The sequence below is a fragment of the Myripristis murdjan genome, chromosome 4, assembly GCF_902150065.1.
Source record: "Myripristis murdjan chromosome 4, fMyrMur1.1, whole genome shotgun sequence".
NCBI classification, from domain to species: Eukaryota; Metazoa; Chordata; class Actinopteri; order Holocentriformes; family Holocentridae; genus Myripristis; species Myripristis murdjan.
In genome coordinates this window covers 21,270,742-21,342,830 of record NC_043983.1, presented here as the reverse complement: position 1 = coordinate 21,342,830, position 72,089 = coordinate 21,270,742, and the positions used below count along the sequence as shown (strand labels likewise).

The 72,089-nt window shown below is 41.2% G+C and overlaps 3 protein-coding genes across 3 annotated transcripts in view; 2 read left to right on the top strand and 1 right to left on the bottom strand.

Annotated features, from left to right (window-relative positions):
• The window catches only part of LOC115357978 (proproteinase E-like), a 3,442-nt gene extending 1,656 nt beyond the window's left edge, over positions 1 to 1,786 (top strand). The window contains 6 exon segments of the mRNA XM_030049740.1: positions 1 to 58; positions 159 to 284; positions 645 to 781; positions 1,124 to 1,266; positions 1,377 to 1,529; positions 1,769 to 1,786. The exon segment at positions 1 to 58 is cut by the window's left edge and continues 40 nt beyond it. Coding sequence (XP_029905600.1) covers positions 1 to 58; positions 159 to 284; positions 645 to 781; positions 1,124 to 1,266; positions 1,377 to 1,529; positions 1,769 to 1,786 — 635 coding nt within the window.
• Positions 1,787 to 35,805: 34,019 nt separating this feature from the next.
• Positions 35,806 to 55,283, top strand: adcyap1r1b (adenylate cyclase activating polypeptide 1b (pituitary) receptor type I). Its single transcript, XM_030049582.1, has 14 exons — positions 35,806 to 35,907; positions 42,814 to 42,966; positions 47,898 to 48,000; positions 50,700 to 50,813; positions 51,322 to 51,431; positions 51,537 to 51,634; positions 52,024 to 52,156; positions 52,815 to 52,968; positions 53,086 to 53,146; positions 53,248 to 53,317; positions 53,426 to 53,517; positions 54,081 to 54,210; positions 54,681 to 54,722; positions 54,995 to 55,283. Exons 2-14 carry the CDS (start codon positions 42,910 to 42,912, stop codon positions 55,181 to 55,183), a joined length of 1,353 nt encoding a protein of 450 aa, XP_029905442.1. The 5' UTR covers positions 35,806 to 35,907; positions 42,814 to 42,909; the 3' UTR covers positions 55,184 to 55,283.
• Positions 55,284 to 61,927: 6,644 nt separating this feature from the next.
• ghrhrb (growth hormone releasing hormone receptor b) overlaps positions 61,928 to 72,089 on the bottom strand; it is a 25,456-nt gene continuing 15,294 nt past the window's right edge. The window contains exons 4-14 of the mRNA XM_030049847.1: positions 69,533 to 69,633; positions 69,335 to 69,337; positions 68,187 to 68,281; positions 67,503 to 67,635; positions 65,269 to 65,422; positions 64,326 to 64,386; positions 63,560 to 63,629; positions 62,966 to 63,057; positions 62,703 to 62,832; positions 62,430 to 62,471; positions 61,928 to 62,134 (exon numbers count right to left, since the gene is read on the bottom strand). Coding sequence (XP_029905707.1) covers positions 61,928 to 62,134; positions 62,430 to 62,471; positions 62,703 to 62,832; positions 62,966 to 63,057; positions 63,560 to 63,629; positions 64,326 to 64,386; positions 65,269 to 65,422; positions 67,503 to 67,635; positions 68,187 to 68,281; positions 69,335 to 69,337; positions 69,533 to 69,633 — 1,088 coding nt within the window. The remainder of the gene's footprint in view (positions 62,135 to 62,429; positions 62,472 to 62,702; positions 62,833 to 62,965; positions 63,058 to 63,559; positions 63,630 to 64,325; positions 64,387 to 65,268; positions 65,423 to 67,502; positions 67,636 to 68,186; positions 68,282 to 69,334; positions 69,338 to 69,532; positions 69,634 to 72,089) is intronic.

Genomic DNA, 72,089 nt, shown 5'->3' with positions numbered 1-72,089 from the left:
CCTGTGGAGGCACACTAATTTCTCCCAGCTGGGTCATGACTGCTGGCCACTGCATCGGGTGAGTCACAGCTCATAATCTCCCTCTTAACCTTGTCTATCCTGGTGTGAATATAATGTTTAATCTTAACTGTGCATGTGTCTATGTGTGTGTGTCTCAGACCTCGTACCTACCGCGTGGTGCTTGGGGAGTATGACCTTACCACACAGGAGTACAATGAGCAGATCAGATCTGTGGGGAGCATTGTGGTGCATCCTGATTGGAACGACAGCTGCCTGTCTTGTGGGTAAAGATGTACTTGTACTTACACACAGGCATTGATGAGGTGCAAACCATGAAACACTTGGAATAAAAGGAAAGAGGAGGCCTCATCCGCTGACAGCTGATCCAAAAAAAAAAAAAAAAAAAAAAAAACATCAGTTCAAGGAGTCAAATTTTGAAACATGTTGCTTTCTTTAATCTAGAGCTAGAGCTTCCAGTTGAAGGACAGTCTGATCTCTCCTCACAGTGCCACCCTGCCACCTCCACACAGAACAGCACACATTTTCTCTTCGAACAATGCAGAAATACACACGTATGCATCATTCTTTCTCTCCCTATGTCATCTGATCACCTTTGACACTATTGTGTGTTTTTTCATGCTCAGTAATGACATTGCCCTGATCAAGCTGGACGCGCCTGTCACTCTGAACGACAAGGTCCAGCCCTCCTGTCTGCCAGAGAGCGGGGAGGTTGTGCCCCACAACGAGCCCTGCTACATCACTGGCTGGGGACGGCTCTACAGTAAGTGTGGTGTGTGTGTGTGTATGTGGTAAGGATGACTGTGAGTATCATTTTTTTTTAAAGTGTGTAGACATGCAAGTGGAAATGCATGCTCTCTCTCTGTCTTACACACGCACACTCACAAAACATGTTTCCTTTTTAGCAGGGAATTTCCCACTCCTGTTGTCACCAATAACATACACTGTCAAATTCAACAGTGTAAAAACAGATCTAGCTATACTACGATAGTCTATTTGGTATGGTCTGGTGCTGAGGCAGATTTATAGCATCACAGCAACCACATTACCATTTGAAACACCTGCTTGCCCATGGTTTTTCCTCTCTCCCATGTATCTCCTGTAGGTGGTGGTCCCATTGCCTCTAAGCTCCAGCAGGCTCTTCTTCCAGTGGTTGGCCACAGTGTCTGCAGCACCAGCAGCTGGTGGGGAAACTCAGTCAGGCCCACTATGGTTTGCGCAGGGGGAGACATCCGCTCTGGCTGCCATGTAGGCGTCCATCCCTTCCTCTCACAATCACAACACAATAATATCTGCTGATTCATGTTGCCGCTATCTTTATCCATCCGACTTGTGTGAGCTTCTGTGTGTCTTTGCAGGGGGATTCAGGTGGTCCGCTGAACTGTAAGGGTCGTGACGGCAGATGGTACGTGCATGGGGTGACCAGCTTCGTCTCCTCCCGTGGCTGTAACACCATCAGGAAGCCCACGGTGTTCACTCGTACTTCCTCCTTCATTAAGTGGATCAGTGATGTGAGTGTCTTCTTTTCTGTCCTCTCCACTGCTAACATACAAATGCTTTCATACTCCATATTTCACAAAAAAACTAAAACTAAACAAGGATGCCATGACAAGCTCACAGCTTGCATTCTTAGAAGTGTTGTAGTATGGTGAATGAATGCTCCTCACATGGGTGTCTATGTGGCAATTTGGAACAGAATGACCAAGTGGCACATTTTAAAATTCTTTATTGTGTCTCTTTTTTCTGTCAGACGATGCTGCATTACTGAGGACCTGGATCCCACGTACATACTGAATAAAATCAGTTAATCCTATTTGTCTTTCAGTTTCTTCCATACGCTATAAGCAGCAACAATACTGTCCATTTGTAATACAAGACCAGATACAGTGTAGAATTGAGGGTGTGCTACAGTAAATGTTTTATATCCTGCACTTGCAGTTGATAACCACAGTGTGACAGTAATGGCTTATGCAGTAGATGTGGCAGATGTCATTTATGGAGGCTGCTTGTTTTAGCTAGACAGTCTAATGAGATAATAGGAGGGGCCAGCATAGTCAGTGACACTTATGTACTGTACTGTCTGTCTTATACTTCCATGTGTTATTAGTCAAAAACGAGAGCTCTGACATGGCTACAAATCATGCCATGTATACCACCAAAGAAATGATTTCATCATGCGTAAAAAATATATTTTTGTGTGTGTGGAGGTGATAGAATACAATATCCACTAGAGAGGTAAAAAACATGACCTAGTTCACAGAATCAATTAAAATTGATCCGCCTGGAGTCTCTGCAGTCTTTCGCTTGAAGAGGATATGGAGGATATATGTCAGGGGTTAAAGGGTGTTAAACAATACATGAGAAGATGAATTCTCAACACACATGTGCACCTAGGTTCACATGTAATCAATACAGGGACAGATTGTAAATTAAAAAAGAGAGATCGCTGTTATCATTCATGGGAACTCTTTTGGCTTTTTGTGGCCTGGACTTTAGCCAAGTGAGTGAATGAGTGAGCTTCAGATCACAGGCCATTGGCTGGCTGCTCATTACTGAGCAAGACATTAGATCCTTAGCTGTAAATAATGTGATAACTGCTGTGCAAGGCTTGGTATTACCCACAGAAATTGGCGGCCATCTTTTTTTTGCTTCATTTCTCTCTTGTTCTCTCTTTGGCTCTCGCTCTCTTTGCCCCCCCACTCTCTCTCGCCTTCACAGTGAGTAGAGCTCAATTTTGCACATGGTATGTAATTATTCCACCCCAGTTGCTCCAGGGAGAGAGGGAGAGGGCTCATTCCTCAAAAGCAAGCACTCCCTCATTCTCCCACCCACCCCTATTTCCATCACCCCTCCTACTTTCCTGCACCCTCCACTATTCATTGCAGGATGTTGTGCTGCAGGAAGAGAAGCAGGGGATACCACAGCATATTTCCTAGGCTTCACAGAAATGCAGAATCAGCACCTTTACATGCAAGCAATCCAGTGGTGGATATAGACACCCGTACTATTCAGTTCTATTGCATTCACAGAGCCCACAGATACATGCGTAGGGACATCAAAGAGATGAACATACACTTGCACAATAACAGATGCATACACACCCACAAATACACACAAAATGTCACCATGTACATGTATAAATTGGAGGACATGCAAAAAGATGCAATCATTTCTTTTGCTTAGCCAATGCTAAAATGGCAGTTTTCCACTCTTTGTTCCATTACTACTCACAGACAAAAATGGCAAGGAAAGTCATCCTCTACCATTCCCATCCTCTGTCAGTGTTAGCCCAGGGACAAAACAAGCCTAAAGATGTGTGGCAGTGTGGTAAGGAGAAGACAATTTAAATCCCTACAATGTCACCTTTGGGATTTGACCTAAGGAAATGCTTGAGATATCTTAAACACAAGCTTTCGTACACACAGTGTTACGACCCTGGCTCATGGGCCGCAACATAAAGTGGAGACAGATGTCAGATTATACATAATTTTATTTCAATAAATAATATATGTTAAAATCTGGGGAGCAGTACAAATTACACAACAGTTTGTGGTTAGTGTGCCCCTCCCCCAGGAGGCAATTTCACTTCCTTTTATCCACTCCTCCTTCTCAGGTGTGGACAGTTAAGCCAATTTAGCCCAGACACCACCCAAGACTCTTGCACTGCACTGCAAAGCCAATGGTTGTTTCCTAATCAACAAGAAATAATTTTATTTTAAGAAACCAGGATCTATCGTATCAATCTTTGTCAAACAATATTTCCATGGAGCTTTCCATAGCGAGGTTGAATCGAGTGGGGCACAAAAGTCTTGAGGCCTGGAAGGAAGTATTAGTTCTAGTGAGAAATGAATCATAATAACTTTTTGTTTTGTTTTTTATTCCATGCAAAACAGTATCTAATTTTTTGGTCAATTATAGTCAATTGACAGCTAAGATCGTTGCGGATATCAGGGGTGGGAGGTATTGGGATGTAGGCATGTAGAGGTTGTGTGAGAGTGTATGTGTGGTTGAGCTGAGTGGACGGGTGTGTGTGTGAGTGTGTGGTTGGGTGTGTGTAGCTCTGCATCAATGATCTACAGTAAATTAACCACATGAGTCAAGACTCAATACTTGATTTATGTGATAGATGTATGTGAAAGTTTGTATGGGGGGTGGATGTGGTTATGCGTAAATACATGCTATTTCGAATAATGTATATTTTTATTTATACTCACAATGTTTTTGGTTGTTTGATTTTATGTTTTTTCTTCTTTCTTTTTTTGTGTTATTGTTTGTATATCTGTTTTTGTATTATGTCTAATGCTGCATCCCATGCACTGGGTGATATAAAAGCAAACCAAATAAAAAAAATTGATCACAAAAAAGAAACCAGGATCTAGAGGAGAAAGTATGGGTTAATAATGAATTAAGCCAATGCAACAAGTGAAGAAGATGACATGAGTAGAACAGATGCCACCTAGGGGAGATATGCAACCAAAGATGTGAGCCCAGGAGAGCAAACATACACGTGCAAATCAAGGCAAACCACAAAAATATTTCAGAAGTGATTAGTGCTTATACTTACAGCATACAGAGGAAGGGACTCACTAAGGGTAACTAAACCTCCCACCACAGTGGCACCCTGCGCCACCAGAGGACCCTTTCAGGACCGTGGATAAACACTAACAGCTCAAGGTAACACACTAAAATAGCAACAATAAAAAGAAAAAGGCAAATCAGCAGTGGCAAAAACCTGGAAGAGACAACAAATGACATTGCGAAAACTATCCCAAACAAACACTTCAGTGAGGGAGAGAATATCTCAGGTGCTTCAAAGCACCCTACTTACCAAGAGTTGATTCAGATATTAGCACCCAGAGTAGTACCTCAGCTGTGAGTGGTGCACTAGCCAGCACCCACTCAGCCTGCTACCTGGAATGAGCTCAAAACCAGGACAAGCTACCAGAGAGGAGAGAGAGAATAGGCCAGGGGGGGAAGTCTATTCAGAACTCACCAAGACTAAATGTATACCATTGCATTTCAGCATACCCCAAACTGGGAGGAAAACAGAAGAGCCACCAATGCAGGGTGCACATGGGCACAGAGAGTCAAGAGGTATATCTGCCATACTACCAAATGAGCTACCTTTGATATTAAAGGCAGCAGTGGGAAGATAGGTAGTCTGAGCCTTCCTGCAGGGACAGGTTAAAGGAGAAGTGTTCCCTGTTACACAAGAATTAATGGTTAATATGTGGAAGAATAAGCACCGCTTTAAACATAATCTTCATCTTATAATAGCTTACTATTTATACAATCGTTCACTAGCCTCCGTTATACAATCATTTGCTTCCATCAAGGTTTATAGGCTGATAAGCTAAAAGCTACTGGGAGACCTTAAGGTCAGAAAGGTGCCTCAAATTAATTATCTGCTTAGGACAAACTCTCTTGACTTTTATGGTCTATTTTTTGAGAGACAGACTGGACAATTACACTATGCACTGTGTTCCTCTTTTGTTATATAGCACATCACAATCAGAGCAAGCAGGTATGTAGGGCAATTTGGCCTCATAAAGGTAAAAGACATAAAGAGGTGCAACTGAAGCGTGGTCCTGCTCTGTTATAGCCCCCAAAATTTACCTGTCTGTTGATGTATGCTTTTTTTCAAACATCCTTTAGACAACAAATACATACTAGACTTCATCTACTCAATAGATTTGAAATCATGAATGTTTACTCTTGAATGTGATTGGAAGGACATGTTTTACCGGCTTTCACACAACAGAGCACAGACGTGTACATTTCAGTAAATATCCATTTTGTAGAGAAAAGTTATTTTCTCTACAAAAGTTAAACAAAAGTTAAAGTTATTTATTTTTAAAGTTTTTTTTTTTTTTGCCAGTTTATATTGTGTGGTATTATCATGGCGCATACACACACATAGACACAAGTCAATGACCAGTAGTTTTACTGTGGTGGGTGGGTGTGTTTTCCCTGAAGAAGACCTTGAATGTGGTTTGTATATATTATATCCGGAAATAACTTTATAGACTACCACTGAACGATAATAACCCTCCAAGGAGCATTGTTTAAAATTCTTAAAAAGGATGTATTTGTGCTATGGTTGCTATGCAACTGGACCACTGGTTTATTGCCACTTTTAATTTTTCTTTATGTACTTTCTCTGGTTTCTAAAATGCAATTACATAGTCATGTTAATCCAATCTCCACCACAGATTGTCTGTCTGTTTGACCGACTGCCTGTCTTCATGTTCTCATGTGCCTGTGGAACTGCAGACACAGTTGCGGGAGCAGTCATATACGACTGATCTGATGCACCATACATGGTGTCTGAACAGGAGGTGACATAAGAATACAAGATAAGATGTGACTATAGGGACTTAGAGTACACGACCAGTCTAAATGTGCTGTCAAGGAGAAAGTGCTTTCCTCCCCTGAGAATTTATGACAGCAGCTTGTTATGTTCACCATGGTGACCCAACAGAACATGTTTCACACTTTTGTTTTTTGCCATTTCTCTATCCCACCTCTCGTTTTCTCTCATTCCCTTTCTGTATCTCTCTTTCTCTGTCTCTCCCTCCCTCTTTCTGTGCTTTCCTATGCTCCCCATTTGAAGCAGGCTGACTCAACTCTCCCACATCCATTTCAGCTTATTTCACTTTCAGGAACTGGTGGGAAAAGAAGCCGTACCACGATTACCAAAAGGCTAATACAATAACCCCACAACCAATAAAATTCTACAAATAATTCTACAATAATTCTACAAAATACATCATCCACACAAGGGCCTCTGTTTCAATAATGGCCTGAAGATAAACAGTGTGGTGAAAGAGGATGAAAAGTAAACAATGCCTCAAGCCCCCTTTTTCCTTTTTCTCTGACACTGTGACTCGGTTGGTGCAAAGATCTCATTAGGAAGAGATGGTTGCTCTTGTGCTTCTTGCCAGGCTGTGTTACTATGCCTCTTCTAGAGAGGCTGTTGTTCTCTCTGTGTGGCATTCTGCACTGTAATCTACAATCTAAATCTATAATCAAAACAAACCTGCCTTGCTGTGAACTCATGGCAAGATGCTAGGCTGTTACAGGAAGAAAGCACCATGCATGGCTTGCTCAGGAAATACATAAACAATGGAGGAGTATTTTCCTTGTCTTGTAAGCTCAGTGTTTTCCTGGAACGCTTGGTGCAAAATCCAGCCGTTACAAATCTCTTTCTGATCTGACTGGCTGATTGCTGGTCCAAGTGGAGATGTTTACATGATTGGCTGAGTCAGGGTAAGGGCTGAAATGCCACAGGACTTGAGAATTGTTCTCTGTTAGAAGAATGCTCATGTCTAGTTAAGTGGTGTGCACAGCTCACCGCTTCTGAAAAGTGATGCTTGACACCAAGTGTTGCCATGGATACCTTCTCTGAAGGCTTTGCTCCATCTCTTCTCACTCCACAATGTTATTAAAAAAACAATTTAAAGGACAGTTAAGACACGCTTATTAAGTGTATTCCACGATGTATACTTATGTCATTGTTCAGTGCAGCATCAAAATGCAAAGAAAAAAAAGCCTTTGAAAATAGCAAAAGATGAAATGCACACACACACAAATACAAACACCTCCTTTTCCTTGTCCCCTGCTCCCTCTGCCCTAAATATCTTGGCTGTAGCTGCTGGATGTCAGTGGGTGGTGGAAGGTGTTGCTTGGGGGTTGAGAATGCCGGCTGGTTGGCAGCAGGGGGCTTGATGGGGCATTGGCAGGTACAGCTGCCCCCATGGGCTCCATGCAGATGAATGACAGTGAAAAAGGAGCACCTTGGAGACTAGGGTCAGGGGTCAGGTAGTTACCATGTTGTTCTAGAAGCCTGGGGGAATACATAATCTTATTACTGTCAGAGAAAGAGAGAAGAATACATTTGCAGATGGCTGCAGGGTCCTTGCATTGAAATACAGTCAGTGCCAGTGCTTGCTGTTTTATAGATGCTGTTGAGTCAGGTAAAGGTCATTTTGTAATGTTTCTTTGGATATGCTGCTCGGAAAAAAAACACAGCAAACAGGTTCTTAGTCTTAACTCAGCCCAAACCTCTGGTTATATTGTTATTATGTGTTGTATGGCATCCTTTGCTCCATCTCCAAGCTTATGTCCCACTCATACAGTCACTTTATGATTTTTTTCTTTAATTTTTCCCTTTGTTTTGCTTAGCCTTTCTTTCTTTCCCATCCTCGTTGGCCCTGTATGGTCTCTTTCCTCAGCTTAATGGTGTATCTTTCACATAATACCTCCCTGGGGATGTTTTAGCCTTCATATATTTCCACCTCATTTACTTTGCCACTCTGGGGACTACAGACTGGCTTTGACACCTCTGTGTGTGTGTGTGTGTGTGTGTGTGGGCATAGGGGTTTGGGGGGTGTTGTGATGTTCGAAGCACTCCCCCCTTTGGGTAAAGCAGAATGTTAGATGTCGCCTGCAACTGTGTTTTTGTGACAGTGTGATGCCAGGAGGCTGCATTACACACACACACACACACACACACACACACATCATGCACACCAACACACCAACACTTTTCCAGCCAAGGAGACACTTGGTACTCTGCAGCCCACAGTTATATATTGTCACACTTTGGGAAATACCAAGACACACTTTGAAAAGAATCTCAAACGGTACTTCAAGAGCCAGATGGTATCTTGAGTTTGGTACCTAGAGTTGTCAGTCTTTGTATTTGTGCTTCATTTGAGTGTACGATTGTTTACACTTTTATTTATTTATTTATTCATTTTATTTTATTGATGTTGATTTTTAAGTTGGTTGCTTTTGTCTATGTTAGCTATGACATCTGTGGGTTTGTGCTTGCTTTTTATGGTGCATTGTATCTATTTTAATTTCTTGTTTATTTTGTGGGTTTGGTTTTTGTTGTTTTTGTCCATGAGAGTGATAATGATATGACGTCAACTAATGGGGATCATTGAAATAAACAAATATTTCAGTAGCATAGCATATTACAGTGGCAATAGAGTCCCCCCCACCCCCAAACACACACACACACGCACACATACACACACACACATACAAATGCACATGCACACACCCCTGTTCATGTGATATTCACTGACACCCAGGGACAGCTTAATTTGGCCACTAGCCTGCAGTCACTGCTGATAATATTCTACCATGAAACAGGATCAAAGATGTGAAACAGGCAGACTTGTTGACATTCTTCCTCTGCAATTTTGGTAAAAAAAAAAAAAACAAACAAAACAAAACAAACAAAAAAGTACCTTAGTCTTACCTCAGCTTTTGGCAGGAAGCTCTGCATGGTTGGTGTATTACAGGTGCAGAGGCCTGCCCTTATTTAAAACCTGCTCCTTTGTGGCTTATTGTTTTATTGTCTTGAGCAGACTCACTGGTGAGCAGGGTATAATTTATTCATACATGCTATTAAAAGCAGGCTTAAAGGTCGCTTGCTTGGTCTTGTTAGTTTTTTTGTTGGTTGGCATTGATTACTTCTGTGAATAACCATATTAATGTGGCAGACATGGTAGGTTACTGCGGAATGGCACACCGATACTTCGATGTCTGAGTGGTTCAAAGATTCCAGTGCTGCATTCATGCCACAGTTAAATGCTAATATAGTCTTTTGATTTGCTTTCCTCTCAAGAGCTGAGTGCATGTGTGTGTGTGTGCGTGCATTTGTGTGTGTGTGTGTGTGTGTGTGTGTGTGTGTGTGTGTGTGTGTGTGCGCGCGCATGCATTGGAGAGCGAGGAAGAGAGAGTGCACCATGCTGGAACATTCTGTCTTGTTTTTAACTGGGGCGAGGCAGGTGAGAAGACTATGTGGATCTGGTCGAGGTTGCCATGGTGATTAGTGAACGGCTTGATTGAGGCGGTGCAAAGGTCGGTGTGTTCATGTGTCTGTATGTGTGCCTGTTCATGTGCAAGTGTGTGTGAGCGTGTGTGCGTGCTGACATGTGTGTAATTGAAATAGAGCACAATTGTTCCCTCTGGTCAGACCTCTTTGCTGAGCTGGGTTGAGCTGTGCTGTGTGCTTTGCATGGCCCATATGGAGGCTCTGCTGGAGCCCCCTGCTCCTGCTGGCTGCTCTTTCTCTCTGCCTGACCTGGCTTTACCTGACTCGCCGGGGGCTAAGAACCAGCACCATTACATTCATCAGTAAAGTTCAAAGTAGAGTTACGCTTTTAGGTGGGACTTCACATTGAGCTATGGTTACTGTCCATTGGTACTAGTCTTTTATCTTGGTGATTTAAGTCTGAGCCTGATGTAAAGTGGTGGTTGGACTATGAATCACTCTTTGGCCAGGTTATGGCTGGTTATATCATCTCTATGAAGTGCCTGTATGGACTAATAATATCAAAACCCTGCTCTTTGTAAACACCTTTTCTTTCTGTCTTTCTTTCTTTCCTTCTTTCTTTGTTACTCTCTTTCCTACCACTCATTGGTTTGCGCTCTAAAATCTCCAAGTCAACTAGGGTCAGCCCCAGTGAAACAGCAAGATGTAGTTACTGTTACAACTCAGGGAGAGCTCCAATTTTTTCCCTAAAAAAACAAACAAAAAAAAACCAAACACAATTAAGCTATCTACAAATATTCTCCCTCTCTGGCACTCGCTCTCGCTCTCTCTCCTTCTCTCTGTGAGTGTGCATGTTCCTTTTTCCTGAACTCATTGCCTCATTAATTTGAAACAATACTGGTGGTTCAGTCCCCCTTCTGTTTCTGTGCTTGTTGTTCTGTTAATAGCATCATCATCTTCATTCAAAGGCCCTGCCCCCCTTACATGGCCTGATGCACAGAACAAGTGTGGAGTCAAACATTGCATGACAGGAAACAAATGATCATGTGCAAACTTTGTTGTCCCTGTGGACAAAAGCGCTAAAAGTGTTTTGCCCCTTTTTCACATTTGCAGATCAATGGAGGGCATTCATTAAGGCTCAGTGTGAGATGCTGAAAAAAGAACAAGATTTTTTTAACCGCCCTGACCCAGAATGTACGAGCACAAACACCTGAACAAGAGCTGGGAGGAGCGGGTGAGGGGCAAGGGCAAAATGGTATGTACTGGCAGGAGCACAGTGGATACAACTGGCAGTATCTGATTCATGCCAGTTTGGTATCAGCCTTCTAACCCTCCCTTCCTCTTTCCTTTCATCCATCACAGTCCCTCCTACCCATTGTGCCTTGCCCCTTCTCCCAAGTTAATGCACTGTGTGAACGCTGTCTGGAGGGAGCACTTGATTAGAAATAATCAACGTCAAGCAGCTTTGTAGTTGTGTCTGGGTGCACAAAGTAGAAAGATGGAGAGAGGGATTTTTGAGTAGAGGAGGAGAGACAGAGAGACAGAAAAAAAAGGCAAATATATTAGCGTGCATAGAGTGTGAGCACAAGAACAGAGCTTTAATTGAATGAAGAAATAGAGCAGGGCAAATATAAATGGAGGACAAAGGATACAAAAGATGCATTTAATGGAAGATATGAATAGTGAAGAGGCAGATATAATATGTTTGGCTTGGCAGAAAAGTTGAACCTAGCGGGTTTGGTTTGTTAGAGAATATGGTGCTGATGCTTTGCTGTGCTATTTTGTTTATTTTAGGTGATGCCTAAACCTGTAGGTATGAATTACAGCATATATGTGTGAGTGTGAATGTTTGTGCATACATACCTGCATACACACGTGCACATCTCATGTCCATGAATTTGCACTATTCAGCTCATTTACCAAGCTGCTTTACTCAGTATGCAAACAACAAATGTGTGCACAGCACTTGAACAATCATGAGGCTGTTCTCTCTCATTCCTCTCAGCTGAGGGGAATGAAAGTGGGTGAAATTAACCTCTCTCTCTCTCTATATATATATATCTGTATGTGCCCCTCTTTGTCCTGCGCCCTGCTCGGACATTGTTTGTCCTTAAGCCAGCTGTTTCTCCCTGAGGAAATATTTGCACATTATCTAAACACCAAGCGGAAAAACCAAGATGACACGTTGATACTGTGGGAAAGCCAAAAATTCAAGTCAAGTTAAGTCCAGCTGGATGCTTGTTCATCATTTCAGTCCAAGTTTCTCAGCTGCATCATTTCACTCAAAGACTTTTGTTTTAACTGATGCTTTCTGCCAAGTATTTTCTTGTCCATGAGCACTGATAATAAATGCTTATGCCGTTTGTTATCATGCATAAAATCAGAATAATGCACTTTTCTATCATTTGTGTTGCTTGGGTGTGTGTGAGACATGCACATGCATGTATAAATCGCAGTGGTTAAGTCATGTCCTGACTCTCTCTTTTCTCTCTGTGTCCTCTGTATGCTGTCATGCATGCGCCCTATCTACTTCTGTCCCTTTCTAACGCTCTCCTTTGCTCTCATTCCCTCTCTATCTCTCATCCTTTCCCTCCCGAGTGAGCAGCATGGTTTGCAGGCATGTGTGTGATCTGAATTTCAACATCAGTGTCTGTCTACCACCCAGACTCCTGGGATGCTCCTGCCCAGAATTCTTGTTTTCCTCTCTCTGAATGCCTCTCTCTTGATTTTTTTTTTTTTTTTACATCATCTCTAAGCTGGCAGTGCAATCACAGAGCAGGCACTGATTATGTCAAAATGTAATTACATTCATTCATCTCAATCATTTGTAAAAACTGCCTGTCACATAAAGTAAAGATTTCACTCCTACACAAGGCCCAAACTTCAGGGAGGCACTAAATATTGCAATGTATATCCTCTGCAGACTCATTCTTAAAATAATCCCATATGCTGTGTGATGCATACAGTGCATGCTGGACTCATCAATGGAATTTCACCACTGACTGACTCCGGTTTCTTCCGCTGCTGTCATGGGAACCAAAAGCCCTGTTTGAATTTTCTGTGGGATCCTGGGCTTATGAAACGTTCAAGGCTAGGTGTTCAGTTTGCTCCGCTCTTAACTGGATTTAGTGATCACACTCCCTCTAAAATCTAAGAATAGCCTTTAAAAGGAATATGTGTGACTCACAGACACATCGCACATCTTGTTTTTATTGATACTGTACAAATTATATTTGTATGTTATTGCTGCTAAATGCAATCAGGATGCAGCTCAAAATATGAATAGATTGCTTTATCTGATTTCAACTCCAGTGGCAAAGATAACAAACACATTAATAACATTAATTTGGCGATGCCTTACTGGTATCAGTAGGTGCCATAAATGTGCAAAGGCAAATCTATAAGTATTCATGTTGTTTTAGAAGCATTCATGATGATCATTTTGCTTATTAATTTATGAAATGTCTCACACATTCAAGCAAGGCCCAGTTTTAGCCATTCGAATCCATCCATTTTTTTTTTTTTTATAGTCATCTAAATCTCTTAATGCTGAGAGCAATTTCAAAAGGCATTCAGTCTGTTTATTATGTTTAAATAGGACAAATCAGTCCAAATGGAAAATTCCCTTATTTCCATATTTCTCTGTTAATAGATCTGCTCTCATCATTGTGACTCACGTCCATATTTATGCAAAATGACATTCTTAGTATCCCACCTGTGTTTGATGTTGGTGTCTGATAATAATTATTACGGGTTTCAACTGCTCTTTAAGACAATGTGTTAAGTGGCACAGTGCAGTATCAAGGAAGAGCTGAGACAACCCGACACATAAAGAGTGGATAAGAACTGGCATGTTAAATGAACATTATTCATTCCACTGAACCGGTGTTTTAATTATAATTAATATGAGTCTTCTCGAATAGTGGAATTATACTTTGAGCTTGTCTGTTCACCAAAATTGTGGTCCAGGAGCACTGACTATAATTACAATAATTGGTGAGTAATTGGTGTGTGTGTGTGTGTGTGTGTGTGTGTGTGTGTGTGTGTGTGTGTGTGTCATGGTAGCCAGTGGCTGGAGGCATTTAAAAAGGCATGAGCACAGTTTTGTAAGATTTAAATTTGCATAGTAACTACCATGATGCATGCAGGTATTGCAGAACAATGCTTTTGAAACCTCTCTCTCTCTCTCTGTGTGTGTGTGTATGAGTGTGTGTCTGCCCGTGTGTGTTAGTGTGTGTCTGCCCGTGTGTGTATATTGTAATCTTCAAAATGTAAGGTTTTCATTAAGAAAAAAAGCGAAGTAATCACTGCAGGGCCACATGAGATAGAATATGTAAGCAGGGATTGGGAGGTGCACTTCGGCACTGGGATTTTCAGTGCTGTCGAAAAACCAAAATAAACAAGGCACTGTTCAGTTCACTTTTCAAGACTGACTTTTTTTCAGTTTTCAGCGTTAGGTTCACTCTAGGTTCACTGATTTTTGAAAAACATAAAAAGGGCTTGGAATTGAAGAGGCTCAGTAGAACTCTAATGTCTTCACAATGTCTTCACAAGCACATAACCACCATGTTATCTTTAAATTTAGGACGAAAAGAAATGGAAAAGACTGCCAAATAAAAAAGACTCCAGAGCTTAACTTAAAAATAGGGAGGTGATATGTTTGTATTCGCAGTGACAGAAGCAAGGACTCTGATAAGACCCGCGGGGGTGTACTGTGTTTTCACACCAATGACAACTGGTGCATGAACACTGCCATCACTGATAGACACTTCTTTCCTGACGTAGAGTTTTTGGCAGTTAAGTGTAGGTCTCTCTATCTGCCTTTGGAGTTCTCTGCTGTTGTGGTGATGCCGTATATATTCCACCAGATGCTAACAGTAGCACAGCACTCAGCCATATGCTAACTGCTATAAACAAAACACAACACATATCCAGACAGGGTTTTCACAGTGGTTTGTGACTTAAATCATGTTAATCTGAAAACTGTGCTAAGGTTTAAGCAACACGTCAAATGCTCAAACAGAGGGGAGAACACACTGGATTGTGTTTATACTAACATCCCTGAAACATACAGAGCCCTTCCCTTGCCGTATCTTGGGCAGTCTGGTCACCTGTTGCTGTTTATATCCCCAGCCCACCACCCCATTATTAAGAAACACCTGCCCACCATTAAAACAGTTAAAATATGGCCACAGGGCATCCCTACAGCTGCAGGACTGCTTCCAACGCAGAAAATGGAGTCTGTTTTCCACTCAGGACCTAGAGGAGTACACATCATCTGTACTCTTCTACATCAAGAGCTGTGTTGAGACTGCCCCCATCGACAAACACATCCATGTATTCCCAAACAGGAAGCCATGGATGAGGAAAGGAGGCCCAGCTTCTCCTGAGAGAGTGCGATGCAGCTTACAGATCTGGGAGCAGAGAGCAGTATAGTGTGGCCAGACAGGCAGTATACAAGGAGAGGATTGAGGGACACTTCAAGGGACCAGACCCCAGTGTGGAAGGGCATCCGGCACTAAACCAACTTCAGGAGCAGCAGAGACCCACTGACCTGCAACACTGCATCACTGGCTGAGGGACTGAACCACTTCTTTGCCCAATTCAAGAAAGCCACAAGAGGTCAAACAAGCCCTGAAGGCTGTGAATGTCAGGAAGGCAGCAGGCCCGGATGTGATCCCAGGCAGAGTTCTCAAGGACTGTGCTCACCAGTTCGCAGAATTTTAAATTCCTGGGAAACCACATCAGCGAGGACTTCAAGTGGACTGTAAACTCCACTACTGTGGTGATAAAGGCCCAACAGAGACTATACTTCCTCAGGACGATGAGGAGGACCGCGCTCTCTGCAAAATTACTTGAGTCTTTCTACCACTGCTTAGTGGAGAGCATTTTGACATGTTGCATCGTGGCCTGGTATGGGAACTGTTCTGCGGCAGACAAGGTGGCTCTCCAGAGGGTGGTCAAGAAAACGCAATAAAATTACTGGACTCCTCCTGCTCCCCCTGGAAGACATCGACAAGCCTCGCTGCCACAGCAGAGCCTGCAGGGTTGTTAAGAACAGTACTCACCCCTTTCACCATCTGTTCACACTGCTGCTCTTTGGAAGACGCCACAGGGCCCTGAAATGCCACAACTCCAGACTGAGCAACAGTTTTTGCCCAACAGCCATACACAGTCTGAACTCTCACCCCAAATGCCCCTCCCTCCCTCACCACCACCACAACAATCTTAAATACCATGGACTGATGAACAAGGCATCTTATATTGTCCTTTTTATAACACCTTATTTTATTTATCATATTTTAGCTATCTGAATTGGTTTTAATGTGTAGGTACGTGGGTGTGTGTGTGTGTGTGTGTGTGTGTGTGTGTGTGTGTGTGTGTGTGTTTTAGCAGAGTGAATAGAACAGTTTTTTTTTTCTTTTATGAGAGACAGCAAATTTTCTTGCATGTGAACAAGCAATGTCAATAAAGACATTGATTAATTCATTATGTTGATATTGTGATATGAAATGAGATAATGTGTGGGATTTGTTATTGATATTGTAATATCATATGGCATCATATCATGATATTATATTATCATATCCACCATGGCCTGCCTATCCACCATCATACCCACATTACATGAGTGGTCACATACAGTTGTTTCAAAAATGGTTTACATAAATACTTTAACTGAAAGGAAACTAGTTATTGTCACAGTTGTAGAAAAAAAAATGCATTTGAAAATGAATGTGTGCTAGAAAAAAAGGCAAGGAAGTCAACTCCATCACACTGGGGAGGGAATCTGTACTGTACAGAGGAGAAGCACTATACTGCATTGTAGCTTCTGGAGTGAGGATACAGTGAGAGGCAAAATGTGTTAAAATAAGCAAAACAATGTCTCCTGCAGCCTTCACTGTTCTCATTGAGCTGCATCTCAGTAGAGCTCCTGTGCCTGTTCCTGTTACAGTAGCCCCTGCAGCTTATACAAACCCCACAGAGACACATCGTAGCAGCGGCAGCACCAGCCGACTACGCTGCAGCCCCAGGCTGGAGAGACACATCACCGTCTGGAATGGGATCATGGAGAGTCAGCTATAAATCTTCACTTGGATGTGAAACAAAAGAATTATTATTTCACTCCCAATTCACAACACTTGTTAACACCGTTCCTTTATATTGAAGGGATATTTTCATGCACATGAGAGATGTGAGTGTGTCTGTGTGTTCAGGGTTTGCCTGATATGGATTTGTGATATTTAATTTCTGCACTGAAATTGCTAAGAGGCAATAGTTTGCACAAGTTTTAACAAACTGTTATAACATAGAAAAGAGCCTGTATCACAGTCAAAAACACTAACTGGGCAATATCCAATATTTGAAGTCCCTACATGCAAAATATTTACCTCAAGACATTCTCATTCTCAAATTAATCTTGGTAGCAAAGTATATAAGTTGTAGTACAACAAGACTGACATGGTATTATTTGGTACTGATTTGTACAGAAACAAATACACATATATGTGCATATGTAGTCCAGTGTCACAGTGCATACCTTGTGTGCAGCATCAACTGCTGCTCTGGTTGAAGTTACAGTCATGGAGTAATATGGATAACCACACCATTCACCAATGTATTGTTAAGCAGAAAAGATCCAGTCCAGTGTATAATTATGCTCTGGTACGTTACTCTCATGGTATATCATGGTAATCTGTTACAATATTTCATAATGTTTCTCATAGTAATTTAATATTTAAACTTGATAAACAAAAAAATGAATAATATATGTATGTCCAAACAAAAAGTATTTTTTTTGTCCAAAGACACACAAACACACTGTGGTACAAACACTAGACAAGCGAGTTTCCTCAATACAAAACACACATGCGCTATTTTGTCAGCATCAAAGAAATTACATAAATTCCACTCCTGACGAGTAAAACAACTGCTTTCATAGATGAGTTTCATTGTCTATAAAATCTTTGTTGTCAAGAATTACTTTCATCAGCACAGGTTAGCCACTGCAGTTACAAGCACACATTGTGATATGAACATTTAATTTTCAGTATGACAATTTCACGTCACCTCTGCTGAATAAATTGGCCTATTTGTTCTGTTTGTTCCATCTGCAGATGCAGGTGGGTGTCATTTTTGCGACAACCGACATAAAATACCGCTGCTAGGGGTTTGCCACAGTCATCAAACTCAAATTCTACTAAGGCTAATAACAACCGCATATGAATGAGTTTGGGTTGATGTCACTGTGTGCATATCTGTGTGTAAGATGTTTGGGAATGTAGTATCAATGTTTTTTTGTTTTTTTTTCATACTTTCTTTGCCCTGCTCCTAACTCTCCTCACCTTATCATAATATGCATTTCTCTGCAGAATTCCCTCTGTGTCCCTTATCTCTTCCTTATCTCTTGTCTGTTTTTCCTCAGCCATTGTAGTAGCAAATAGCAAAGAAGGAGTTTCCCAGGTAAAGATCCTGTACTCTCATAAAAAAAAAAAACCTGCATTTGTCTCAGCTAAGCACAAAACTGAATATCAATATGAGTACATTTGGTTATATAGGCATAAGTCTCCTCCTATCTTTCCAAGGACAACATCTTTCAGTCCACCAATGAGATTTTTTCCCTTCACTTTGACATCTCTTTGATTGGCTTTTTGCCATTTGGGCTTTTTTCCATATTCAGTGAGTGTATTTCTCCGGCTTCTTATATCAGTCATTTCAACAAATTCAACCTTATCCATCTACTGAATAAACAACAGGACACTAGATACTCTCATTGATCGCTTTTTACATGACATGACCAAGTCATGACAACTTTATGGTTTTGTGTGTCTCATGCTCTTCCTGTCTCATGTGGCTCAAGTGTCTCTTGGATAAGTTGAAAGGTTAAACAGTTGAAGAGCATTCATATTAAAGGTTAAATGTTTTCCTTGGTTTTAGAGAGAATTTGAAGAGAATTTGAGAGAGAGGATTTGAATATGCTTCATAGCACTACAGAAATATAACACACACTAGACACACTACATCTATATCTTTTACTCAGCTCGTCTCTCCCCTAATGTGTAATGTGCTAGACTGTGATCTGATTGTATTGTTTTAAACTGTCTTTCTCACTCTCTCTTTAGCAATTTGTCTTCCACAACACACTGCAACAAAATACTCACATTTTATTTTATTTAAATAAAGGTTTCAATCGATTTACCTTTGCTCCTGTTACTCTGCTATGCTAAAACAGGCTTGTTATTAATGCTAAGGCTTGGCAAGTCTAAAAGCAAGGTGTAACCTCGACTTCCCTGGCTGAGGACGTGTGGTCGACTCTCCACCAGGCCACTGTCTTTCCTTCACTTTACCAGCTCAGCCAAACTGGGTAAACCCTCCATACACCCCCAGTGCTGTTCCATTGATCTGGTCAGCCAATCCGTTCTTTGATGTAGACTTACAGTTTTCAAAAAGGTGTAGATGGTGACAATTCATTCAGGTGTGGCGGAACAGGCTCCATTTCTCAGTCTTGTTTTTTGTCTTTGGCGTCTTCCTCATGGCACCTCCAGTGTCCAACTTTGACTGTACCTCCCTCTGCCTATCTAATCTACACCTACCACTGAAAGATATTAGCCAATAAATAAATAAATAGACAGTAAATAAAACTTTACCATAACCTTGTTTAACTCACATTCACTTTCTAATCATCATGGAGCAAGGAACACTATTTTCCTATGTGCCCTTGAGCATACCCCAGTGGGAACGCTGTTCCTACTGGAAATGTATTAACATTTAGAGGGGGAAACCTTGGAAGAATGTATGAGTGTGCCCATGTGTCACAGCGGGAAGACTTTCCTCTAGGAAGCAGCAAGAGGGTGAAACACTGCAGGAGCTTTCCCATGCCTTAATGTGTCTGATGAAAAGAGTTGTAAAAAGGGTCCCAAATGCCATGACATGAAATTCAGATGTGTTTCTATCTGATCAGTTTGTTGAACATGTACCACCACCAGGCCACTGCGACTTTGCTGGAAGCCACTGGGAAAGCCATTAGGTGGGACCAGCAAGGCATGCCAGGGAGCAGCAGGGGTAGAAGCCACTCTGTTTCATCAGCCTTTAGAGTGCAGACAGTGCAGGGAGGTCCTTGACTGTTGGGCAATGCCATGCAAAGGTCTGAGCTAGCTGAGCTGAAGGAAATCCTGAAAAGCCAGCAAAAGCAGCTAAACCATCTTACTTAGCTTGTCTTCTGAACCACCCTAAACGCCCTCCAAACACCAAAAAGGAGATGCTACAAAACCAGATCATTTTGTGAGGGAATGTAATGGTGACAGAGTCCCCCACAAGTCAAGCCATCCTCCATTCCAACTTCATCTGTCCCAGTCAGGCCAACCAGCCATCAGGAAACTAGAGCCCTCTGATCTGTTGAGGCACAGTTCAGATGTTGGCCTGCTTACCTCAGTGGCCACTGGTCCAACCTAGTCTGTGCTTGCCTGCACATAACTGTGTCCATGGGAGGGGTACAGATTCCCGGTTTGTGAGACACTGGGTCTGTGGTTACCACAATAACCAATATTATCTTTTTCCAGCACATAAAACCCTGAGGCCAGGAAAGACTGTGGCCCTGCCAATGGTTGGAGCTCCGGGCAGCCAATGTGTGGGAAATCCCCTACATTGGGTACCCTGAATTGGATGTAGAGCTCTGTGGAAGAGTAATCCCAAAGCATGGGGTGTTGGTCATTACCAAACCCCCCTGGTAAGTCCCCTTCTGATGCCTGTAGTGCTCTTGATATGAATGGGACTAATGTGGTTAAATAAATTTAAAAAATAAATGTGGGCAGTGAGTACTACAATGAATTGTTCGGATAGTGTGAATGTGCTCTTTTTAATCTGCCTGCACTGTTACAGGCTCATGGCCCCATCAAACAAGCTCTACAACTGTGCCACCAAGCCTGTGCACAAGTTCACTCAGACTACTCTGGTAGGAGAAGCTTTTGCGCTCCTGGTTGTAGCATGAAGTTTGTGGCAGAAGTCGCAAGTTGCCAGCAACCCTTTAGCAGTGCTGGATTGTTTGAGCCTCCTAGTACTGGGTTATCTGATGACCTCCTCTGCTTTGGTTCCAGTGAACCCGTAATCAATGTGTGGATTACTAACGTGGTCCTTGACTCATGCACTGTCCTGGGTACCCTGAACAGTGCCATTGTTGTGAGTTTGCCTGCAGGTGTTGCAGAGGGTCAGGGGTTTGTTTCAATTTCCTCTCAGGCAGCTACTGATGTCTCTCAAACAGGCAGAGATTCCAACCTGATCTCACAGAAATCCGTGAAATGAGCACGACCTCTTAACAACGCATTGCGTGCTCCTGGCACATAACCTGTTATAATTACGTCTGGCCACCACAGAAACAGCGTCCACTGAAAGTCAATTAGGATCCGTGTCGTATGGCCACCACGCAAACGCTGTCCACTGAAAGTCAATTTCACGTGGGTGGTAGTTCATAGATCCCGGAAGTGCAAATTTAATCAAAATAAAATAATAAAATAAAAAATAAAAAATCGCCAGTTTTCTAGACTAGACCTACCATATTGACCCGCATAAAAGACGACCCTGATATTAAGATGACCCCTCTTTTTCAAGACCATTTTTTGGAAAATAGGCTACTTTTTATATGGACAAAATCTTGTTTGAATAAAAAAGCCACCGGCCTGCATCAGGCGGGTCGGCCGCGGCACCGGCTGGTACCGCGCCCACCCGGTCAGGTCTGCGGGATCTGACAGGTGAGCGGTCAGTGCCGCGGTCGGCCCGCCTGGTGCTATGGCCGGTAGGAGTAGTATCTAACATGGAAGGGCGCAAGCCAGTAATTTCGCCTAGGGCGGCACATAGGCAGAACCGCCACTGTATAGTTTATAATGTCATCATTTTCATATTTTTCTAGTCCACAAAAATCACATTTTAAGCCATTTTGAAATCAATGAACGAAATTTTATTTTAATCTGAAAAACACCGGCGTTACCAAGGCAACGCGCTTCATGCTACCTGGTGACTCCCGGCTTCTCGGCTTCAAAGACGTCACGCCGTGGGTGGTGGTTCATAGATCCCGGAAGTGCAAATTTAATCGGTATTCTGAAAAAAAGGTCTGATTATTAGCCATAACGTTGTAACCACCCAAGGCAGACTTACCACGAGCTATGAGGATGTGTAACGATGGCATGTGTCCACAAGTCCCGTATAATATCAACTTTATTTTAAGAAAACACGTTTTATTTGCGATATCATATCACGGAGAAGCACTACATTACCCATAATCCTAGTGTTTATCAGCGACGTGTCTGAATCGACAGCTTTCATCAATAAAGTCAATAAAATCTAATAAAGTGCATGAAAGTTGATAATGTGCTGATATGTTACGCCATTGAACACAACCCTTTCAGTCAGCGAAACAGAGCGGGTGGACAAACCGTCGGAAACACGTCAAAAATAGCACTAAAGATTATATAGTCTATATATATATATTTTTTTTTTTCATAACACATCTTTACTCGTGGTATAAACATAGGCTACATGTTAAGGTTATGCTTTTGCTGTTGAAAAACTACCGTATGTATGGTTTTTAAACCTAAATTCACAATGTTTATCCTAACCCGGAAGAGGGGTACCAGAACTACAATTCGTGCAGAGTTGCAACACACAGAGCTGTCCTGCGCCATAGCTTTTGTAGTTCTAACATGTTATGTCTATTATATGAAGTGGTGATCACTAATTTTGCAATCTTAATCAAAGTTTTTGGGTGTGGGAAGAACGCCTGAATGGTCAGATTTTAATTTTTTTTTTCTTAAGATAGTGAAATCATGTTTTTTCCATGTTTTGACACTAGTCGGTGGCGCCCCCTATTGGTTTGCCATCGGACATGATAGTAGAGGTCAAGAGCTTTCCAAAAATGTTGACCCCATGTCTGTGCCATTTTTTGTTGCTGCACTGTAAGCCTTTAAAAGTGTCTCAGGTGGCCATATTAAGTTAATGGGAAAATCTGAAATATGAAACATTGAGTATTTTATGGGGAAAAAAAGCTTTGAAATGGTCCAAATTGAAAAGTATGACTGTGTATATGACTAACATCAATATTCTAAATAAATTTGGCCATTACATACCCCCTTAAAGAAGTTGACTGATTTTATCAAGCTTGGCCCTAAAAGAGGTCTGCAGATGTATACCTGAGACAGCCTTGACTTGGAGCATGATGAAAATCAAACTTTGTCACAGAACAACAATGAAGACATCGTTTGAAAGGTCTTGACCTATGGAGTAACATATCTCAGTGTGAGACCAGTGGGCAGTTCCTGCTCCCCACAAGTGCCCTTAGAACCTTGCACCTGAGACACTTTTAAAGGCTTACAGTGCAGCAACAAAAAATGGCACAGACATGGGGTCAACATTTTGGAAAGCTCTTGACCTCTACTATCATGTCCGATGGCAAACCAATAGGGGGCGCCACCGACTAGTGTCAAAACATGGAAAAAACATGATTTCACTATCTTAAGAAAAAAAAAATTAAAATCTGACCATTCAGGCGTTCTTCCCACACCCAAAACTTTGATTAAGATTGCAAAATTAGTGATCACCACTTCATATAATAGACATAACATGTTAGAACTACAAAAGCTATGGCGCAGGACAGCTCTGTGTGTTGCAACTCTGCACGAATTGTAGTTCTGGTACCCCTCTTCCGGGTTAGGATAAACATTGTGAATTTAGGTTTAAAAACCATACATACGGTAGTTTTTCAACAGCAAAAGCATAACCTTAACATGTAGCCTATGTTTATACCACGAGTAAAGATGTGTTATGAAAAAAAAAAATATATATATATAGACTATATAAATCTTTAGTGCTATTTTTGACGTGTTCCGACGGTTTGTCCACCCGCTCTGTTTCGCTGACTGAAAGGGTTGTGTTCAATGGCGTAACATATCAGCACATTATCAACTTTCATGCACTTTATTAGATTTTATTGACTTTATTGATGAAAGCTGTCGATTCAGACACGTCGCTGATAAACACTAGGATTATGGGTAATGTAGTGCTTCTCCGTGATATGATATCGCAAATAAAACGTGTTTTCTTAAAATAAAGTTGATATTATACGGGACTTGTGGACACATGCCATCGTTACACATCCTCATAGCTCGTGGTAAGTCTGCCTTGGGTGGTTACAACGTTATGGCTAATAATCAGACCTTTTTTTCAGAATACCGATTAAATTTGCACTTCCGGGATCTATGAACCACCACCCACGGCGTGACGTCTTTGAAGCCGAGAAGCCGGGAGTCACCAGGTAGCATGAAGCGCGTTGCCTTGGTAACGCCGGTGTTTTTCAGATTAAAATAAAATTTCGTTCATTGATTTCAAAATGGCTTAAAATGTGATTTTTGTGGACTAGAAAAATATGAAAATGATGACATTATAAACTATACAGTGGCGGTTCTGCCTATGTGCCGCCCTAGGCGAAATTACTGGCTTGCGCCCTTCCATGTTAGATACTACTCCTACCGGCCATAGCACCAGGCGGGCCGACCGCGGCACTGACCGCTCACCTGTCAGATCCCGCAGACCTGACCGGGTGGGCGCGGTACCAGCCGGTGCCGCGACCGACCCGCCTGATGCAGGCCGGTGGCTTTTTTATTCAAACAAGATTTTGTCCATATAAAAAGTAGCCTATTTTCCAAAAAATGGTCTTGAAAAAGAGGGGTCATCTTAAAATCAGGGTCGTCTTTTATGCGGGTCAATATGGTAGGCCTAGTCTAGAAAACTGGCGATTTTTTATTTTTATTTTATTATTTTATTTTGATTAAATTTGCACTTCCGGGATCTATGAACTACCACCCACGTGAAATTGACTTTCAGTGGACAGCGTTTGCGTGGTGGCCATACGACACGGATCCTAATTGACTTTCAGTGGACGCTGTTTCTGTGGTGGCCAGACGTAATTATAACAGGTTATGTGCCAGGAGCACGCAATGCGTTGTTAAGAGGTCGTGCTCATTTCACGGATTTCTGTGAGATCAGGTTGGAGATTCTGTGCAGGAGAAGATTAAAGTCACTGATTTGTCAGCACTGTCTGAGCAGGAACAAAGCTATGTCAAGTCCCTGTTGAACAAGTACAGCTCTGTTTTCTCAGCACACGATGGTGATTTGGGTTGTACTAACCTCATCCCACATCATATCTCTCCTGTTAGACAAGACACCACTACGGCAGAGGTATAGACACATCCTTCCTTCTGAGTATGAGGCAATTAAGTCACATATTAACCAGTTACTGGAGACAAGTGTCATTAGGCAAAGCAGTAGCCCCTATGTCTCCCTCATCATGCTGATTAATAAAAAACAATGGAAGCCTATGCCTGTCTGTAGACTGAAACTTAAAAGCAAGACTCGAAAGGATGCAGTTCCCTTGCCCCGCATCAAAGAGTCCCTGGACCTACACCCTGGCACTCACTCGACTGTGGGGTTGGTCCCTGTGCAAGCAGGAAGTAAGAGACTGTTAAGTATGGTGCTTTGCAGCGCTTTAGGTAAATCCTTCCTGGATTGCTGTGTTTGCAGGGCAACATATACATTATTTCTGTCTTTCTTTGTGAACAAATTTGTGTGTACTGTTCCTCTGGTTAATCAGTGTTGTACAATTGATCTAACTCTTACCACTCTGTCACACTTACATTCGTTCAATTACGTTTGTATTCTTTCTAGACTAGTAGAAAGGTCTGGCTTAATCCACTATCATTCTGCTGTGGGAGAAAAAAAAAAAAAAAAAAAAAAAACGCTCTGGCTTGTTTGTACATTTCTCAACCAATCTCAATTGTCTTGGGTGGCATTAAGCACAGGATGCTGTGACGTTGCCCTTGCAAAATAGTGTTGGGGGAAACTGGTTTTGGTGCTCACTGGACTCATTAAGACCACAGAGAATTTAATAGCTGTATGTAGCTCTTGCTGAATGTTGTTAAAACGATATCACAGAAGCTTGTGTGACATGGAATGGAGCGGTTCATTTGCACAAATATACTAGCTCAGAGGTTGTTGTTATTATTATTTCATGTAGTGACAGGCATTTTGAAAACAGTAGTATGCAGATGGCAGAAGGAGAGGAGATGGCGACTGAAATAGTCGCCCAGTGGCAGGCTTATACCCACAGTCTACATCTGCTGACAGATAGCATGGGCAGTTTAGTTCATGAAACAATAAAAAAAGATAATTATATTAGCCAAAAAGCACATGGTTATAACAAGATAGCTAGATCCCACAGAGGAATTTACCAGACTGAATTCAACAACCTGACAACCCTCTGAAAGATCCAATTATCTAATCATTATTACTATATGCTTCGTGTTCTCTTTCATCTACAAATTACACCCTTTGTTTCAGAATATGCTCACATGCATTATAATTATTACAATTATCATTATCAGTGGTTTTCAGATTTTACAGGGCCTATTAGTAATGTTTTGGGGGACTTACACACAGCAATTATAATGATTATATGATTACATACTGTAGCCATGGTGCATGGTGTGGACCTTGAGGTAACTTAATCATTTTGAGGATATGGAACAGGACAAACTGCGATCCTTGCCAGCTCCTTCAGAGCTGGTATTTATTAAAATGCCAGGGAGTTAACATGCATGGGCTGACATTTCCACTGACCAGTTCAGTAGTCAGATTACGTACAATGGAGAGGTGACAGTGGTGTTGCCTTTCACAGGAAGTGGCTTTGGTGACATCAGGGGAACAGATTGTGGGTTTATTATCCTCATGCTTGGTCTGGGGGAGTTTATCTTCTTTATGTGTTCAAGGTCTGACTCTCACATAAGCATGTCACTCCTTTCAATTGTTCATGTTTATAGTGGCGCTAAAGATGTGATGGCTCCTTAATTTCCACTCCCACTTTCCAAATAAACATTACTCAGTATCTTGTTGAATCAGTTTATCCTGTTGCACCTTTTGCACATTTAATCCTATTGATAGTGATCCATAACGATAATGGTAATGAATCTCCCCTAACCAAGTTACAGGGCAAGGGGACTGAATGAGCCATAGGCTGAAAATAGACCCAAAGCATTCAGTGCAGTCCATTATCCCAATGAGATTATGGCAAAAACACAGTCAGTACAGTATGGTGCAGACACACTCTGCAACAGCGTGGTCTGGGATAGATACTGGAGAGTGCAGGCTGTTGAAGTCATTGAAAAAAAGCAGAGCAAATTAAAGAGAAACGGGTAAGTAGCAGCCGTGCAGCCCCCAGACCTTTAATGTTGATGCTGAGGACTGAAGAATGAGTTCAACTAACGGCTATGATGGTAAGGACAGTGCTCTCTATATTGATCTGAAAGATGCTGGAACAATCAAACAAAGCATCTTGAACTGTACAGGCAATTAATCTCTAACAGGGCCAAGGGCATAGTTCCAGTTAGCCTATGGGCAGTGGTCACCATAGCAACCATTACAAGAATAAGCAGGGAGTCCTTACAATGCACTGAACTGTACAACAACCAAACCTCCTGCACACACACACTCACACACACACACACACACACACACACACACACACACACACACACACACACACACACACACACCGCGCATGCACACAAGCTGGTGAGTTTCAGGTGCACCATTGGTATGCAGTGTGTTTCATGAGGTGTGTTCACTTTAGCCCTATTACAGCAGGAAACGAGACACAGCCCTCACCCATCATTACTATAATTGGTTAAATTGCAACTAGATGTAACTCTCCACACCTGCTGCCAATTTTGCAATGAGAACATCCTGCAGAGGAAAAAAAAAACTGCTGTACTAGTATATGGATGACAGGTGACTTTTCTCCTGGGTGAAGATGATAAACAGCTTTATTTATATTTTCCTCCCACACTGACAGCCTTAGACAAACATTGCACTAACAAAACTTAAAACGCACACACACACACACACACACACACACACACACACACACACACACACACACACACACTCCAATCTCCAATCTCCTCCCACTTGTAGGATCTCTACTGGCTCATTGTGAAAGAGAAGAAGAATCTGTAGTGTCCTCACCCTTCCTCTGCCCTGGATTGATTTTATGTAGCGTTCCAAGAGAAGAGCAGGATAATGAGATCACAGCATGCATTTTTCATGGCCAGGATGAAAGCGCAACAGACACAGCTCCGAATCTACATTTCAAATAAACTGCAGCCCACGTCCCTCCCAAAAGAACCTTTGCCTCAGAAAATGAACTCATCCTTCAGTGTTCTCTCTCTAAATAAGAGACAATATCCTTCCCGTGGCAGGGCAAATAGCATGGAGACACATTCTGCCCAAACCTCAGATGTGGTTGGAGATCCTTATTTTCATTCTTCTGAAGCTTTTCATTTTGTAAATTAAATGGCATAGATAGAGGGTATAGCTAAAGTTTTTGAAGCTTTTTATTCACTACTCATCCCGTTTTTAGGGCCTGCTAAATGCTTTCCATGACTAATAATAAGATATTGAATGGCTCACTGAATATACTGCCCTCCTGATCCTTATAAAGAGCAGTACAGGTTTGATTTAGCAGTGTTTTATTGCTGGGATATTAGCTAGCTGCACAGAGCTGTATTTCAGAAAGCTATATTCTGTTCCTCACACAGAGGGATCGAACCTGAGAAAGCTGCCATCTGCAGGCAGCCTTAAAATAGACTTGCAGCCATTTCCTATGACTGTGTGACAGTGCGAGGGGAGACAGCACAATAACAGTGATTACATTCTGATAAAGGCAGTAATTTCATTGCAGTAGGCAGCTGCAGTGGCTCCTCGGTGGCGTGGTATGGAGCACAGTCGAGACATTTCACCATGCAGATGTCTTAACTTAAAGGTACGCTTCAGCACAATGATACAGGCTTGACTGTGTGCTTTTTAAAAGGTAACAATGTACAGTTGCTCCCATGTGAAGTATTATGTTCACACTGGCTGGGATGTAAAATACTGCACTCAGATGCTGCTCAGTTCCCATGCATTTCATTCTGGACTGTTCTGGCCAAGTGCATCTCAATCAACCCATTACCTCCAAACCATTAACCAATTCAGGGGGGGCAATCACGTTCAATTAGCATGCTTTTTCCTCCCAGTTGTGACTCTGAGTTCATGAACGTGAAGGAGGAGATGATGGCTTCGTCTTGAATGGCTCTGAACACCTGCTTCAAAGGAAATACAGGAGAGGAATTTCTTGAAAAGACAGACAGCTCTAAATGAAAGTAAAAGAACTTGTACAGTGAGTTGTTTTGATTTTAGTATAAATACATTTCTTGTTCTTCATCTGATTAACTCAAAAGCTGCCAGGAGAATGCATTTCAGATAACTTGAAATGTATTCCTTTTTAGGAAAGAAAGCCAGAATCCAGTATCCAGGCTTATTCTTGATGGCCTGGAATAATCTACTGTGCAGTATCTCATTTACTTTGGTTATTTTGGTCGGTCAGTTTTGGGATGTGGATATTCTTACACACATATCTTGACTGAGTGACAGCTGAACTGTTTCTCTTCTTAACAGTGGCAGTAACCCATTTACATACTGACAGTCCCACTTTTAATAGCTAGGGGTTTGTAGACGTAGTGGAAATAGTACTCCCCCTCCCCCTCATCCTTTGAGAATCAGAAAGTTACTGTCCTGGGAAGATGGAGCAGTGCGTGTGCAAACACAAACACACACACACACACACACACACACACACACACACACACACACACACACACACATGCTTTGCATAGAGAAGCAGCAATGAGCAGAATAATGGTGGAACGCTACCAGCTGTTGTGACACAATGAGAAATGTACTCTGCCACATTGCATGCATCAATTCTCATTGTGTCCCATCAAGCCTTTTGGAGATCCGCATTAAGGGAAATGTTGAATATATTATTTAGTGAGAGTTCTTCAGCTTATTGTTTGGACTGGTAACGTTTAAAACTACACTCTGCTTGTCTGTCGCTGTTTATCACCTGTTTATCTCTATCTGGATGCGTGAACCACATCTCCCCTGTCTGCTGGATGACAGGGTCACAGAGCTCTGAGTAACAGGCTGTCATGACAAAATTGTGCCAAACACCATCATTCTGTCATGTTTGGACTTGGTGGTTTTCTTTCTTGGTAGCCCAGCCAGAGCTCACACATAATACCTCACACAGTTAATGACAAAAGATGGAGATATCAAAACAAACTTGATGGAAAATTTTTATTACATAATTCTCAATGGGGGAGGTTTATTTTTGTAGGGGTTATTCAGCTGAATCTGAATACAGACCTTACATCTGTTGGTCTCTAAGTTACAACAGTCATACTCACTTGCAGTGTGGAATCAACCTAAATCATTCATTCATTTTCCATTCCTTATCAGGGTTGCGGGGTATCCCAACATGCATTGGGAACAGTTCACCAGTCCATTGCAGTAAACTAAATCAAATAAAATTAATTACTTGAGTGGGAGCTGGTGTTGGAGCAACACACACACACTCGCACACACATGGTGTAGTTTTAATTACTGAATGTTTTGGCGGTTGTTGTCCTGTGAGCCATAATGAGTACGGAGCATATGAGACCCCTCCGCCCCCCTCTCATCATATTGACCGTGCTTTTTCACTGTATTTACTGACTGGTCTTTGGGGACAGTCTGCTGAAATTTGTTCATTTCACACAACATCACCACCAATTTCCTCCATTCTATTCCCATCTTTACCCCATTTTAGTTCAATTCTGGACACTTTCCCCCTGTTTCTGATTGTCTACTTTGATACACCTTTTCTTAAACAGCAGCAAAAAAAACAATATCTCATTATGAGGCTTTAATACTTATGGGAGTACAACATCTACAAGTGAGTATTAATTATTGCTCACTGGCCTGTGAATTTCTAAGCTCGCTTGTGCAGTTTCACCAGTGCCTCATCATATTCACTTACAGTATTATTATAATCCTGCTTCTCAGCTCATCTGTGACAGTCCCTTTGGTCCACTTTCACTGTCAGGACCTCGCTGTCATTATGTGAAGATGTCAAAACCTGTTACCATACTACTGGGCCAATCTATAGTCTGCCCTTTTTTTTAGCCTTGAAGCATGGGGTCTTTCAGAGAAACTGGAGCATGAATATTCAACTGTAAAGATGATTATGAGGGAGGAGGAGGAGCAAGGATTGAGGAGAGGAGGCAATGAAATGGATAGGCAGGAGAAAGAGGAGTCCATTTCTTTCTTCTCCTCAACTGAAGACTTGTCAGTTTATGTGTGCATTGCATGATTCTCCCACGTCCTGTCATGTAGCAAGGCAGCTCAGTAGAGTCTCCATGGCAATGGGAGAGCAAGAAGGAAGAGCGGGGAGGTTTCTGAGAACTCATGTGGAGATCTCCATTGAACTGAAGGAGACCAGAGCACGAGTGGATGATTCAGTCACTCAGCTAAGAAAACAAGAACACAGAGGGGTGAGAAAAAGTAAGGACAGTGAATATCAGGCTTTTTGGAAAGCGGTGTTGAAATCACACACTATATCACACGTTTTTGGATGACTTACTCGTCACCTGCTGGGCTGTTTGAGCCCCTCACTCTCTAAGATAAGGGGCAGATTTCTGTGAAATGATGCTGCCAAGAGATACTCAGATACTCGATACTGAGATAAGATTTTAGTGAAGACTCACCCTCTGGACATCAATTCACATTGACAGTTTGCTGGCATAATATGTATGTAAAAAAAAAGAATGTGTGAGCCAATTCAGTCTCAATGATTCTAAATCAGAAAATTTGTGTGGTGGGAACAGCCCATTGTTAACACCAAAATCGCTGACACTAACTGCAGAGTGACAGACAAAACAACAACATATTTATCCATTTTTGCAACAGAGAGAAAGAAAAATAGGGTGAGAGAGAGACACACAGAGCGGGCAGGAAAGAAATAATGGATCTACTTAGCTGGCCCTTTGTGTCTTAGGCCATCTCTTTCCGTGTGTGAGGTGGACACATTGTAAATGTTCCTTTCCAGACCTTCATAAATCATGTTGTGTTATGAGAGGCCCCGGCTCTCTCCCTTGGTCTGTCTCTCCATCCCTCCTGCTCCCACTTCTCCATGGCCTTGCTTTCAGGTAGAACTCAGTTGCCATGGTGATTTCAATTGCTGTTGCTGCTACAGTACGAGGAGGACTCGTACTGTGCATTATATTTACATTCCCGAACATTCACAGTGGCCAGCTCAGCCAGCCATGTATCTCCCTGACAGCACAGCCTCCCCTCCCTCCCTCAGTCTGCCTTTTCATTTGAGATTTACATGGGATCAGATATGAACAAAGCAGAGGCTGCAACCTTATGAGGAGCCTCAGAATTGCAATGTGCAAAAACACCCTCAAAAGCAGATGGTGTTTATTTTATATTAGTTATATATTTAATTATTTTTGTTCGTTTAAATATTCATTTTAGTGTTTATCTCTCACACTAATGAAGCACATTGCATTGAACTGAACCCTGTGATGGACAGGTAATCTATCTAATCTATCTCCCTACCTTCTGCCCAGTGCATACTGGGATAGGCTCCAGTTGATCCTGAAAAGAAACAAGTGGGTAAAGAAAATAAATGAACTGCATTTAAATGAACTGAATTAACTGAAGAGACAGAGTGATACAGAGAGAGCAAGAGAGAGAGAGAGAGAGAGAGAGAGAGAGAGAGAGAGAGAGATACATGATCTATACAGTATTTGTGCTCTGAAAGAGAGTTATTTAGCCTTTGGATCATAGCCATGTGGCAGTATGATAAGCAACAAAGTACTTCCCCAATCATACATAGTGTATAAATCTGCCAGTATAGCAGGGCCTCTGCACACAGCGCTCAGGCAGTGTGGATTTAAGTTATTGCTTTTTTTTGTTGATAAAAGAATGACTGTGTTTTGATTTACAAGGATAGTTCAACACTTTCCAAGCTCAGAGTCAATCAAATACACATGCAAAGTGTGTGTGGTTTTTCTCCTCTTTCCGCTGCAGTAGATTAGTCTCACATACTGTATGGATGCAGATGTATCAGATCAATATCCTGCAGCTAGTGCAAGCCATGTAATTGAGCCAAACCTCAACAGTTCAACAGTCAATCTTATTCCATAGTCGATATGATTATGTGTTCTGTGAATGGATTAGTTAATATGTAAAATTCAGAGCTCTATGGAAATCTTGTTGGTTTTTATGCTTTGCAAGAGTGTGAGTGAATGTGAGTGAATGTGCTCTGAGAGGCACACAAATGCACAATCAGTTATTTTCTTTGTCAGCCCTTTGAGGTTGCCAGTTTCACCTGGGGTGCCAGGGTTTTATGATATGACTAGCTTGTCTATGCACAGCAAGGCCATTTTCTTTCTCACAGCTCTTTCTTTCGGGCAGCCCACCCCTATTCATACACATATCCTGAGCCCCCCTACCCCGATACCCACACCAACATCCCCAATTACCCCTCAAGCTCCCAGCAGCCTTGCACATCCCCTCACATTGAAACGGTCCAGTTGCTATGGCAACCCCATACAGCAGCATATTATTCCCTTTCAGAATTCAAAAGAGGATCAATTAGTGATGATGTCACTGCGTCAGTGAGCCACTCAAATCCTGATCACGATTCCTTCAGAGTGGCCAGCCGAGGCCTGGTGTTTGCATGTGTATGTGCCTAAGTGCGTGTGTGCGTGTTATTTTAGAGAAGTAGTGATCTGAGAAAAAAAAGGATAACTAAAAGGAGAGGAATTGTTCTCAGCTTCAGCAGCATCTCTCTCCAGCTACGGCTGGAATATGAAAGCCGACTTGAGGTGCCTGAGTCACCACTACACACTGTGTAGGAGGGCTTGATGACAGCAGGATGGGGAATAGAGGAAGAATGAGAGACAGCAACATCCAGCATGAGGGTAGATGAGAGAGAGGAATCAGAAACACCTGAATTTTATGTTTTTGCAGAGCTATATGTGTGTGGTTGATAGGATCTTTGTAGAAGAAGTCAAAGAGGACAAAACAAGTCGAATCTAGTAGCCTACACTCCATTGTGGCACTTCTGAAAGAGCTAAGTTACAGAAAAAAAACATTGCACTGCAAATATAGACTTTCTCCTGATATTTCTCTCGCAGTGCAAAATTGAGATAGAAACCTACCACCTACCTCAATAATCCTGCTGCAACTCTGGCACTTCTCCCCTCTCATATCTCCTATCTTCTATCTAGACCAGGGGTGGGCAATCATGTGCCATGGAGGGCCGAGAGGGTGCAGCCCTGCGTTCCAAATCGCATACTTATACTTTTTACTTTTAGTATGTACTGCAGCTGCCCTTACAAAGTATGTAGTTTAGTATGTATTGGGACATACTAATTATTTTTTTCCCTACTATATAGTATGGTAGTATGAGTATTGGAACGCAGGGGGTGCAGGTTTTCTTTCCAACCAAAAACTACACCAGCTGATTTCACTGATTAGTTCCTGTTCTCTGCTTGAAGGTGAGGTAATCAGTGAAATCACCTGGTGGAATTTTTGGTTGGAAAGAAAACCTGCAGCCTCTCGGCCCTCCGTGGCACATGATTGCCCACCCCTGATCTAGACCAACAATGCACCTGTGTGCCATGGATGGACAAGTGTGTACATGGTTTCATTCCAGCTAAACACTACAAGGTAATTTCACTGAGTAGCACAGCGTCAGCCAGAGAGGAGTAACTAATTAGTGAAATCACCAACTGCAGTCTTTGGCCACTGACTGCCCCTGCTTTATTGAGGCCAGTCACACAACAGATTGAGTCTTCTGCTTGTTTTTCATTCTCCCGCATCATAGAGTGTTCATGCCAGTCGGAAAGAGAAGGAAAGAGATAGAAAGAAGAGAGGGAGAGCGTATTTTTAGAGGCACTTTTCAAAAGGCCCTCTCCTCCTCCTCTATTCATGCATCATCACAACTGACACTGAAGTGATCATGCTTGTAAAAAGGCCAGCGAGATTTGGATTCCTAAAAAAAAAATTGCTGCCAAATTTTGCACATGAGATTGTGGTGTTCAGTATATTTGCAAATGTGTCTAGGCTGTGTGGTGATTGTGTGCTTCATCTTATGTGATAACTATGAAAATAAGAGTGAATTTCCTTGGATTTTTCAGGCATTGAAAGGTTTACTGAACTTAGCGCAGACACCTGTCCTGTGAAAGAAAACATAATTTGTTGATTTGTAAGAGTTACTCATAAGCACACAAGCTCATGAGAGCATCAGAAAGGTGTAATGCAAAAAAGGCACTCCTCATCAAAACGTACATTTCCTGAGACTGAAAAATTATTTAAGTTGCTGTCCATGGTTCTGATATTTATTTATTTATTTAGACCTGGTGACCATTAAAATGACTGGGCCTTTTTGTGTCTTGTGCCATTAATATCCTCACACATGTTCTACCCAATCTCGTTTAATGTCATTTAATGTATTAAATCTGGTGTGACTGGTTTATTTCACATAGCCTAAATATGTCTCAGATGTATCATGCGAGATTGGATTTGTGTGTGTGTGTGTGTGTGTGTGGATTAACTATGTTGAGATGGCTATTACCAACTAGCCTGACGTCTAATAATTACCGCTGCCCTGTGAACATGGACGGTAATATCTCTCTCCTCTTTCGCGCGCGCGCGCGCGCGCACACACACACACACACACACACACACACACACAGAGAGAGAGAGAGAGAGAGAGAGAGAGAGAGAGAGAGAGAGAGAGAGATGGTTAGTTGAAATGCTCAGTGCATTCTTCTGTAGAGGGCGATATGGCCAGCTATACAGAGGGCAGCGGAATTGCTTGAGAGAAAAAAAAATCAACAGTGATAATTCACCGAACCGAGAAGCCCTGTCATGAACGGAGACGAATCTTAATTTCTCCTCTTTCCCGCAGAGGATTTTCGCTTTCTCATTCACCGAGGAGTCGAGAACATTTTGTAAATTGCATTTCCACCCGAAGTTTTGGGGTCCGAGGAGCCTTGCACCTCAGCAGTCCGGCGAGGTGTGTTTGTCCCCTGCGGCGTGCGCACCCCATCCGTCCGGAGGATCCACAGTACAGGAGGAGCCCAGGTCAAGCCTGTCATTGTTTTTTTGAGGATACCGCTACGATGGTAAGATTTGTGAAACAGACTATACAACTGATTTCAGCTGTAAGATTCCGAAAAAAGAAATCTAGTAATTTTGTCACCAAGCTTAATTTCAATGCATAAATTCATATGGGCTTATGGAGGGATGAGGCAGAGCCATGCATGTAGGTTATGGGAGGAGAATGCAAATAAGCACGCTGGGATCTTGCGGCATGTGTCGGCTTGGTTCAGTGAGGGGGGTTCCCTTACTGCTCAAAGCGCATGCAGTTTGCACAATTACTGGGAACGGACGGCAGGCTGTTTTGCATCGAATTGGAGAATAGCCTGGAGAAATCAGGAAATCAGAACAAATCAGCTCATGACAAAACCAACCTGTTCTTGAGCATCAGGGCAGATACATTTGTGTTCACATAAACTGTATCTGACAGCCTCTGCTTTTTTCTGTGCCTTTTTATTTTATAACTAGGGGCTTGGGTTGTTGGGTTGTTTTCATGACCAATACCCTACATCTATTTCTTTCTTGCTTTCTTTTTTTCTTGATTTATTTTTAATAGGCTATTTCATCCTTGGTCTCTTTCCAAGGACAACTCTATGGTATATGACTCCCATTGAAAAATGGTAACGTTTAAGTAAATGTTGCATATCCACACACAGCGTGGGCCTTTACAGCATACTAATTACTCAGCAATTAGAATGTTTTTACCCATTATTTTAATCTAAAACAACATTTTTTGAGGGTTGTGTCCCTGAAGATCAATTTAAATCCAAGCTTGTGGGTAAAAGCTGTGAGTGACCTTGTAATGCATCATTCTGTCACTGAATAACAAATGCTGCTTTTCTCTACCCTCCTCCCTGTGGATGGATTGAGTGTTTTAAGGAGGGTTGAAGCAAAATTGAAAAGCCTTTTAATCAAAAGGTAATCCTTTTAAAACTGCCTTATCTATTGGACCTATATCTCTGACAGAATGATGTCTGCATCTTCTCAAATGCTCTCACTATCTTGAGGCAATAGATAACTGGAAAACATTTTTTTTCTTAGTGATGGGCTGAAAAAAAATGAAATTGAAAGCCAGCAAGCTCTCATGAATTGTATGTGTTTGTATCTATGGTTGTGTGTGTGTGTGTGTGTGTGTGTGAGCACATGCGTGTGTGCGTGTGTACACTTTTTGTTCACCTATACATGTTTTTGGAAACCCATTTCTCTTTGGCATGCATATTGCCTATTTTTGACACTGAGTAGTGAAAAATGACAGTGTTTATTTGCCATTTATGATGTTCATGACCACTCACCTGCAGGTCATTCATAAAGACTGATGAATGAGTAACATGTCCGCCCTGAATTCTAAATCAAGACCAAGCAGGTGCTAGTGTACCGTGTGCAAAACAGATATGAAAACAATGCCTGCAATGTTTCTCTGAGTGAGACATTTCCAAAAGAAATACCTTTGCTATTGGTCCAGGAGAGTAATTAGAATAAATAACACTAAAATGGCAACACACTTCTCCTTTATTGCAATTTATAGCTTGTATTGTGTTTCAAATGTAGCTCAAAAATCATAGAATCATACTATTTGCTTAACACTGCTCAGAAAAAAAATGTGCATCATCTTCAGTGAATCATTATGATGTAACCTCTAAAACCTTATACATTCACTTCATGGCAATAGATATTATTCATAAAGAGGAAAGGGAAGCGTTCTTTCGGATACCAGTTCACATTTAAGAGTCCCTATTAGCCTTTTTATGTTGGATGGGCAGGACAGTAGAAGAGAGAGAGGCAGAGAGGAGTGGACATTAGGCATCAGGCCCAGTCTCAGCACGGCGACCTTGTTACACACTCAGTATCACCTATGGGCCCTCTGCCATTTAGTCAAAGCAAGGAGATCCAGTTTTGGATACTGTCGCAATGCACAAAATGAATGATAATGTTTTAATTTGCCCCAACTGTTCTCTGAATTCTCATGGCACATTAGCACCTCAGCACTGAGCTGTTCACACTGTGCTGTCGAGCCAGAGGATGAAGGCATTCATCACACCGGCCTGTCTGACGTTATTGAATCCATACTCCTATTCTTTATTATCTTACTACAAGCAAATGCATCATGTGGGGCCAGGGAAATCATTAAGTGAATCCTATCACGCCGTATCCTTGACCTGTGTCGCAGTTCAGATCTATAGCAGGCAGTCAGCATTCAGCAGCCCTCCGCCCACAGTCAAGCAGAGCAGGCACTAAATGCATGGCAGTGTGTGTCAGGATGTAGCCATGCAGGAGATCACGCTGTCTCAATGTTTACGAGATCGCGCTGGAGAGCCACATCGCTTTTACGGCTGAGATGGCATCACCACCAGTTGTATGGCTCCATCACAAGGCCCTCCTCCTCTCACTATGTCATACCTGCTCCACTGCCTCCACCTTCTCCTGTCCTCATCTCTCCTTATTCACACACATATTTTTCATCACACTGCATTGCTTATATGAGAGAGAGGGATATTTTGGTATGTCTCTGCTTGAAAGATTTTTGAGATTATCGTTACTACCTTTTTCTTCTTTTTTCCTGTTTGCACACAAGGTGTCTTTGCCTTCATCCCATGACTACGCAGTTCCCCAATGAATTGTGGGGAAAAAAAGGGACATAATTGGAGCGAGAAACCAGGACAGCTTTCATACTGTCTGTCTGTCTCTCTCTCCTGCTCCCTTACTCTCTCTCTCTTTCTGTATGTAATATCTGCAACCACCCTACCCCTTCCTCCCCCTCCCATTTCCCTCCAAAAATAATGAAGTCTAAATCATGTCCATGTATATTAATTCCTCTCATAATTCCTTGGTCTAAATATAGATCTTGAGTGACTTACTGGAGTATTCACTGGGCATTAGGCGGCCCAGTGCTGGATTAACACACCATATGATGATTCTTGGAGACCAGGGAGAAGAATGAGTCTCTTTTACACAGTGGAAGTCCATTCTTCTGCTGCTGCATTCACCAAGGACTCAGTAATTAAACCATTTCTCACAGTACTCAGTGGATGTGTGTGGATCTGTGTGCACAGACATAAGGCTGATGGGGGAGAGGCAGAGGGAGAAGTGGTGAACAGTATAGAGTTGAGGGCATGTAAGTAAGTTGAGGGAGATATGCTGGTGCATGCCTCAACTCTCCAGGCTGCAACAGCTGTCAAAGCCAAACCAATACAAGTGCTGAGGGACAAAACGCCTCTAAATGGGCTCCAGTGTCACATCAAAGGCAACATGAACACACATAGCAGGGAGGCTCTCTCCCTCTTTTCTCTCTCACCCTTCCTGTTATTCTCTGCCCTGTCTCTCTCTATGTCTGTCTTTCTTTCCATCTCTCTCTCTCTCACACACAGACACACACACAAACACATACACCACACACACACTCTCTAATGATGCCTCTCATCATAGTTTTCAAAGCTTCTGTCTCTTAATAATAGCAGCGTCTCTCACTATAGGAGAAAGTGATCATTAAGAATCTCTTGCTTCTATTTTTCATCTCGCTCCTGAGAGCAATCATTTTTGTTAACACACATATGCACAAGTGAGCACACACACTCACACATTCTTCCATGGATGGAGCCACTGATTCTTCCTCTTCTTCATATGGCGTTGTTATGTCTGCCTTTGCTCTTACTCTTTTCCTGCTGCAGCTTCTCCTGCCTTTTCAGTTTCTCCTCCGTTCCCTTTCCTCCTCTTAACTGCAACACTGCAAATGTGCATTTTATCTTTGCCATCATAAGCAGACTCAATCAAAATAAGATAAAGATTAGTGTTTGCAGGTGATCTGTGTTCAAGTCAATGGTTATCATGCCAGGTGCACACTATACATGCCTCTGTTACTGGGTGTGTGTCTGGGAGAGTGTGTGTTTGTGTGCATGTTTGGTTTGTTATTCTGGGGGCGAACATGCCTGTGCATGCATTTCCCCAATGCTGTGTATGACCTTTGGATTCTGGCACATTTTTCTTTCACTCAGGCCATCAGTGTTGAACATGAAAGCCACTGAGACTCATTAAACCACTGATTAGTAAGGGAGGATTTCTGAGCAGCTGCTGTACATACACACACACATACACACACACACACATGCAAACATATGTATAAACTTTCAGGTGATTCTTACACATACAGTATTTCACATTAATTGCGTTTTTGTAGTGATCCACTGTTTTCTGTCACCCTTACTTCTTATCTCTCACATAACACATATGCATACACACACACACACACACACACACACATGCATGCTATTTAGTTCTGCAGGATGAGATGTCATCAGTATTTTTTTTTTTTTTTTTTTTTTGGTTTTCTTTTGGTTTGCAATATAAAATTGGTTTTATCCCCCCGGAACTGAATTAATGGTGATTGTGCTGAAGCGCTCACCATGAAAGCTTCCTCTATAGAAGAGCGACTGTCGGCATTATGGCAGCCTTGGCGTAGCTACTTTTTTGCAGATTCCCATTCATGTTCCCTGCATTTATGTGTGTGTGTGTCTTTCCTCTGTGGGAAGTCATTTGAAGTGACATAACAAAGTATGAACAAATTTATGTGCCTGTGACCTTCATATTTTATGTGCTGGACTCATTTCAAATAGATGGAATAACAAATTCCCCAAATAACATATTACATGGACAACACAGCATGGACAGATAACATATTACATGCACCAGGTAAAAAATTATAATAATTCAGTCTGTAAAATCTATATTTGCAAAATTATTATGGTGTTACAGTGGGAAATTAAGGATCATGTCAGGGTTAGGGAAGATGAGACAACAGTACGTTTCATGAAGGTTTACAGGATTATACCAGTCCTGTTTTGACTTGTTATGAACAGCATGTGTCTGTCTGTCACAAATATCAGTTGCTTTGGTAGCCTAGAAGTCAAAGCTAACTTATCTCAATTCACTCCCATTCATGCAAGCAATAAATAAATAAATAAATAAATAAATAAATAAATAAAATGAAATAAAATGAAATAAAATGAAATAAATTAAAAAATAAATTTAAAAAATTGATAATCTGCCCTGTGAAACTGGGAAGTTGCTACACAGAGGTCATTTCATCTTGTGAATACTTGGCCAGCACATATGTTTTTAAGTGATATATCTTTTAATGATTAAAATGGCATTATTGTCAAAAAAGGAGACTAACTGTAATATGTGTGTCTTTGTACAGTAGAGCAGAAGAAAGAACAGAGGGGGGTTCTGGGTCCACGTGGTCCAGTTCAGATCCAAACTCAGCAGCCTTCTCAGCTGTTGCTCTTGACAACGGCAGGAGAGGGGGCCTTGGTTCTGGCAGGGTTTTGGTAGAGTAGAATTGCCAAGCTCACTCCGCGGGACATGGCCTGAGTCTTCAGTCCTGCTACTTGGCCCTACCAGGCTCAAGCTAACCCTCCAGGCACACTACATGCATGGGCAAATATTCACACAAATATCTGCACGTGCACTCTCATACACTCTCATACACACACACACACACACACACACACACACCAAATGGTTCTTTCACAGGCACCCAACTTGACAATACTTGTGGTACTATTTCATATTCAGACATGCACCAAGCACCAAGACTGCTTTACAATGGTTGGTAAAACTGACACTCTGCTAGTGTGAAGTGAAAGTGAGGTGAGATGTTCTGATAGACCCTTCTCTGTGAATTATCAAACCTTTTATTACTGTGCTTGGGAGTGTGGTCGAGATGTGTTTGAATGAATAAATGAGGATCTTTTAAAAATTCCCAATCTAAGTAAGATTACAATAATCTAATTGTTGTGTCAGTTTGTTTCTTTTAAATGCAAAATTAATGTAATGCCTTGTGAGTTACCACATTGTAGCATTTTGTTTTGTAACTCTTCTAAGAACTTAACCTAAATTTCAAAAAATCAGATACATATAAATTTTGTACTTTTCCTTAAGCCTACTCCCATGTATAAAAAAGAATAGTTGTAATTCATTTTGTGATTCTTTCACCTTGTGAATTTTGAATTTCATCTTGTGAGTCTAATTCAATCTTGTGAACACTAAAAATAGATTTCAAACTATTTTTTTTTAAGTAGGCTGTGTTTGAGGCTCCCGCTAAATTAAATAAATAATGCTCTTTTGAAAATGCCTAATCTACGTAAAATTAAAGCAATCGTATTGTTATGGCAGGTTGTGTCTTTTACATGCAAAACTAATGCCATGGCTTTTGAACTGCTACAGTGTAGCTTTTGTTGTTGTTGTTGTTGTTGTTGTTGTTTTTTGTAACTCTTTTTAAAATTTAACAAAGAGACCATGTCGGAGTAAATTATACTGTTTTCACTACACATAAACAGTAACAGGTTTTGCACAATACAGGCTTTCGCTGTGTGAGAACACATTCAAAAATAGAGTAAATAAAAAAGAATAAAAGAATAAATAACATGAATAAATAACATGGGTAAAAAGTATCATGGTCATGGTGTCATTGTGTATTGCACTTGGAAAAGAGCTGTTTTTGCGTGCTGTAAATAAACATGGCTGTGATGAAGAAGAGCTCAATTTATACAGTATGTGTTTTCAAAGCTGGGTCACTGAAATTCTTAAATCATAAAGGGGTTATCTCCTGTACCAATAAAACATTTGCATTACTTTAGTATTGGGTATTGTTTGTGTTTTTTGTGAAATGTGAGGATGTTTCCACGACGAGAATCTCACAATCAGCATTTCTGTGAACTTCTGCACTGGAGACTTCAAAGACACTCTAGATGCTCTCAGCACCTAACATACTACGTCAGTTTTTTCCATTTCTAGCATTTCTCATTCATTTGTTTCTCTCTCACGTAGACAGAATGCAGACAAATGTGGGCACACTGCTAAACTGTGTGCACTGTTTTGATTAACTGCCCCACCGCTCTTCAGTGTTTCTTAATGTTGTACTCCTTTGTGTCTCTCAGATCCTAAGGTGAGCGGACCAGCGCTGTGCTCCGTGTGCCTATCAAGCCCTAAGATCTCAGTTTGTAAAGGAAACTTGTCGCTTAGAGGGACACAAAATGTCTTCTGCCACCATTAGCCTGCTGATGCACACCCTCCTCCTCATTTTGCCCCTGGTAAGCTAATATCACTAACCTTTTTTTTTTTTTTTTTTTTTTGTACAAACTCAAACAGAAAATGAATAGTCCATCATCAGTTTAGTCAAATGTGTTTGTGTGTGCATGCAGTACCTCCTTGGCAAAAGAAACAACGGTGAAAACGGACCCAGTAACAGGTGGGGCTATGGTTGAATAAATTCAAACAGGGATTGAAGCCCCACTTTCATGCACTTGTACAGTCACTCACTTTCAGGGCTGAGTCCTTATCACTTATTCATTGTTTATTCAACATTATTTCTGTCTGTTGAATCTGTTAGGAAGGAGAAGCTCCTTGTTGCTGGGCTGTATTCTATGTTTCTCCTCTCCTTTCCTCTCCTCTCCTCTCCTCTCCTCTCCTCTCCTCTCCTCTCCTCTTGTCACCTTTCTTTTCTCTCCTCTCCTCTCCCCTCCTCTCCTCTTGTCACCTTTCTTTTCTCTCCTCTCCTCTCGTCTCCACTCCTTTCCTCACCCCACCTTTCATCTCCTCTTCTTTCCTCTCCTCTCTCCACTAATGACTTATAGTACGCCCTATCTTTTGGAAATAAAAAGCTGCAAGGAAAATGTTTTTCATTACAGTACTAGGCTGCAAGTTATTACCCTGAACTGAAGTGTTGTCTAAGGAACTGAGAAATATGTTTACTGTATTTGAGCAAAGCCGCTTGTTGAGGATGAGGACATGCCCAGGAGAGAGAGGGTGTGAACTTGTCAGAGGGAGAGAGGGAGAGAGAGCTTGGTGGATGAGAGGGAAGATGGAAGGGCTGTATAGGAATTTGTACTAAATGTTGGGTGTCATTTTGCTTAGCTGCTTATGTAAGTGTTATGTTGACACCGTTGACACTGATTTGCAGCGATGTTAAACAAACATGTAGACGGATATTCAACATAGAAGAGGGAAATCCCACGTCTTTTCCCCCATTAAGCTCCATTGCACTTGCAGCTGCTCTCTCTGTGCGCTGTAAATCAGCCAGTTTACCTCTCAAAAAAAGTGGAATTATGCCCTATGACAACAAAATGGCACCAGAAATGTATGTCATCAATCCTTGTTTTTAAACAGTGTCGGTGTGTTTTAGGGTGGAATTTTCCTTTAAGTGAAAAAAAGATTTTAATAGCGTGGTGGAGTTGAAATGGAATGGAGGAGGGAGATGAAGTTTAACATGAACTGTAGAGAAATGGAGGAGTGGGTGAGAGAGAGAGAGAGAGAGAGAGAGGGAGAGAGAGAGAGAGAGAGAGAGAGAGAGAGGGAGAGAGAGAAAGAGATAATGTTATGGGGTACATGACTGTTTATGTAAATTGGGACTCTAATCCCCCTTGGTTAAGGGTTGAAGACTGACATCGCTCTCATCAATATGCATGACTGTTTCTCATGATACAGAGCCTCACACACACATCTGAACACACACACACACACACACACACACACACACACACAAATTCATGCACCCACATGCAAACATTTATTGTATAAGTGCAATAGCTTGTCTTTGTGTGTGTGTTTGTGTGTATGTTGTGGTGGGACGTAGGGTTCCAGAATAATCCTCAATGTTGGCAGTAATATCGGGACAAGTAATGTGAAATAAAATCTAATTTAAGAAGGCTCTCTGCTGTGGCGTTGTCTTTTCATCGTCTGAGGTTCACTCACTTGCTGCTGCCTAGCAACCGCCACTGGTAATTAACACAGATGATACGTCTTCACAAAACTTACCACTGTCAGCCCCTTGTGCTTATGTATCTGCATGCTGTGTGTTTCTGAGAGAAAAATCATCCTAGTCGATGACAGTCCAGAAACACCGCCTAAACATGATAATGGATATCCGCTTCCTGTCGTTCGTAATAGATTTTTCATGCAATGCAATCCACGCTATCTGTTTTTCCTTCATCATTTCATTCTATCGAGTGCATAATATTTAATTATTCGCAGTGATAAATGAATTTTGCCATTCTGTTGTCCCTTATGCATTTCATTCTACAGTGTACATACAATTGAGTCACTGGCAGAATAAAACTATTAATCTATAGGCATGCCTCTATCAGACAATGCCTGTTTCCTGTCGCTGTTGTGAGCTGCTGTGATAATGTGGTGAAATGTTACATAACATTGAGATGGAATTGTGATCCAGGGTGCACAGCACAATGATCGAGTCATAGTGCTATGGACAGTGGTTAAATGACTGGATTAGTTTTTAATATGGTGTGACATATGGCTTATTCCGCTGACCATGTGACTATTTAGCAGGAATCACTGAACCACCCATAAGCATACACACAAACACACACACACACACACACACACACGCACACACACACACACGCACACACCACATGCATGAACGCACACACAAATACGTATACATGCTGATAAATGCACACGTGCATGCACTCTGAAAGCTGATCAATATGAGGTCCCATTTGTGCCAAAATTATGCTGGTGCATATGGTATTGTGCTGTTTTTGAATGATGAGTTTATTTGCAAAAGCAGATTTTAGCATTCCTAAAAAAAAAAAAAAAAAAAAAAAAAAAAAAGTAATAATAAATAAATAAATAAATAAATAACTGACTGTTGTCTGTAGTGCATCACATAATATACTTTATAAATGCAAATTTCAAAATTCTCTCACAAAAATCACCTCTGCATCAGCTTAGTGATATGATTTTATGTGATGGTTTATGTGAATTAATACGATTGGCAATATTTGTTTATGCAAATAAACTCTTCATATGTTCATGTATTGTTTATATGTTGTTGGTCATTTCTTTCTGTCTGTGTGCACTTGCATTAGTATTTGCCTCCATCTGCTGTCATTTCCATTTGTCTGTGTGTACTATCATTTGTGTTTTTCGATTGCCTCTGTTTTTTATGTAAGTCAAAAAAATATACATTATAATAAACATTACTGACATAAAAAAACAGGTCCAAGGATGCATGAACAGTGCATGTTTAACTTTGAACATATGGATGCAGCAGCTGGTGGCTCCCTCCACTTATAACATGGCAAGGCGAAAATGGAGTGGTTCTTTCGCTTTTATGTGAGAAATGCCATGTTTAATGAATCAATTAAGAGGGAACCACATTTTAATTTCGTTATACAACCTGTTGTATAATGATGAATAAACTTCCTTGTATTCCTTGTATTCCTTGTAATAGTGAATGAATAGTTTATTTTCGGTTATTATAAACTATCAATCACCTAACATAACAGGAAAATGAAAATGGCTGTAGCAACAGACAAGGGCAAACTACAGTTAACACAGACAAAAAGAAAGAACTGAATACACAAAAACAAAACAAAGGTGGATGTAGACAAACAGTAATGACAATATAAATATACAAATGAAAATGACAGCACACATAGATATAATTCAATGTACAAAGACCAATATACAGTAACTACACCATAAACACACAGCACAATACCATGTGCAGCTCCATCATTTTGGCACAAAAGGTTTGCTTCATATCCATCTATCCATTTTCTGCTACTTATTTGAGACCGGGTCGCGGAGGGAGCCAGCTGAGGAGGTCAGCCCAGATGGTCCTATCCCGGCCACATCCATCAGCTCCTCCTGGGGGATCCCAAGGCATTCCTAGGCCAGCCAGGATACATAATCCCCCCAGCATGTCCTGGATCTACCCTGAAGTCTCCTCCCAGCTGGTTGTCCCTGGAACACCTCCCAGGAGGCATCCTAACTAGATGCCTGAACCACCTCAGCTGGCATAATTCTGGCACAACTTGAACCCCATAAACAAACTGGACACACACAATTTGACCCAGGTTTAGGGTGGTGATTTGGGCATACAGAAGTAATTAGCCAAAGGAGACTATTTAGTATCCACATGCACATGCACATACATATAGAAACACGCATAAACTCATCTGTAAAATATTCCCAGGTTCACATAGCAAGTTGCATTAGTCAGCCTTTACCAAAACATATCACTATAGCTGTGATGTATATAAAAATTAAATATAGCATGTTATTACTCACTAGTATGTAGATTCTTGTGAGTATTTGAGTTGGTAAGCACTGGTAGTCTGCAGGTCTGCAGGCCTTTTATACAGCGCATATGCAGACAGCGTGTGTCTGCATATGCACATTCACTGCTGCCAGTCAGAGCACAAGACTAATGTGTTTCTATTACACTGGTGCCTGGCAGGATTTTCTGCCTTTGAGACCACTGTTGACGTAAAATGCTGCTGACGTCAGTGAATAAGAGTCAAGTGCTCCCCTGGTATGCCTCATAAAGCTGTGACGCGGCGTCTCCCAGGCTGACGCCAGCACAAAGACATTAGAGTGGCCTCTTGCCAGACACCCACCTCCATCTGCACCCCACTCTGAACCCCAGCGCTGGCCCAGCATTGTGCACCTGTCAGCAGGCAGAGAGGGCTTGTGAAGAAGGCCTTGCTGGATGTGACCTCCGTGGCTGTAGCCTGTAGGGTTCTGGCTGTCATTCTGATCTCTGGCTTTGAGCACGTTCAAGCTACTGGAAAGCACTTTAGCTACAATAAACAGTCTCTGTGTCTGTTTGTCTGCGGTCCCAAGAGATGGAAGCACTGCTTGCCATGATCCAATGTGAACAGTGCATGTCTGAGTGCTGTTCCTGCCTTGTTTTCATTAGTTTAATGCCCTGCTACAAGGTCAGTTAACACAAGGAAAAAGCCAGCATCCCTGAAATGTTTTATTTAATTGGTTTAGTGTTAAACAGATCCCACAGCTTAAGACCTCTCCCACACTGTGGTGTGATCCACATGGTAAAACTAATGAAGCTGCATCTTTCATTTTACCTTTGGGTTCTTCTGTGCTGTGATGCGATCTTCAACCATTTGTTTCTCTCTTTTTCTCCTTTCTCTTTGTGGTGTTTTGTGTGTGTGTGTGTGTGTGTGTGTGTGTGTGTGGGCGTGTGTGCCTCCAGGTTGCAGGCCAGCATGGGCACTCTGACTGTGTCATCAAGAGAGAGCAAGAGAAATGCATGGAAAAGATCGCTTCGGATGATCCAGGAAATGATCCAGAATTTGGTAGGTGTGTGTGTGTGTGTGTGTGTGTGAGAGAGAGAGAGAGAGAGAGAGAGAGAGAGAGAGAGAGAGAGAGAGAGAGAGAGATTATACAATTTATAGTGGAAAAAAAAAGAAGCAAACAATACAGACAAGACCTTCCCCGGTTATACCAATTAGAAAGAGAGGACCCAAGTCTTCCTCATTCCCCACTGAGCAGAACACTCCCCCTACTGCCCATTAAAGGGTGAAAACCTGGATGGCTGCTGGTAGCTGAGCCTTCAGCAGCCCTGTAAGAACATGGACAGGGTCCACATAGCCCACCAGCCCACCTGGCTCTTACAGCTCAGCCACATGGCTAGTTTAGCAGTTGCTGATATGTTTATGAGCGCATGAACACTTCCCTTTCTGGCTGGGTATTTGGGACCACAGACAAATAACTTAAAAGAAGAAAATAACACTCCCCCAAGCCCAAAAACCAACCCCTTAGCAACTCAAACAGACTCACGCTTTTGATGTATTCCCTCACACTAAATACTATTTTGTTTATGTTGTGGCAGCATTCAACAGGAGCTGGTTACAAAACAAGAATAAACACAGAGATTAATAGCGACACCAATTTCGGGGCTGCCGCACTAATGAGCGGGAGATAATTCTACAAATGGGAGTTGACTCTGACCTGTTTGTCTGCGAAGAGAGATCATTAGATAGACTTCACAGTTTGCTTGTGAAATTGGGGTGCGTGTGTGTGTGTGAGAGAGAGAGAGGGAGAAAGAGAGAGAGAGAGAGAGAGAGAGAGAGAGAGAGAAAGGGAGAGAGAGAGTCTTTTGTGTGCATGCTTTGTAGAACAAGATCAATGTAGGTCCAACAGAGAACCTCAACAAAACAAATTAATTATGGCATCACACTCTGACTCTATTTCCAATGAGTGGGTGAAAATGTCTCCAAATGGACAGCATCTTATAATTATCTGAAAGTTACAGATCTGACAAAACACAGAAAAAAAATATATTTTCCTAATTTATCCTTGTGTAGTCTGTCCATCCAGAAAGTCTCTGTGTGATTTGGCAAGGTTTCCTGAATCCAGTGACCTTCCCTGTATTCTGGCACTCCAATACAATGGGGCAGGATGGTTTTTTTTTTTTTGTGGAGCTCACACCTTCAAAAATTTACATATAAAAAAAATCAACAGCAACAGCTCAACAGCACAAACAATGACACGCATAACCCAAATAATCCACAGCTCTTGGAGACGATGAGTTTCAGTGGAAGATATTTCTTTTTTATGCTGAAGAACCAGTAAATTGTATCGACTCATCCCAAATGAGCACAAATCCTATCTGCATCTCGTTCTTGTTGGAGACAGACAGATACAAATGTGTGTTGGGAAATATGTCCTGTTTTCCATAATGGGTGAACTATTCCTTTTAAGTGCAAGCTGACCAGTGAGCGAGTGAGTGACAGGTGTCTCCCTCTGTGCCTCCATGACAGATCTGATGATGGATAAAGGGTGGAATAAACTGAGACAGGGTCATCATCCCTTCAAGAATGACAGCCAGCCCCTGATACTGGAGAACTGGCTCTGCACACCCCTACCACTATGTTTTACTCCCTAGAGTCCCTTCACTATTGATTCTGGCCTTTGCAGTCGCAATAACTGAGTAATGCTCAGCGCAGCAAGTATGGATTTATATTATAAGCGGCTCCTTGTTATTAAGGTTGTAAATCCTTCAGAGCTTTAAAATGAATTTCTTGGAATTTGTAGATCTACACTGGTGTATCTGAAGGGTCTTTGTGATAATGTACCAGGATTAAATTGGAGATAATTATAGTAACCCTCTTCAACTGTTTTTTGTGTTTGTATCAGCTTAAAAAATTTTTTTTTGAGCATCATGCCATGTCGTCACGCTGAATCACCCCTCTCTCTCGGCACTCCAGTGAAGTGTATAGCTGCTTATCTTGCAGTTCTGCTTTATGTGACTGATATGGAAACACAGTGACCTTTTTCATACACATACTGTTAAGTAATGCTGAGGACAAAATCCAGCTGGATGGGTTGTTGTGTGTGTGAGAGATAGCATCATGGTTGTGAATCTCATGATAGTCTGGCAAGGTCACCAGCAGTGCGCCAGCATATGCTCACACTTATTAAATTAAATGTCTCTCAACCTGTACTACGTGAAATCCATTCGTAGCCTGAACAAGCCAACCAGCTTCCCTCTAATGTCCTTGAGATGGGAGTGTAAATTAATGATTTGGGTTGTCAACCTGGCATTTGACCAATATCTTCAGTTCATTCCCATTTGACAATTTCCAGTTAGCAGAGAAATAGCACAAATCCAGTGAAAAAATACTTGCCATGGGTCAGACTAAAATAAATTACTTTAAAGGATTACAAAATGGATTAAATCAATTCATGTTTGCATCAGATGCATGAATGAAAAAGCCAGTTGCAGTGGTAAATTTTAACATGTATTTGCCACCTGCTGGAGAGAGTTGGCAACACAATTTCACACCAATAAGATGCTGTCAGTGAAAATTAATCAGCAAGAACAGATTAAATCTTTTTTTCTTTATGGAAGCAATTTCTTATCTTAAGGTTTTACAGATAAATCTCAGCATCCCCCCACCCCCCCACCCCCCCACCCTCCCACCCCCCAAATGGCCACAAAGTGTTTTGGAATGAAAGCCTTCACATGTTTCTCTGTCTGTCGTGTTCCCAGGGTGCACATGGATGTGGGACAACCTGACATGTTGGCAGCCTGCCAGGATTGGTGAAGTGGTGGAGGTCAACTGCCCTGAGCTTTTCTCCGAGTTCATGAGCGAAGAAGACTATGGTCAGTTAGAAATGGCAGCAGGAGCTGGGATCAGCCACTTAAGCAGAATTACCATTTGAAATGATTGCGGTCGATTTCATTCTATGATATGAGATAATTTGTTCACACTCCAAAGAACAAACACCTGTCTCTCTCACAGTGCTGTGTACTTTGTGGTGCTGAAATGTAAGTCATTGGTGACTACACACAAAGTTTGTTAGATTTAATTGAAATGTTGATTCAAGGAAACTGAAGAATGATGGATTTAGAATTTGAAGAGCGCTATTATATTAAAATGAAGATTTGTTTATGTGTGTCTGAATGTGCGTGTGCCTTGAAGTTGCTGATTGCTGATATTTTGTGATCATAATCAACGTCTTTAAATTTGGCTTGGAAAAAAAAAAACACATGGGCAGCTCTAACTGACTTCTGATATCAGCAGCATCAGAAAAGACTATCTGATGGAACATCAGTTGTATCCCCTTTGCCAAAATAAGCCATTATCACATAAACTGTGTTGTGTTCACAGAGCTGGGGAAGGTGAGCCGTAACTGCACTGAGTTTGGCTGGTCGGAGACTTTCCCCCACTATGTAGACGCCTGCCTCTTCGATGAAGGCAACAGCAGTCATCCGGTAAGTGTATCAGTGCATAAGTAAACTCTGGGTCACTGTACACTATGCTGTATCTATTTATCAGTTCTTACACTGACAGGTTTATTTCTGTTCCTGGTGTTTCATATTTAGGATATGTACTATGTGTCAGTGAAGGCTCTGTATACAGTGGGCTACAGCACCTCCCTGGTCTCCCTCACCACGGCCATGGTCATCCTGTGCAGGTTCAGGTGAGGCATTTCAACTTGGATCATTGCCTGCCACTGTTGGTGTTGGTGTACAGCAGGATGTGCTGTTGAGGAAACACCAACCAGCAGAGTAACAGTTTATGTTGATCTAGTGCCTTTAAAGGTTTTACACAAGAATTTGTATCTGTGGCAAGGAGATGCCAACATGCTAGTGTGTTCCTCAGCAAACATTGTCTCTTTTTGGTGGAAGATTTTGTAATTCTTTGGAAACGTTAATGACATTTAATTCCATCATATTTTTTGAGTTTTGCTTTTATTGGAGACTGGCCTCTGTGGCCAGTGCAAGAGGACGCTTTGGAAACTCTATGGTTTAAGTTTAAGCTTTTCTGACCCTGGTGTTCTTGTTGGTTAATGGATGGTTTCCCACACAGGAAACTGCACTGTACCAGGAACTTCATCCATATGAACCTCTTTGTGTCTTTCATCCTGAGAGCCATTTCTGTCTTCATCAAAGATGGTGTGCTTTATGCCAAGGAGGACAGTGAACACTGCTTCATACACACTGTGAGTGACACAATATGCATACACACACAGTAGACTCTATTGTTGTTATTGATAGGTAGTCAGTGATTTGTCAAAACATGACAAGGAATCTCACACTGGAAAAGGATCCCTCTGATCTTTTACTTAAAAAAGTAGTAGTCCAAAAATGAACAGCCTAGGCATGAGGGAAAACACATAAAATACATTTATGACATGGGCTGCAAGACCCTTCATATGACCTGAATGCAAACAATTCTTTCAGCCAATGTAATAAAAATGTATTTTTTCACTCCAATGGATTACATTGTATTTTTTTTTTTTTTTTTTTTTTTTTTTTTGGATCACAGGTCATTAGAGTTCATTTTTCAGTTGATTTTTTTTCTAGCCAGTGAAGTTTTTCCACTGTGAGTTAGAGTCTACTGTTCCCTTCAAAGAGCAACTGTCTCTTTGTATCAAATGCAAGATGTGTTTTTTCTCTGTCCTTAAGAATTTGTTGGTGTGCTGCTACTTTCTTTTTCTCTATTCTGTTTCTTCTCACATTTTCCCTAAACTCCATACTCACCAAGAGAAATTTGTCCCTCTTCTAAAAATAGGCTCTTGGCGATTAAATTAGATACATGCATACCCCTTCCAAAACACACTTTAGTCAATCATTATTGTCTTTGCTTTCTCTTTGAAGGTGGAGTGTAAGGCAGTGATGGTGTTCTTCCACTACTGTGTCCTCTCCAATTACTTCTGGCTGTTCATTGAGGGCCTGTATCTCTTCACTTTACTGGTGGAGACCTTCTTCCCTGAGAGAAGATACTTCTACTGGTACATCATCATTGGATGGGGTGAGACATTTACCATCAGGTCCTGAAGCTTAATTTTGATCATCATCTGATAAGCGATACAATCTCTGTATGTTAACGCGTATATTTTATTAATTGCATGATTTGTGTTGCATCTAGGAACGCCAACAGTCTGTGTGACAATATGGGCGGTGTTAAGACTGCACTTCGATGACATAGGGTATGTTATGGACCACAGATGGACAAGTTTGAGGTTGTCTTTATATGTGCTGAATGACCGGTTTGATGAATGATTGCATATTCTATGACTTGCTCTCCCAGGTGTTGGGATATGAATGACAATGCTGCCATCTGGTGGGTGATAAAAGGACCTGTGCTAGCCTCGATTATGGTGTGTTTCCAGTTGTCCACTGTTTAAGAAACCTGAACATAAAACACTTTTCCAAAGGCAACTGTGTTCAGTGAATTTAATCGATTTTTACATTATATTCTCCCACAGATAAACTTTGTTCTCTTCATTGGCATCATCATCATCCTTGTCCAGAAGCTGCAGTCCCCTGACATTGGTGGAAATGAATCCAGTATTTACCTGTCAGTAATGCTTGTTTTTATATTTATCTTTGCTGCCTGGCATTGAAACAAAATGTTGCACTTGTCTTTTGAATGTTAAGCTTGAGATCTGAGATGATGAGATCACATAACTGTATTTTCATATTACATACGTTTCATTGCTTGTATGCACACTGGGGCTGGCTTGTACTCAAACTAGGACAGCACTCTGATATTAATTATAAATTTATTCCACACATGGGGCAGATGCCATCTTCAGCGTGCCAGAAGTGACATGAGACGTCTGGCACGCTGAAGGAGGCTGTCTTAATTAATTAATTTCAGAGTGCTGCCCTGGTCTTGTATTATCATCAGCACCCAGTTTTATTTTGTTAGCTCATTTCTATGCATCTCTTGTGTTCAACCTACAAATACTTCCATTTATGCTGTGCTGCAAACTACCTTCAGATACAAATTGCACTGAGATGAAATGTGTAACTGAAATCATTGAGAAAAAGTGTTGTTGTAGATGTGTGTCTTGCTCATAAGCAGCGTCCTGTAAGTTGGTCCTTTCTTGAGCATGTGGTGTGTGTGTTACTTGGCAGGAGGTTGGCCCGCTCCACTCTCCTACTGATTCCTCTGTTTGGCATCCACTACACTGTGTTTGCCTTCTCCCCGGAGAATGTCAGTAAACGAGAGCGCCTCGTGTTTGAACTGGGCCTTGGATCCTTCCAGGTGACTGTTTTTCCGTAGCTTTCTTGCAGAGAATTGGTTTACACAGTGAATGTACATAATGTGGAAAACGTAACAGATAATGGAAGACAGACTGGGATGTAAGTGGTATGATCATAATCATCACATTGTAACATAATAATATATTGTGATTACAGCGACTGCAGCATGCATGTTTAACAATGTTGAAACCAAAACACCTGGAAAGCGAATTTATCTAATAATTCATTTACTTAACTTTTACTGTTGTTGCAACCAAAATTTTTTTTAAAAGTTGCATTATATACACCTAGCTCCTACGATGCATGTAAAGAACACTAAGGAAATAATTGTAAAATATAAGCAAATATTAAGATGGTTAAATGTTTTCAATCTAAACAGCTATTGATTGTATGTATGTATGTATGTGTGTATGTACATATGTATGTATGTATTTATTTATGAATGATATTGTATTGTCTGTGTCCCTTCAGGGCTTTGTTGTGGCTGTCCTCTACTGCTTCCTGAATGGAGAGGTAAATCCCCTTTAACACAAATAAATTGCCACAGTTACACATTTGTCCTATGAATGTGTAATTTATAAAATATGTAGAAAATTTATACTGAAAGCATCAGCTCCACAGGAAATATTGTGTCTTAAGACCTAAACTCAGAATACACACACATGAAGCTTTAATGAGTATGCACATTATGTAAGACAGAGACAAGATAGATATTGAGGAACAGAGAGCTTGTGTCTTTCCAGCAAGGTCCATTAATAATGACCTTGTGAAGTATATCCCTCAAGGTGCAATCGGAGATCAAGAGGAAATGGCGCAGCTGGACGGTGAACAGATACTTTGCTGTGGACCTGAAGCACCGGCATCCTTCGCTGGCGAGCAGTGGGGTGAACGGGGGGACGCAGCTGTCCATCCTGAGCAAGAGCAGCTCTCAGATCCGCATGTCCAGCCTGCAGGCCGAGACCCCGGCCACCTGAACGGCAGCCAAGGGGAGGCCCTGTCCAGCAACGGTGACACCTTCACAACCGGACCTGACACTACCAACCTCACCTCACACACCGTGGTACCCATGACCAGCCTCAACAACCCATTCCCAAACCTTCACCCTAACCCTTACCCAGACACAAGCATAATGGAAACCCAACTCTCCTCCGACAAGCTCGAGCCAGCTGGAACCAAGCCCCAAACCTGCCCCGAGCAGCCCTTAGTCTGACCTAAAGGACCCTGAAACATGACCAAATCTGACCCCGATGTGCCAAATCCAATATCCGTCCACAACTTTAGATCCTGTCATGACCCGCCACCCTTGACCTGGTTCAGGTGCAGCTGGAATCCAACCCAAACTCAGAGTTCCCATTTGTGAGCAGCCTGTTTTTTGCGTCGGGCATTGCATTCGTCAACCCTGTCACAAATCTACTGAGTGGGTCGGCAACACGCAGGACAAGCATAGATAATGTTCTGTACATATCATTGTGTTGTTGTTGAAAGGCTTCCGGTGCTTTATGTTGAGTAGCACAGGTGGACCACTGTATCGCTACAGCTACAGTAGAGAGCTTCTGTCCTCTATGGCCAGTCACTATAATCATTCCATTCTGTCCAAGGAGAGGAAGTTATTTAGATTCTTCCTTCACCCTTCCCTGAAAGCCTGTTTTAGTTTGATGAAAATGCTGTTAGACTGTACCTACATAGTATCTCTCTTTTATACCATCGTGTGGAACAAAAAATGTGAAATAACTGATTCAAACCAGAGGTAACAGAATGGGTAAGCTAATGTAAATACCTTAATTCAACCAACCAACCAAGTAGCCAATTCCTGGTTTTGGTAAATAAGTTGCCAGGAATTCAGTGGATGAGAGTTTACCCTCTTGTCAATATTTGAAACCGGTCAAGTGAAACATTCTGGCTTCAAGCAGACCCTAATGAGGCCAGAACTCATCTCTTCTGAGTCACAGGATCCATTGGTGCAAATAATTCATCTAACTGAGCTTGTGTGCTGATAGGAAAACGACAGTGAACCATGTCGTCTCTTAAAACACTGCAGTGCTTTCGATCTATGATGCTGTGCATGAAAGTTTGGTGACATTGTCAGCCTACAGTGTAATTTCCACTGGCACATGCCACCTTATCCTGGATAAGCTGTGACTGCTGTAAAAGAAAAAAAAAAAAAATGAGTATGAAGATGCTTTCACAATCCTGCCGTACTGAGGAATGTCAAAGGAGAATTTCATCTGGATGGGAAACAGGTGGAATCAAGCAAAGCTGTATTTATGAGGAAGAAGAGAGAGAGATTTTCTACAGTTGCTCAAAATGCCAAAAAAAAAAAAAAAAAAAAAAAAAAGAACATTCAACAAGTTAGATGCTTGACTCAAAGGATCTTCTTTGGATGTGCACACAATGCTAAGGTTTGGCAACTACGACCACAAACAACCTCCTCAAATCTTAGCACTGGAAGAGAGAGGTGTGAGAAGATGCCTTGAGTGCTCTCTAGTTTTAAACAGCCGTTAGTACAGAAAATGTCAACGAAAATGTACTCATGACTGGGCATTATGAGTCCAACTGCTTGCATGAATTGCATTTACTGTCCATGTGATTTTGTTTACTTTTTTGTATGAACTTACAGTGTTATTTGGATATTGAATTTGTTGAATGTTGCTTTCTTTCTTTCTTTCTTTCTTTCTTTCTTTCTTTCTTTTTATAAATGTAATTTCATCATTTTATGGGCTGTTGTGGAGGCAATGCATTCTGCTAGTTTTTCTTGTCTCTTTTCAAAGCAGAGCCTCATCAGCAACCTATTGCAGGTAATTTCAACACTGTATTGGTCTAAGTGAAGCTTTAGACCAGTGGAAACACCACATCAGATGACATTTTGTTTGGGTAAAATTTCCTGAGTTGTTTCCAAAAAGATGACCATTTGAATTGTCAGTTTTAAGTTATAATTGAATGGGGATTAGGCTTTTTTTCACCCCCCTCTTATACCTTTTAGAATCTCTGTCTTTCTGCAGCAGTTGTTTATGGTAATAATCCTTATGTTTGAAAAGATGAATACTGATATGGATGTAACTTTTGGAGATGGACTTTTAACTCGGGGGTAATTCTTTCATTCCAAAGATGAATAATCGACTCCTCACTGGGTTTGCACGGCCGTATCTGTTTGCAAAGGCTGAGTTAGCTTTGCGACTGATGTCACTGCAGATTTTATCTTTTGGTCTGACTAAACTATCCTCTGGATCCCAATGTTCTATTCTACTTTGTCTCCAAAAGTGCCTTTACGCACAAAACTAAGTATTTTGACTTCTGATTTCTGTCTTTAATTTAAAAAACAAAAACAAAAAAAACAAAACAAAACTGCAAAGTATATAACAATGTGGTTTAACAAAGTGCTTTTATGATGTTAGACTAAATCAATATTTAAAACCTGGAGGCCTTCAAAGTACTTTTAACTCATCTTTGTTTAAGATGAGCACAACCTATGACCGATTACCATTTTGAATAAACCAGTGTTATGTTGAATATAAATCAGTTATTGTTTGTGTATACTGTATCACACACACACACACACACACACACACACACACACACACACACACACAAGTGCGCGCACACAAACACACACACACATACACACACAAATGGTTAATTGTTTTAGTTCCCTTGCTGTATCATTGCGGGCACATCCTAATTCAATAATGGGACAGTAATGAGAATAAAAGTCCCATAGAACTAAATCACAAAGAGAAGTCTGTGTATAATATTCCTCATATTATGTGCTCTTTTCTCTTCTAACAATTAAGAGGGCAGAAACCATTTGGTTTAACCACACATGTCGAAATGCCTTTCTTTATCCGCATATTAGAATTAGTAAAAATGGCAAAACAGCAACACAATTCTTTCGATTATTTGATCAAAATAAACAGTTGCTGTTTATTTTCCGGATACCGCTTTCTAATGACTGGTAAAGAGAAATAAAGTAAACTAAAAAAAATACAATAAAATAAAAAAGCAGGTCCTCAGTTAGACGCTCTGTGAATGTTGAGTTTTTCCTCCTTATTTGCTGTTTAACTCAGTTCACACCATGCAAAGGTGTAGAATGAAAAAAGAAGGGCTGACCGGAAAAAAAGTATTGTCCATCGTTCTGTATATGATACAGTACTTTGTCTGGCCTGAAATAATATTGGCCCACATATAACAGCAGCTATAAGGGGGCCCTGTTTCAACCTCTCTCCCTGTTACTGAGAAAGGGCTGGACAAACACAATACCTGCTCTGGTTCAGTCGAATGTTTAGCAGTACACAATGGAGTTCATTAGAAACATTATGACAATCTCACCAGGTCATGAGAATATTATGTTTGCATAGTAATGTACAGGACTATTTCCTTAGTGTTAAAATGGGAGTTGGAGCCTTATATTGCCAGTACTATTTTGATGTCAAACTAAGATGTTATCATCATCATTATTATTACTATTATTATGATTATAGTAAACAGTATATTCATTTGAACCTGTTCTTTTGAAATATGAAGTAGTTAGCTGAAGTGTTTGACTAAAGATGTGTAGCCTCCGTCGTGGCTTCTGGTCTAAATTTATTCTGCGGTTTAGATGTGTGAGACAGAAATAAGCTGCCAACATTGTACCTTGTAAAACTGAATTTTCCCGTGATTCAAAGTGAATAGCAGTCATTTAAATTTTGCGCTGTGATTGTTCTCATGCGTTTGTTTTTTTTTTTCTTCTTTTTTTTTTTTGGTGATAGTGCTTGTTACAGCCTATTGTAATGCCTCTATACTCTCTTGTAGGCTGATGCATGCATGTTAAATGGTTTGATCTCATTTGACCGGCAGATATACTCACAAGGGAGGGTAAAGTTTATAGGCCAATAAGGGAATTTGAGCTGTGTCCTTGTTTTCTATGCTAATCATATTCACTGTAATGAGTGGATGAGCCGATTTAAAACGAAGGAACACAGACATTGGGTCTCAACTGTGAATGATTTACATAACTGTAGCTCTTTCCCCTCATGGATTTTTACTCACCATGTACCATGAACATGTTTCCTTTGAATGGTAAATCATTTCAGCAGTTCACTGACATGAGGAAAAGCAAAGTGCCATAAAAACTGCTGAGTTTTTCTTTTTTCTTTTTTTTAAACAAATTATTATGACTACACTATTACTGAATAACATGCAAGAAATAGCTTGGGATTCAATTTTTTTTTAGCTTTTGATGGTGGTAACCTTTATTTAATTGCATCATTGCACTGATTGCCTGTTTGAATCAGTAAGCAAGTCATTTGTGGGGACTGAATTAAATTGGACTCACTGGTCTGTGTACTGATGGCTGAATGTAAAAGTAACTTTTGTACAGGAAAGTCTGCAATGCTCATCTGTGACTGCAGCTTGCCCCTGTCAGGTCATGAACTCATCTTTTTTTTCATTTCATCTCTTTCACTGCACTGATGCTATTTTATCCTCTTGTTTTGGTGTACATATTAGAAGGGTTTTTGTACATTATGGAATTATCAACATTAAATGTTTTTAACTTGTTGGCTCAATGTTATTGTATTTTGTTAGTATCGTAAACATTCATACGTCCCGTAGTATTATGCGCAGTTTATCTCCCCCAGATCCCACAAGAAAACACCAGACCAGAAACTTCCATTCATGTAGTACACCGGAACCTGGAAAGGAAATACTGCACTTTAACTTTTGACTTTTGCAAGAAAGAGAAAGACATAACACTTCCATTGTCCACGCTGGCAACATAGCTGCATGTAATCCAAAGAACAAAGTCACGACACAAAAAGCTCTCCATCAAAGAGATCAAATCCAAAGTGCTCAATCAATATCATCCACTCACTTGCTGGCTGCACAAAGTTACAGTCGATACAAGCTTTGTTCATTTCAGCACAATGTTCTTGTCAAAATATGAATCAATATAACACAGAAACACATCCATTATGCTGCTCAAGGCATAGAGTCAAGCTTGTGGTATAGTATCACAATCTCAAATATGTGATTCTGTTACAAGGTCACACTGATACTGAAATAAGGTTCAATTCAATTGAACTGATGAGAAACAGTGGGTCATATAGTAAAGGCACTCTTGTGGTCAGAAGCTGAATAATCTTCTTTTCCCTTCCATCCAATATAAATATGCATTGCCTCCCAGACAACGCATGGACAGAAATATTAAAATATTGATTCAAGACATAGATATTTAGATAGTATGAGCCAGCAGCTTGTAAACAGCTTGTCTATGTGTTCCCAAAATAATTATTAAGAGAAAAATAGGTTCTGGATTAGTATTAGCTGAGAATCAATAACTATGCATCGCTAAACCATTGATTGACTGAACACCAAATAAAGAAATGTACAAATCTCTCTGCATTTGCAATATTACAGCATATGAGAACACAATTTCAATTATTTACTTTGAATGTTATTTCACACCATAGAATCCACACACTCAGTGTTATTTCATGTATGACAAAAAACAAAACAAAACAAAACAAACAAACAAACAAAAAAACCCTATAATTAACAAATGCATTATCTTGTCTGAAAAAGGTCACTGACAGCCTTTTGGTATGGTGTATTCTTTGTGAATATTTTTTTTTTTTACAGTAGCATGGTCATTGTATTTGGTAGCAGTGTCCAATTCTGATGTATGAAATGTAGAACTCCCATAAAATACAGGGAATCTTGTGCAGGTCTATTTACATTATCACACAAAGACATAAAAACCACATTCTGAGGAATAAATAGCTTTTACAGTTTAGTGCTCCAGATGTGCGCTAGTGCACTGTGCAACATGTTGCATGCAGAGCCATTGATAAAGAGGTTTTGGCTGGATCATAAAATGGGCATGTTGTCCTTAACACTAAGAAGGCTGTAAATCTGTAAAGAGAAAAAAAAAAAAAAAAAAAAAGGATAGTCCTCCACAACACGACCATACTGGAATGCCCAATGCTCAAGAAACAAGGTGGCACTGAATCACTCAAACAAAAGTGATTGACCTGCATTGTTTGTGGAATTAAAATGACTGCTGGTGATGTCCAAGCTCCTTAATGTATGCCACTAGCTGGATGTAACCTTAGTGATGAATGTTAAAGTCATCATGGAAAAAATAACATCTGTGCTTCTCTAAAAAAAACACTGAGAAGTAACCATGGAGCAATTAGTACAGGAATCAACAGTATGCCATTTCATACAATTTATCGGTCTACGTTTTGTTGGGATGAAATTGAAATCTTGGTCATGATCCTTGACATTTAAAACACAGAAAATGTAGTTAATGCAGCTGTACTTTTTTGCGCAGTATGAGTCAGAAGCTCAGTTATTAGTCATTAAGGTGACCAGTTATGATTTTTGACGAACACAAAAGGACATCGAAGATACAACCTGTCTTTTCTCTAATGACACTAAAACAGCCTTTATAAGTTCATTTTAGCAGCAACCCAAACACAGAATAATCGATGCTATGAGGAGGAGCCTTCACGGAAAATGTGTGATGATGGAGATTAGTAAAAATTATAAATTACTGAGTAGCAAATTTTGCAGACCAGGTTGGATTCTGCAAAAGCACTGTTTCTCCCACAGCAAAATGTATCTCAAACATTCAGCAACTTTCAGGATATGCGTTTTGGTCCCTGGCTCAAGAGGTCACCAAAAAAAGCAACAGGAGGTGTTACGGGCAAATGAAGGACTGGGCTGGAGCTGGCTGTTTCTCACACAGATGAGACAGTACTGGGTGCAGCCGTGTGTGTGAGTGCGTTTGTCTCTGAGCCCGGCTGTTCTTTGGGGCTGGACTTGTCCAGAACAGAGATCTGTGTGACGGTGCTGCTCTCAATGAACAAAGTACGTCGTCTTTTACTGTAGCTCAGATAGCTCTGCGTCTGCCATTTCCAGAACCTCTTCTTCAGTTCTGCCTGCACCTTAACACACACACACACACACACACACACACACACACACACAAACATACACAGAAATGTGAATTCATAAAAGCAAAGTTCAAGTACAAGTGTATACATGTAAATAGTCATACAAGTAATCAGTGCTCCAGATGCTGGGTGGAAGTGTTTTCCCTCCTCTCTTTCTACCTCATCTTCACTCTAACACTAACCATAACAATTACTTGAGTTACAAAATAAATACAGATTAATTTTGCACTCCTTAGCTAATCTTGTTGACTGCCTCCTCAGCACGAATGCCAGGTGCTTTACATACCTCTCCATTCAGGAAACAGTAGAGCAGGGCCACAACAAATCCCTAGGAAACAGAAGCATAATGTCCAAAACTCCTTCATTATTTACATGATGCACCACATACTTTCATAGGAAATTAAGTGTGCTTGTTTTTATTCTGTCTTTTAATTGCCTTTTTTTTTTTTTACTTACCTCTGTGTTCTCTTTTGTTTTCTGCATTGAAAATTCCAAATGTACATAAAAAAAATAAATAAAATAAAGACAAAGCTAACTCTCTCACGAGCGCCACACATACCTGAAAGGATCCCAGTCCCAGCTCTATGAAGATGCGTGCCTCCGCTCCTGTGTTTTCTGGCAGAAAGGCAAATACCATGTAGTGCATCCCAAACAGAGGGATGAGAAATAGCGTGGATTTGGCCAGTCTCCTGCACATACACACCATTGGAAAAGAAACACTGTGTGACTGCATTCATTTATGTGCATGCATGTGTATGTGTATGTGTATGTGTGTGTGTGTGTGTGTGTGTGTGTGTGTGTGTGTGTGTGTGTGTATCTTACATGAAGTGACTGGTCTCATTGCCACCGACACCAGGAGACTTGAGCTTCTGAACCAGAATGCGGATCACATTGACAAAGATGATGAAGTTCACCTACATTTTGCAAAAAGAAGAGGCGTCAGACATGCTGTGTGCAGAGCACCGTGGCATTTGTAAAACAGATGAATTGCAAGATGTTTTTGTTTGTTTGTTTGTTTGTTTTGGGGGGGATTGTTGGATGTTTGCTGCACTGATGCCTCACACCAGTTAAAAATGATTTCCTATTGTTTGGTTACACTTTATTTGGACTGTTAAATGTTAATATTTAATTTAGCATCAACTTCACTATCAGTTACGTTTCTAAAATGAATAAATATTGACGCTTCATATCAACTTCATATCGGTCCAATGTAAATACTCATTTTACCAACTTTGTATGTTAGGTTTACATAGTAAGTTCATATATTCAAAGCAAACACAGAAATCGTGTCGCTGGTAGCGTGACAGACCACAGTGGCTGCTGCAGACTAGATGCAAGATGCAGGATAAATTCAAGATGGGGAACTTCTATAATTCCTCAGTAGCTACTGCTGTAATCGTTCTGTTGGCCACCCACCAGCAGTGATGTAGTTATTGGCCCTTTTATGATCCACCAGATGAAGGCCACATCTGTGTCATCCCAGCAGCTATGACAGACAAGAAGAATTAATAAGACAAACACAGCAGAATGAGAACTGCAGTATGGTCTGTTCCCACCAAAGACCAAGGCCTTGTATACTCACAACTACCATCCGCTGTCCACAGCCAGTAAAGGGTGCTTTAGATATTGCCATGCAAATCCTTGTAAGCTACTTCTTTCTAAGTCAAATACATGGATTATCTTTTCCCCTTAGATCGCTCTGAGGATTTTGGCTTTGGTTTCATGGCTGTATCTTCAACAGTTGTGAAGATAATTGGTCGGCAAACACATATACAAACCAAAGCGCATGCGCACACACACACACACACACACACACACACACAGTATAATAAATCAGACTGACCCAGTGAACACAGTAAACTCCGCACAGATTGTGTCTAGTCACAACAATAAAAAAGAGGCACTTGAACTGCCTAATGCCCCACTATAATCACCATTGATACAATAAGGAGTCACAGCAGTTTCAAGAAAATCTGCGTTTCCTCATTAATATGCAAATTTATGCATCAAGGAACTCCCAAATCTAATCAGAATTTCTATTCTCTAGGAGGAACCTGTGCTGTCAACTTGAAGTTTCTGTCATGTGTTGTGTTCACAAGATGAGTACATTCATCCGCTGTATATTCACAGGATATTTTGCAGGATTTCTGACAGCTAATGTAGCACCTGCACTGATACTCACCCCCTGTTATCATAGAAGTTTCGAGTTAGGATCCACGCTGTTATGATTGTGGTCGGGAGACCTGGGAGGCAGGAGCACAGTGACATGGTTGTAAGTGGCAAAGAAGAGAATCACCAGTATGGATATGAGATAAGAGAGAGAGAGAGAGAGAGAGAGAGAGAGAGAGAGAGAGAAAGAGAGAGAAATGCATATATATCCCATGTATGTTTTGCAATAATACAACTGCTATATGTAATTAACTGTCAAAATAACTACAACAAGACTAGGCCAGCCCGGTTGATGCTGAATCTGCCCTGCAGCTTGCATCACTTCTACTCCGCTATTCCACATTCATAGCTTATGTGTTTGTGTGTAGGTGCACAAGTATGAATTTTCACAAAATTGAGCATGGGGCAGAGGCAACAATGCCTATGCTGTGTCACTCTGATCACTTTAGCCCACTAGACAGCCTCTCTACACTTTGAACACCTCCCTGCAGGAAAGTACAGTTCATAAGCTCTCGGTGCATGTCATTTTATTATTCTGGAGCTTTTCAATGTGGTCTGTAGTAACGTCGTATTTAACAAGTGTTTGTTTGGCTTGACTCTGTCATCAGTGTACCAGAATGACCTAACTAGCTAGCCTGAGCAAATATAAACAATGGTGTCTCAAGATAAACCGCGGTCATGGTGAATACTCCTGCTGAACACGTTGTCAATTCTTTTATCCATAAAGTCTAAAATTGTATTGTATTCTAAAATTGTAACTCTGCAAGAAACATAATCTGTCTGTCGGGAATTGGAGACCATTTTGATACATGCTTGAAGTTCTAACTTACTTACTAGATAACGATTTGTTGTTCATTGACAGAGAGAGAGAGAGAGAGAGAGAGAGAGAGAGAGAGAAAAATCAAAACAAGAGAGTGGTGGTATTGTGGTATCTTGGTATCAAGAATAGCACCCACCCCAGCCAATAACTATGTACCACCAGAAGTATTTCCTCTGGGAGACGAAGGTGAGAGCCAGCAGGGTCTGCAGGTACATGCCTTCCACCAACAGCCAGAAGTAGTTGGCCAGGATACTGAACTGGAAGAAGGCCACTGCTGATTTGCAGGATGTCTGCAGCACAACACAATAGCCACAACTGGTGTTAGACTATGGATCTCACTTAGCTGCAGTGTCTGTAACGACCTTCCCATTCAATTGTAGAGAGCTCTTTAATGATAATAAGATTGGAGAAATGGATGATAATTGCAGAAGCCTGGTCCTAATCTAACCCTTTATATGAAGGGCTTCGATTATCTGCTTGTCAGGACATCAACGCAGTGTGTGCGTGAGTGTGCGCATCTGCATGAGAATTACAATTATCTGATTTCTAAAATGACATCTAAACAAGAAAGCCAGTTTCTACAGTCGGGGTAAGTAAGGGATTAAGAGAAATGAGTTAGATTAAGACAAAAGGGGCTAGAGTTCTCCTGGAGAAACCCAATTATTGTGCTATATATACCCTAACAGCAATGTCTGAATGTTTTTTTTTTTAAGTCAGCCTATGTGCATTGGGATAAAATTCACTGAAGATTAATTTTATGTCAAAGTTATGTCTGATGAAAATATAACGACACAGCAGTCACTGTAACAGTCTGGGGAAGGTCAGAAGCTGGGGGGAAACATGGTTATTGGGGGAGTATATACAGGAATTTTCAGGTAGCATATAAACATGTTGAGTGGTTTCTTGCCATAACTTGGTTACTCACAATAATCTTTTAATATCTTCTTGTGTGCATGTAAATGTAGTAAATGTGCCTTGGCATGGATTATACAAGTCTCTCGAGCTTTACTGAAGGGAAGGAGCACCACTCTTTCAAAAAGATACTGTGCACAAAGAAGGGTATTACAGTAGGGCTGGAGTGCATAAATCCTTCATTACAAAGACAAATGCACATTTGAGAGTTCAGTGGTGCAAAAAAACCTAGGTACTGGTAACAGAGATGTGGAGAAAAGTAATGTGGTCAGATGAGTTACCCTTCACCATATTCTGAGCACCACCAAGAGAACGCCACAGGCCTGAATGGTTGACCCCTACAGTGAGGGGGCAACTCAATCCAAACTTATTCTGAGTGATCAGCTTTCTCCTCTGATGAAAGATTTCTATCCTGATGGGAGTGGTCTCTTTGAGGATGACAACGCCTTCATCCAAAGGGCACAAGGGCTCAGTGAATAGTTTGGTGCAGATGAAAATGATGTGTATGGTTGGTATACACATCATATAGCATTCCCAGTCACCAGATGTCTACCCAATTGAACACCTATAGGAGATTTTGGACTGACATGTTAGACAGTGCTCCCCACCACCACCATCAAAACACCAAATGAGGCACTATCCTTTTCCATCCCTGCAGTATCGTTCACAGATTTTTAGAATCTACACCAAGCAGCACTGAAGCTGTTCTGGTGGCTTGCGGTGGTCCAACACCTTACCAAGCCACATTATGTTGTTATTTTCCTTTAATTTGTCACCAGTATACGAGTGTGAGGACATCTGCATGATACCATGGTGGCCACTGAAAAGCTTTGGAGCTATCGCTACCAAATAGAAGTGCTTTCACTTTGTCATTAATCTTACCTAACACCCCCTCCACCCCCCACCCACCCCACCCGCCATCAGCATCAAGCCTGCTTCCTCTGCCATAATCACAATTTTCTACTCCTCTTATTTTCATGCCTTGCTTTCTAATCTATCTATCTGGCCTCAATGAGCAAGATTTACTCGGGCTGGTGGCTCTGACAGAGCGCAAAAGATCTTTCTTTCTCTTGGACTGTATGGACCTTTTCACACCCTGTCTCACATCCTCGCTAATGAGTCACAATGCTGTGCTGACAGGAGTCCCTAGCAGCCACACAACAGCGACACTTAGCTTCACTTCAAGCAGCCCCTAGAGGAAGCTAGGAGGGGAAACACTTGTCATTAATGCTCCCACAGGCATGGCTCATTCACCTCAAGCATTTCAATCAGATGTCCTGCCCTCAGCATTAATAAGCTTTCTGAGCTGCTGCGATTCATGTTGTCTGTGTGTTAAGGTACAAATGAAAGAAGTAGTTTGAAAGTTAACATTTTCCAAAATAGTAGTAGATATGAGTTATAGCTACATTTGTCACGGTAAGTGAGGCTAAGGGAGTATGTGTATGTGCGCGCACTCACAGTGGACATAAAGCAATGGTCCAGGTTCTCGTCAGAGAAGAGCACCCCATCTTTAATGAAGACAGCGCTTGCTCTCAGGATGAAAGAGGAAAACAGGTTAATATGGATGTAATTCCTGGTGCAGTGGAACTTCCTGTTGGGCAGAGAAACACATCCTTCACGAATGATGTCATTTCAAGGAAGAGTTCTGTTTCTGCCTTTAGGTGGATCTTGTAAACTTGTAAAGTCAAAAAAATGTCATGTGACCAGCTAAAAATTCTCAGGTGTTTGTGTATGGATGGTAATACTGTGTGGACTGTGTTGTCCACTGAAAGATAAAAACAATGAATGCCATGAGTACATTTGTTTAGATCTCTGTTACTTGCTTAATGATAGAGCAATGGATCGGTTGTATTAGGCACATTATGATCAAAAAGAAAAGTTGTATGTTTTTTTTTGTTTTTTGGTTTTTTTTTTTTTCCCCCATTGACCAAGTTGGCCTAAAGTCTATTGTAAACTCAGGTATCATGGAACCTGCTCAAGATTCAAGATTACTGTTTGTATTTGCAAGCTTGTTGTGTAAATGCAGGTGCAAATTTAGTAAATATAATATAATAGATAGATAGATAGATAGATAGATAGATAGATAGATATAGACAGGTTGCATGTGTAGGTATTTCTCAAAGGAAAAATATATTACGCTACCTGAACACGGTGAAGACAAAAATGGCAGATATGAGAGAGATGAGGGAGGTAGCATAGCCAGCAGTGTACAGCTGTTTGAAGTTGGAAAAGTATGTCTGAAAGGGAAAAAAAGGAAGGACTTAAAATCAGCCTCTGTCCGCATAAACCTCGCACACTCATTAACAAACTCATGCCAACTCATGCTCTTCACCTCTTAGAAAATGAATGAATTAAATGAGTGGAAAATGGTAGCCAAGCTGGATATTGGCAGTCAGGAGCTGTGGCTTTATTTGTGTCTGATGGGAGACAGTGTTGTTAATTAGCACACTTGGGGCCATATTTACCATGCATTTGCTATGGCACTTAAGCAGATTGTATAAAATGGGCCCGTTCTGACTTTCTAACCTATATGCAAAAACATTTTGAGCATGGAAACTAAGTCAACACATGGCAAGAGACTTTTAACGTGTTTGAGTTATTAATATGTATCTTCTTTGACAGAAGTGGTGCAGCATGTGGGACTCAGGTATTTTAAATGGAAAAATGCAACTGACTTGATTTGCATAAATAGTCTTAATAAATCAAGTGCAAAACTGGAGGGTGCTACACTTGTTATGTTTCTGCATACAGCAGTAATTAGCATACTGTACTTCACTGGCATTTGTGTGTGTGTGTGTGTGTGTGTGTGTTTGTGTGTGATGGCTTGTGATGAGCACTTGAGTGGAAGAGGGAGGACGGAAAGGTGAAAGGGTATGGCATATGCGGACAAGAGTGTATGGGAGAGATATAGACAAGGCATGCAAATGAACACACACACACACACACACACACACGCAATGGTGTATAGCAGTTGTGAAAGGCAGAGGAAGGGACATCATAAGAGAGGAGTGACCTCCCTCCCACCTCAGGCTTCCCAGAAGTTTAAGTGTTTAAGGCAACTAATCATCTTCTATATCCCGCCTGTCTGTCTGTGTACTTATCTTATTCTTCTATTTGCTCTTCGTTTGATAATTCATACTGGGTAAATGAGTATACTCTTGTGCACTCTCACTCAAGCCAGCCCAATACTTTGACTGGCCTAGTCAACAGGCTAGACCTCAAATATCCGCCTGGACTGATGCAGGGGCTGATAGGAATATAGTCTGACATCTTCAACCTGTCAATACAACAGTCTCTTGGTGGTCCAGAAACACTTGCAACGGCAGACAAACAGACAAAAGATCCATATGAGGAGGGAGAAAAAATAAGTGACATACTCTGAATGGACTCATAGACCATGCACAGTATGATCAGCTTACATCCTTGCAGAGAAATTCAGTCTAAGTTGAAATAAAAAGCTGCAAAATGATCTAATAAAATATGTCTACCTCTGATTCTGTCTCTGTGTCCTCGGCAAACTCGCACGCCTCCTCATAGGTGGGGTAGAGCTCCGACCAGCCGTGCTCAGTACAGTTCCTGTAGATGTAACCTAGGAAACACATCAACCTCTCAGTGGGAGGGAGGGAAGAGTCCCCAACAACAAGCATCCCAAGGGACCCCAGAGTCCGGAGGAGTGCAAAAACACAACTAGGGGGCATATGCATAAATAAAACCTGAGCCAAAAGCATACAGTGTGAGAAGAGAGAGAGAGAGAGAGATGTGGTATTTATCCAGCCTCCAGAGAGAAGAGGGGTAATGGTAGACCAAATAAATAACTGACACACAGGAAGATAAGAGGCAAGTATTTGAAATACAAGGGGAGGTTTGCACACTGAGATAGGGCTACACTGGAGGGACTTCATTGAGTTGGCAAGGAAATGAAAAAAGACAAAGATGAAAACATTTTTTTCCAACGTGCCTTCTCTTCACTGGAAGGCCAAATTTTGACAGATCAAAAAAAAATTGCATATATGTGGGATGAGCAGTGGTCAATGTGGTAGTGTACTTAACCAAAAAGGAAAAAATAGGGAAGAAATATATCCCTGTTTGAATTTGTGACTAGATTGTATAGAAGCCATTGTATATTGTATATTGTATTGTCTGAGATTGGAATAATTACCAGATTAAAGTTTGTGATAATACTATATCCATCATTCTCAATTGTGTAGCAGGAGCAGATAAAGGTGAAATCATAAAACAATACATAAATGCTGCATATTCATATATGTCACATTTTATCAACAGGGACTGATATCTATCTATCTATCTATCTATCTATCTAAAATTGCTATTTGTTCTGACTAATGATTTTCATGACTCATTCCTGGAGATGATGTATAGATTATTAGCTTTGATGAATAAGATTAGTTCCATTCACTCTTGCATCTATAAATCCACACAAAAGCCCCCCTGCTGCCTCTAGGCAACCCGCCTGAGCTGTGTGTAACACCAACAGGACACAAAGAAAAGCAGACCTTTCTGTATCAAAATTCAAAAGTAACAAAGATCTTGTTTACACTTGGTGTCGGGTAATCTGAAAGCAAATGGACAGCAAAGACACATTGCCATTCATTATCATGTGTCTCGAAAGTGTCTTAGCTGACCACTTGTGTTCACATTTCTTTACTGCCTACATCACCTCATTCACTATGTCCTTGTCAGGGATGCATCAGGATGCATTAGCGTTTCCACTATAAATCATATGTGGTCAAATGCATGATGCATTACCCTTTTCAACCAAAACCTTCCAGGGCCAAGGTTCCTGGTTCTTGCTCTTGAAAGAGGGTTCCAAGGGTAAATTGAGTACCAAAAGCTCTTATGACTTTAAACTGCACCCCGAACACCCACAATGTTATGTTCATGATTATTTGCTGCTGTGCCACTGTGATGTTGTTTTTGGTTTGAAATGTAAGAGCTGAATAGAGGAGCAGAATGATCTCTTCATAGAAAAATCTTAAGAGTTGCTGTAACGGGTAATTTTTTTTTTTTTTTTTTTTAAAATATTAATTGTACTGCTTTCATGATACATTTAACCAACATAGGATGTTCAGTGTGAAAACTCCACCCCAACAGCCCCCAAGAACTTGAAGAGTGCCACGTCAGATGCAGGGATTGTTTTGGGGCCCAAGGTCTCAACCCCGAGAACAAAAAGAGGAACTGGTTCCTCCGGTGCATACGGGTGACAGTTTTTGGTTCCACAAAAAAGTTCCTGTCCTCAGTGATTGGTTCCCCTTTTCCCTTTGGTAGAGGCACAATTCAAGCATGTGCACATATTTAATCTCTAGCACAAGCTGTGCTTACTGAAATTATTGCATACAAAGTAATGACCCAAAAAAGTGGAGCGATAAGTCCTTGTTTTGTTCACTTCCCTAAAAAGCCCTAGGTCAGTCTTAGAATCACATAATGACAAATAGGCTGCAAATGATGAATATACAGATGAGGAGAATGTGGACACAGCAGTCATGTTCTCCCACCATGGCCTGGAGCTCACTCACCGATCTCTATGACAATTATGACTCACAAGGTCACCGGGTTCGCTCTGCATGTGTGTGCTCTGTATCTGTATACACAAATACGTGTGTGCAATAGAGAGGATAAAAAGTTTACAATAATAGAACTCAGCTTCAGTGGATATGCCTGTCAAGCTCCTCAGCATAGCCACAGAGAGTGCGGAGGTTTGAGTCGTGGGCGGTTTTGCTGATATCTAGCCGCCAGAGTTCTTTCCTTGTATTAGCCTCAGCATAACGTGGCATGTAAAACCTGCAGCCCTGCAGCCATGGCGTCGGTGGGTGAATGGTTGGCTGTGAATAGAGGGTTAAGGCTAAGGCTCCTGGGAGGGCGCTAGTGCTCATACCACCATGCCTAATGAGCAGCGCCAATTCTTTCCTCATGCTCTTGGACTCTTTGATTTTCCAATAATTCATTATTTTCTCTGCCCGTGGCCTTCCACTGGATAGACTGAATCTAACCACACAGCTACAGTATTTGTCTTCTTCTGTGGTGTCT

Coding starts and splice junctions, on each gene's coding strand:
- adcyap1r1b (XM_030049582.1), top strand. CDS start 42,910: ATGTCTTCTGCCACCATTAGCCTGCTGATGCACACCCTCCTCCTCATT. Junction 51,432..51,536: donor ACAGCAGTCATCCGGTAAGT/GTATCAGTGCAT, acceptor TTTCATATTTAG/GATATGTACTATGTGTCAGT. Junction 53,147..53,247: donor CTGCACTTCGATGACATAGG/GTATGTTATGGA, acceptor TTGCTCTCCCAG/GTGTTGGGATATGAATGACA.